The sequence below is a fragment of the Danio rerio genome, chromosome 21, assembly GCF_049306965.1.
Source record: "Danio rerio strain Tuebingen ecotype United States chromosome 21, GRCz12tu, whole genome shotgun sequence".
Lineage (NCBI taxonomy): Eukaryota > Metazoa > Chordata > Actinopteri > Cypriniformes > Danionidae > Danio > Danio rerio.
In genome coordinates, this window is record NC_133196.1 from 21,768,897 (window position 1) to 21,840,985 (window position 72,089).

At 35.8% G+C, this 72,089-nt stretch overlaps 1 long non-coding RNA gene across 1 annotated transcript; it reads left to right on the plus strand.

Moving 5' to 3' along the window:
- The first annotated feature begins 27,086 nt into the window (after positions 1-27,086).
- Positions 27,087-29,055, plus strand: LOC141379808 (uncharacterized). Its single transcript, XR_012396635.1, has 4 exons — positions 27,087-27,215; positions 27,892-27,947; positions 28,063-28,125; positions 28,240-29,055. It is a non-coding gene; the product is annotated as an uncharacterized lncRNA (long non-coding RNA).
- Positions 29,056-72,089: the final 43,034 nt, after the last annotated feature.

The window sequence follows — 72,089 nt, forward strand, 5'->3', positions numbered from 1 at the left end:
AATATGTGGTAAAAGCCTCTCTTTGGTGACCAAACCTTTCATCAGCAGAAGGAATCAAAAGACTCGACTAAGCTTTTCTGTGGAGCATTTTGTGTGGATGGAACACTGGTCCAAAGTGCTTTACTGATGAAAGCAAGTCTATTTGTTATTTGGGTCTGATAAGAAAGTTTGTTCATCATCTAACTGGAGGAAGGCTGAACCCATATACTTTTCCATCATTTTTTTGCAAGACAATGCCCCATGTCACACTGCAAAATGGGTTCCTTAAGGAACGGGAAACATTATGAAATAACAAAATGGCCAGCATAGAGTCCTGACCTAAAATCTCAGAAATAACTTTAATGACAGTTATGGGTAAGAAGCCAGCTATCAGTAAACTGTAGAAAAGACCGAAGAAGACCTGATCCTGTGAGAGATTAGAGATGTTCTCTAAGCTTGAGAACTTTATTGAGCTTTATTGTCATTCTGCTACATGTGTGAACATAAAGTAGAATGAAATGTGTCTCACAGGACCATGGTGCCACATGTCATATAATCATAAATATGAACACCGCATTGCTTGTAATAGTGATTTTAAACCTGTACATGACTAATATACCGAAGTGATACTCTAACTATACTAACTATGCATATACTATATTCAAACTATAAACATAACCAAGGAAAGACTATATAAGTTCATCTACATAAGAAATAATATTGTGCAATGGAGGTAAGGTTGATGAAAACAAGTGGAACTTTCACAAGTAAACATGGGTTTTCCCTATTGAGTCCTTGTAAGGTGGAAATTGACTAAAGTGTCTGGTGCATATGGAGAGAGTTTCTACAGGTGCTTTGTCCAGCCCACCTGTGTGAAGCACACTCGGAAATGCATAATGCTTTTTTAGAGATATGAAGTGATTAAGAAAGCAAAATGACTCCATGATAGTGACTGTCCTGATAGTGATGTCCTGAGAAAGACAAGTGATGTCTCTGAGTCAAGTGGTGATATCCTATGGCTCAGATGTGCACAATTCATTCAAAGCAAAAGTGTTATAATCATTTTTGACTGCTGTGTCTTTCAAAAATTTTAGTTGAAAGTTTTATTTGTGCTACAATCATTGCATTTTTCTAATTTTGGCAAAATCTGTCTTGGTTATTTTGTAAAACACTGATATTTTAGCATGGCATAGTCAAAACCGAAATAAATATAAATTTAAAATGAAAAATATATTCTGTAAAAAAGTATACATTTTAATAGCCGCTGTATATCGAGGAATATTAAGTCTGTGCAGCTCATGTTGGCAGTAAAATAGCACACTTTTACTGGCTAGTTCAGAATGCCTGAGGCTTCTTCTAATCTACAAATGCCTGTGGCATCTCTTATATGTAATTACAATAACAAATCCAGCATATGTTTTCTTTCTTCATCTATTGTCTGTCAGAAACAGCACAAATCTGTATATAAATCCCATCCACACAGTGGCTGTTAATCGGCAACTGCTTCAAATGAATCATGCTTCATATTTCAAATTAATCATTCCTGATAAATATTATAGTATTGTCTTTCTCGCGTACACAGTCTAATTACATTCCGTCACACAGAGAAAATTGAAAAATGATTTTCTTCTTTTTTTTTTTCCTCTCTTCCTTTTTTCCCCGCCACATTCAATCAATGCTCATTATAAAACAAAGAAAAGACAGCGCTTGATTATGGGAATTGGTATTCAGTCTCAGGAACATTTCTGTACATCCTTTAAACTCTTTTCAAGTCATTTCTGATCTGTCTTGCTCCTCAGAGAGCGCTGTGTGCTCGTACAGCTCTCTGATAAATCGATGAAGAGCCACAGGCAGTCCTGAACAAAGCTTTGTTCAGGCAACAGACTTGTCCTGATGGTGATGTCCAGGAGTTGAGTTTAGCCAAACTGCTCTTAACCAGTGTTGAGGAAACTACTCTAATATGTCATGAAACCCCTTCATTTTCAGTTCTCAACACGCTTTTGAAAATGCTGCTGTAGTGGAGGAGGAGGAGAGAGCAGACACAAAAGCATCCTAAGATTCAGACAATTCACTTTGATTTCGGCTTCGTTAGAAACATCTCAGGATTGCAAAAATGCACACCACGATTCCATGTTACACACGGTATATTCTGCATTGTTTGATACCCCTTGACTGCTGTTATTTAAAGCACGACTACATGCATAGCTGTTTGGATTTTTAATCTCCATTAAAATACCTTGGGTCTTAAACTTTTAAGCATTATTTTGTAGTTGCAGAAATCATTTGATTTGTTCTATTAAAGAGCTTACAAAATGAATGCATTTGAGTTCAAGGTTCTGTGTCAACAGAGAATTCAAGCCACACAGTCACTCCTACAAATAAAAGTACAATCCTACAAGTAATACAATATATAAAAATGTCTATTAATTTATTGTAGCCAATAATTAGAGGTATTCATGAATCATTTACATTTATTTGCACTTCTGAATTGCGTAAAGGTTTAATTTCTTCTCAAATAACTTTTGAAGGCTTAAAATATATAAAATACCAAAATTGAATTTTAGTAGTTTAAAGTAATTTCCTTGGTCGGATGCATAGATTATGCTGCAAACCAGCTAACGATCTTAAGTTTAAAACAAATAATTAAAGGTGCAGTAGGTGATCTGCCAAAATGCTAACCCCTTAGCATAATATCTTTGAAACACAGTGCCTCTCCTGCCGTCCAAAGCCACACCTCCTGAAACACAAACATGCGCACCTTAGATGACAGCAGACAACCCACTAGTTCATGTCATTCGCCAGTTAGAAATAGAGTTAGTGCTTGGTCGGCAGCGTGCAGGAATTACACTTATTACTAAGCCATACTTACATGCTATTTCAGACTTAATATTTAAAGTAGCATAGTAAACAATCTAGGGAGCGCGTCACAGGTTGCCATTGTTCAAAAATGAACCATTGTGATGTGAATATAAAATTTGAATTTAAAATCTTTCGCCGGAAGATTTCAGTGACCGAACAACACTTCTGTGCATATAACCCATTCATAACACAAAACAACTGTGTGTTATTTTGCCTGACTAAAATACTATTAAAACAGAACATTACCTGTCTAAAAAATATTTCAGTGGTGTCATCCTTCCTTCAGCGTGCAAAAGTAACTCTAACATTGATTCAGGATTTTATAATGTTTTGAATCAGGATTTGATTTTACCGCTGTAATTGTCTCGTGTGCAGATCAACGCGCAGCGCACATGTACACGCAAAATGCAAATCTGCATTGACCGACAATTTGTGAAACTCCTCAGAATTATGAGAATTGTCGGCCCAACAAATTTTAATTGGATAAACTTTTTTTAGTTTTATGCTTTACCCAGAAAATTAAAATACATATAAACACATTTAGATAATTTACTTTAATCATTACTATTGGACTGTGAAGAGACTTTCAACCAACACAACAAAAAAATGTTTCTGAAAACAATCACCTACTGCACCTTTAATATATATATATATATATATATATATATATATATATATATATATATATATATATATATATATATATATATATATATATTTTTTTTTTTTTTTTTTTTTTTAACATCAAAACGATCACTGTTCATCCATGAGGACATCTCTCCCTTACAGTTTGTGACCTGTCTGGAACAGAATTCTTTGATATAAATCTGAATGACATGAATACAGATTCGATACAGAATTGTTTGATGTGAATTGATTTATGAAAGAGAGAGAGAGGTTAGTTTGGGATTAACCAATTTATTATTAGAATGAATCAGACATTGAAAGAGAAATATTTTATTCTGAATTAATGGATTTATTTAAATAACTCTGAATTTCCTTCTGTAAACGAGAAAGAGGATAGTTACACTTTAAAAAATGGGTTCACTGATGCACCAAACAAAAAATATCCCAACACAAACCAATTAATTAAGTAAACTTTTTTTTTCATTTACAAATGTAAGTAGAGGGTGATACTGTGGCTAAGTGGTTAGCTCTGTCACCTCACAGAAAGAAGTCACTGGTTTGAGTCTTGGCTTGGTCAGTTGGCATTTCTGTGGGGAGTTTGCATGTTCTACGTTTGATATGTGGTATACAGGTGGATTTAATAAACTAAATTAGTGTGTTAATGAGCATGTGTAGGTGTTTCCCAGTACTAGATTGCAGCTGGAAGGGCATTCGCTGTGTAAAACATACAGTATGCTGATTACGTTAGCAGTTCATTACACTGTGGCGACCCCTAATGAATAATGAAAATAAGCAGAAGAAAAATGTATGAATGACTGTTGCACAAACACAATCCCTTTATGTTATCCCAACAAATACGTAAACTGGGATAGCGTAAACTTAGCGTAAACTTTTTCAATTACAAATGAAAGTGACTTGAACATAAAATATATAAGTTGTCCCAAAGAAATCTCAAGAATTGCGTTGTTTTGGCTCATTTCAAACTATTAATTTGAACAAGCAGCTAAAATGTTTTTTTTTAGTGTAGTGTCAACCAATTTAACAATGAATCAGATTTTTTTTTTTTTACAATATTAGAAAACGAGCATTGTTTGTAATGAACTGATTTATTAGAATGAATCATATTGTCTGTGTTGCATGCGTGAGAGAGGTGTGTTTGAATATTTTCTCAGTTTAAACATTGTAATGGAACTTGTTTTGTGTTTGCTTGCACTACACCATTGCTGATAGGATAAAGTAGATTGTTATAGGAAAAGCTATAAGCTGAACCGTTTTACTGAAAATGTAGCTAAGTTTAGTTGGCTGTTTTTCAACACTGTAATTCAGCAACAGAAGAATGTAAATATAAAGCTCAGTAATAAAACAGGAGAGCGCCTCAGAGTTTTGCTATGTTTTTTATCTTCTATCGCACGGCTCTAGTGCCTGGTTTTTCTTTCCTTTCAGTACTGCCATCTATCACCTCTATGGCTTCTCCTGAGGCTTTCTGTGATGAACAGACAATGCAAACCCACTCCTCCACACAGTGACTCTTTGAAGAGTGTTGGCATTTCTGTAGATACAGCACAGAAAATCAATTTCCCATTGACCCGGCCCTCTTCCATGCTGCTCTGCCGAAACGCATGCTTTGGTCTTGCTGGACGGCTGGGCCGATTGGTTCATGAAGAGGTCTGAGGCATTTACTTAGCCTCTCCGCTGATGTAAAAGATGCAGACGTTTCTGTCTTGTTTTGTTTCTTCAGTCATTTTGATGCACGCATACACAGGCTACAGATTTGATTTTGTTGCTGCTGTGTGAAAGTTATGCAAGCAAACACCAATTTAGAACCAATAGCAAACATGCTAATGGACAGTGATGTAAAGTAACAAATTACAAATATTCAAACTACTGTAAATGAATATGTCTTTTACAGGAATTGTAATTTACTTAGTTTTAAAATGTGTACTTTTACTATCCCTTAAGTTGAAGTTTATTTATAAACAAATTTCGAGAGGATCACGTGCTTATAATTGTTTACAGCTAGTCCAGCATTAGCTCATGACCAATTATCCTATGAGATGATTCAGAGTTTTCTTATCTCAATATCTTCGTCTTGAAGAAACCCCCCACCCAACCCTACTTTCCCTCCTTTCAAACAGGCGACATGGTGGCCAGTGATTAGCACTGTTGTCTCACAGCAAGAATGCCCTTGGTTTAATTCTCTTCCAAACCAAGCGACATTTCTGTGTGGAGTTTTGCTCATTCTCCCCGTGCTCCCGTGGGTTTCCCCCAGGTCCTCTGGTTTCCTCCCACAGTTCAAAAACAAACACCCTAAACAATTAACCAAAAATATTTATAGCCACGGTAAGAGTTCACCTCTTCTCAGCCATCCATATCTGACACGTAGCTACAAATAAGCAAGGGGGGAATCATTGAGATCTACCTGCTTTATTATCAATCATCAGCTAAGTGTGAACTCTTGAATTACTCCACCACTTTCCTTCAACCTACAGTCACTACTTTTATTTTTTCTTGTTTATGAGGATTAGAAAAATCAGTTCTGTGATTCCTGTCCAATCAAATCACATATAGAAGGTAAATTGCCTCATATTAAACAAACTTAAGACATAGGCGATTTATATTAGCAGCAAACTATTTAGAAGAATTAAGTGTCCAAGAAGATGTCCAAAATTGTCACACACAATGACTCAGAGACTGTTAGATGAATGTCACTGAGGAGAAAATGACAGATGTTTGCTGTATGATGACCTTAAACACCCATCAGGCACAAACATCAACATGACATCAGATTGACATTGCATTTTGTTTGGAAATGAAAATCGAGTTGACATCAGAACTCTACATCAGGCTGACTTCAATGTCCAACACCAAACCTAAAATCAACCAAATATCAACATCTAATGATGTTACAGCTTGATGTTGTGTGGACATTACCACTATGACGTCTATCAGATGCTGAATTTTGGTTGCCATACCTGAGGAATAAATGTCAGTATTTGACATCAGTATGACATTGGTTTAAGATGTTGGCTTGACATGGATTTTGGTCACTTTCCAACACAATCTGAAATCAACCAAATATCATCGTCATTTAATGTTGTTTTTGTACATCAAAATAATTCAATTCAATTCATCTTTATTTCTATAGCGCTTTTACAATGTAGATTGTGTCAAAGCAGCTTCACATACAAGATTATAGTGAATTGAAACAGTGTAGTTTAGTTTTCAGAGTTTAAGTTAAGTTCAGTTTAGATTAGTTCAGTTTAATGTGTTTTAATATTCACTGCTGAGAGTCCAAACACTTAAGAGTAATCCATCAATGTGCAGCTCTACAAGTCCTGAACTATGCAAAACTTCACCAATGGGTGAAAGTGAAAAAAAAGAAAATATTAATTAAAATAAGATTGTCGACATCACAACCTAAATCTAACCTAATATTAAAATCTTATGACGTTGTGTGCCTGTGCTGGGCATTAACTGAATGCACTACAGAATGTGACGTTTACACACATCCACAAATTACCTGTAAATGCATCAGTGTTTTACAGTGTAATATTCACTACTCAAGCTACTTTTTACTCATACTTGCACTACATATTTAGAAAATTGATGGTACTTTTGGTTGAGTATGGTTTTTAGGTTCTCTGTTCACCACTGCTAAAGGACACTAATATATATGATGTTTGGAAGCTCTAATTGTCAATGTGGCATATTTTTGCTTGTTTTGACACAATGACAGTTTAAATTGGTGTAAAAAGACATTAAAAATCGATTACAGTCCTATAGTTGGACTTTTGGAATGTTTTTTTTATTGCATGTTGATGTTACTTTGACATTAAGGTAGCATTAATTAATTAGCATTTTGACAAGTTTTTTTGATGTCATGTTTGATGTATATTTTACAGTGATTTCACCAAGTAGACATCTATGTTTATCCTAGAATAACATTCCAATCAGCCAGTCAGATTTAAGGGATAAGCTAACAGTTTGTTGAGTTTAGGCTTACAGTTAGGATTCATCAATTAATACCCTCTGATTTTGGTATAATTTACTGTCAGGGGTAGGTTTATTGGTAGGGATTAGGTATGGATTACATTTTGGAATAGGGATGATGTCCCAGGATCAACATAGATGTTAATCCAGGATCGCATCCTTCTTGGCAAAATGTCTACAACATTAAAAGCAAGAAACATACTACTTAGAATGCAATTCCTCACATAGCCTACTTTTTAAAATCTCCAAAATCTTCTTAATTTTAATGTGGCAACCTAATATCACACTCTAGTTTCCTTGAATTAATCTCTAACCGAGATTTCTGCCCATCACCCATTGTGTGCATAGTTACAGTAAGTAATCATGCTGACATCATTCATAGCAACAAAATTGACCCTGCCCTGCACTTAAAACCTCTCTCTATTGCTTAATAAAACTTCTCAGCAGCTTTGAGAATAGGTTTTGAGAAAAAAAAACTCTTAGCTAAAAACATTTACTGTTATTGGGCAGAACTCGTAATGGTAAGATAAAATGTTCTGTAAATAAGAGCCCAAGTATTTTAGTCTAGTCTACTTAAAAGTATGGAGTATGGAAAAGTATGGAGAGTTTTGATTCAACATTGATTAAGGCCCAATTCCATTTTTTCCCCCTTAGCCCTTCCCCCATTCTACCCCTACCCCTTCACGGGAACGTGCGAAACGAGGGGTAGGGGTGTTCCAATTCTCTTTAAGGGGTAGGGCTAAGGGGAAGGAGTAGATAGCCCTTCAAATGGAGATTTTTCAGGACCACCCTCGAAACCAAGGGGTAAGAAAATTTCCCAGAATACACCAGCTACAATGGCAGGATCTCTGCACCCGGAAGGAGATCCACAAATAAGTATTTCTTTGTCCTTATTGCGAATTTTTACAACAAACAAGAACACGTTTTACTATATTCATAACCACATTCGTGTTTTACAGTCATGCTTTAAAAAAACAACAAAGCTAAAATAAAAATGCTAAATTTCGCTATCTACATGATGACATCTGATGACATGTGCAGTATGCTGTAGTGCTGTCCCAAGACTTAAAGATAAATTTTAAAGCCCTTCCCCTTCACCCTCGGTTTGGGTAGGGGTACAAAAATAGAATTGGTATTGGGCCTAAATGCATGGTGGGCTTTCAATCCCTTTTCCTTTTCAATCATCTGTAAGATAAAACACATATTTTACCCTGATCATTTACATTGTCAAGATACAATACTCAGGGTGGCACAGTGGCTCAGTGGAAGGATTCAACGCTAAGGACATTTTCTACTAGCCCGACTTGACCAGTGTTTCAGATTTTTACTTGCCCTGACAACATTTTCAGTGGCCCCACCTAAATAAATAAATAAATATTTCTTAGCCACATATTTTTAAAAATGTGTAAAAATAATTTCTGTGAATCTATTTAAATTTTAATGTTAAATAAATTAATAATGAATGTTAAAATATTTAGCAGTAAAATATAGCAGTCTAAAAAATGTGCTTTTTTTTTTTTTGCAAAACAAAAAGGTGGCTGACTTAAAAGTGACTGAAAACTATACAAAATATGACTTTTTTTTCTTTGTGTTGTACCCATGTAAATATCTGTTTCCACTACATTAGAAAAAGACATTTTCTTTTAGCCTCATAATTTGATGTTGCCGTCATGTTGCCGTCTCTTCGCTGTACTCGTTTTTACCAGGTTGTAGAAAAAAACAACGTGCTCACAACATCCAATCAGATAAAAGAAACCAAAAAGCAATATGGTGTTTAAGACTTCACAGAAAACGCAATTGACAAATAGTCGCAGGCAAGTTAAAATTTTGTGACAAGACAGCACTGGCCTGATCGGGCCAGTAACGATTCTCTCTACTGTCCAAAACATCACTCACACTGACACCGGGCCATCGGGCAGTCCTTATTGTTGAGCCCTGCTTAGTGGTTAGCACTGTTGCCTCAAAGCAAGACGGTCACTGGCTTGAGTCCTGATTGGGCCAGTTGGCATTTCTCTGTGGAGTTTGCATGTTCTCCCAGTGTTTGCGTGGGTTTCCTCTGGGTGCTCCAGTTTCCCCCACAATCCAAAGATAGGTGAATTGGGTAAAACAAAATTGGCCATAGTGTATGAGTGTGAGAGTGTATGGGTGTTATCCAGTGGTGACCAATGATAAATAAAGGACTAAGACAAATGAAAACGAATGAATGAGATACAATACTCTTAACAACTTCTGTTGTTAGCTGAAACAGTCATGCCTTATAAATGGGTTTCAGTCTTTCCTTAACAGCTCATCTTGCAAAGCCAGTGAAAGCTTGAATGTTAGTCTGGCAGTTTAATAGGGTCTCTATGAGATAATTAGGTAAATTACCCCCTGGTGACAGATTAACTAACCAACAACTGAGAGAAATCTGAAAGTGTTTTGATCAGTGCACTTTTTTCCGATTTCTCATTTAAGCTTTTTAAACTATGCAATGACATCCGCTTAAATTAAATAAGCCTAAAACTGCTCTATTATTCCTGTTGGATAACTCTAAACCAAAAAAAAAACAATGAAATGTAAAAAAAAAAATCTTAATTTAATCTCTGCTTTGTCTATATAGCCTATTTAGGGTACTTTGTTGGTGCACGTGTGAAAAATGCAAGTTGGTAAACACTGCATTAGCACCTTATTAACATAATGCAAATGTATTGAATCGCTGCAGCATCGGACTGTGGGTGTGTTTAACTCTGAGCTAGCAGTACTTAACAGTGTTGGTGCTTCACACTATTTTAACACATTGTGCGATCAGAGTTCGACCACTGTGAGCACACACCCACACGTTAACTGAGGAAGAGCTGAAAGAAAAAGACCCATAATTGTTTTGTCCACTGAGCACCATAATTGATGTGCAGAATATGAGTGTTATCAGGCAAAACAGCTTGACCTTTGTAAGTTACATCACTTCAGATTTAATGTGCAATATGATGAGTCAAGCTGCGTCTCCGCACGCGCCAATCTGCTTCCAGGACAACCCGCTAATTCGCCATCCCTGCGCATAATTAGATTGCCATATTTCACTAATGGATTTTCCCCTCCATAATTACTGATTGTGGTTTATTCAAATGCCCTGAGTGACAAATCAAATGACCATACTGCTGCCATCAGGGAGAAGTGATGAATTCTGGTCTCGTTCGAATACTGGCGTGTACGAGTCTATTTAAAATTCTGATGTTGTTTTGATGCATGATGGAGTGAATGATTTTATGTCGGACGCACTTCTGAAATTACTTCAACTAATTGTCTCCGCACTGTCAGTGTTACAGGTATCATGTTAAGCAGTTTAGAAAACACAAAAAGCTATTTTTAATTTCATAATGAGTAATTTGACATTTCATGTGTTTTCTGATTGTGCCTAACAGAATTATTGTGAAATGAAAGATGTAATAAGCTTTTATTCTGCATTGTGACAGACATGAATAAAATTACATTTTTGACAATAACAATTGTAGAGCAGGACTTTATTTTGTCAGCTGGAAATAAATTGGAGCACAGTAGCTTGCTATTGGTCAATGTGAATGACAGGTTAGTGCACATTCCTCACACCAGTGAACAGCATCAGAGATTACAAGAGATGTTGCTGAAGGGGGAGAGGACGTTATTTTGATAAATCATTTTAATTTGACTGAAATATTCCATAACTAAAAAGAGTTGTGTCAGTGTGATAGCCCAGTGGTTAATGCAATGACTTTTCAGCTCGCAACCCCAAAATAACAATTCCAGTGACTTAGGACCTCCAGTACCCTTGGAGTTGGTTATAATACACTGCGCACAAGGATACACAAACACCAATGGAAACAATATAAACAAGCTTATTGATCAGCCTAACAAAGTGCAACAGTCGAACAACCATATCATTTTGTATAGTCATTATTTTTCAGTTAATATTAACCTACATTTCGCTCGCCGCACATCTATAACTGAAATAACAAACTTCTTGAGCTGATGACAATAACGTGCGCCTGATTATTGAAGTGCTTTTGAAACGCGATTCTGTCAGAAACTGACAAACGCGAGAGTGAAGCACGAAAAAACGGAGAAGCCGGAAAAAAGGGAGCACATTATTTTTTTAGCAAACGTGAACAAACTGCCTTGTTTTATTTTTATCATCACCTTTTAGACCAATATGAACTGGGAATGATGGACTTACTCTCTAACAAAGGCTACACGTGCTGCTAAAGATTACAAACACAGATGGGAGGTTTTCATTGACTTTAGGCTATATTTTGTGTTGTTTTGAACCTTAATAAGGATGAAATGTTTGCTTTTTGTAGTTTTTCTGTAGTTGGTAACATATTGGAGACTGTAAGGGGCTGTATGTGTTCATATATATTCATTTATTTAATCTAATTACAGACATAAGAGAAGGCTATTTTGAGCTGTCATTGATCTGCAGTTATAATCAAATCCTGTTCATAGAAAAGTTAGTAATAAACATTTATACACAAGTATTTAGTGTGTAAAGAGTCTGTTTTGTGAGAAGTGCTTTTCATATATGTGAGTGACCCGTAGAGCTTTATTGTAGACATTTCCTCGAGCGAGAATGATGCGAGTGAAACTTTCAGTCATACACCATGCCCACCAAAAGGGTATCTTGGTAGTGGAAACGCAAGCCTGATAAAGGTGACCTGTTCAGACCCGAACTGAACCGCGCCGTACCAGTCAGTGGAAACGAGCCATTAGGGGTAAAGTTGAAGCCCTTCTCCTTCACACTCTGTTTCAAGGGCCTAGGGGAAGGGGTAGGGGTGCAAAAATAGATCTGGGATTGGGCCTTAGTTACTCAGGTGCTTCTCAATTGGAAGCTTGCATTGCAGTAAGTTTGGATTTCTAGGCTGCAACATCATCAAGCACCATTAGCTATGTTTTCATCTAAAAGTGCTAATTAACTTTGTTCAAAACTGGAATATCACATAAAAGATATGCAAATAAAGCAGCGTTTCCATCCAACGAGTCAAAGAGAACAAAATGGTCACTTCCTGATTAACTGGCAACAAATATCAACAGTAAAAACAGAATTTGCTGCAGTAGTAGAACTTGCGTCAATTTTTTTGCTATTTAATAAATTACTCACTCCTCAGAAGACAACTGCTACACGCAATAAATGTGTGGTATCGTTTGAAGGTGTGAGACCCGGAGCACAGACTCTCATAACAGTTCAGGAGTTAATAATATAATAACACTAAAACCGAAATGATTTAGGCATTTTTGAATGACCAAAACAACATTTCAGATTTTTTACAGTGTGCTCAGCCTGCTGGTTTCTCCATTCACACACAATTTTATCATCACATGATCTCTTATAACAAAATCACATGACTTTTTAATGCGCATACTGGAATTTGTTTGGTAAAAGCGTTTTCATTGTAGTTTATGCACACCTTTTCTTATTGAATAAAAAGTTTATCCTACTCAGTTATGCGCATATGTATTGTGCATCTTCGTGTTTCTATCAACCATTTTCTTTAAGATTTCTTTTGGGTCTTTTTGCCTTTATTAAGTGGATAGGACAGTATTTCAGACAGAAGGCATAGTGGGAGAGAGAGTAAGGATGGGAAATGTCCTCAAGCTAGGATTCAAACTTGAAACACCCTGAAGTGCTACTGCACCATATGTCAGCGCGCTAACCACTAGGCTATTGTGCCGACATCAACCGTTTTTTTATTTTTATTTTTTTATTTATGGTTTTAATAGCATATCCAACATGCGTATAAAAATAGGTGGATGGAAACGTAGCTATTGAAGCACATCTAACTTTGAGAGATCCATAATAGGCAGTGTTTGTTTCTGCCTATTTTGAAGGATGCCTCAGGCGTATCCTTCACCGCCTTCACTCACAATCCTCACAGAATAACCATAATGTTTAAAAATGAATCTGCTTTACCATGTTGAATCTCTTTTAGTAATGGAAGTAACATAAACAAGTAATGGAAAAAAAACAAACCATATTGTTAAAGATGAAGGCATAATGTTTTTTTTTCTTTTTGTTGTAAACTAATCCCATAACACTAGCAGAACATGCACCATACTGCAAATAAGTAAATGTTCCCAATGGTTTACATTACAAACGTATTAACGAGTATGTGTATTTTATCCTGAATCATTTCCAAACTGCTAAACTAAAACTAGAACTACAGGTAATTATAACCAATAAAGAAAACGCAAAGTTACTTCACATGTGATGCTTTTCCAAATATTTTCTTCTTCTACAAAGATAAAGCTTAACAATAGGAGACATCATACTCACCCAATCGACTATAAACTCTCACTGATAAGAAGAAACCCACACCTGATATGATTCTGAGATTAATAAATCTGAATAAAATATCCGGTTCTACCTTTGGCCCCTCGGGTCTGGTGGGTGAAGTGAGTTACAGTCGCCACAAGCCTATCACCCGTCCTCTCCGTATAATTGCCCGAGTGTTTTTTTTTCACCCTCCGCGATTGAATTCATCAGGCCTGCTTTGTGTGTGGCATGCTGTTTGAGAGGCAGGGGTGTGAAGCTGCTTATTTATATTTATGAATTCGCACAGTTTGCCCTAGTGTGAAATAATGGGTCATTCCAACACAACATGGAGTGCGGAGGCTGAATTTCAAATGGATTTCCAGTTTCGCACCACTGAGCTCTATGAATGCTGAGCACATGGAGGAGGAGGGCAGGGGAGAGATAGAGCGACAGAGAATGGGAAAGAGGAGATATATACTGTAGGGCCATATGAGTTTAAAAGGCTGAGTGGGAGACCACACAGAACCGTCATTGTTCCGGTCACTGGCTTCATTATTAAGAGCCATGGTACAAATGTAGAGGGCCTCTGTGGCATGCCGACTATGAAGTGTACAACACGATTGACCGTCATCGTTTACATCCCTATGCTGAAAGCAAATTCTGGTGGTACAGTCTGCACCAAAAGCAATAGTTTATGCAGTGATGCAGAATGCCATCTAAAAAAAACTAGGGCCAAAGAGAATTGGATACTCGGTTCCAAGGAATTAGGAATCAAGAATCGATTCCAACCTCCCTGTGAAGCGAATCAACTGCTCTTTAATAGCCTTTAATAGTTCAGTAGAGCTAATCATTAATTAGTCTCTCGGGTGCTCTATAATAGTGATGGGAAATCCGATTCATTTGCTTGAACTGGTTCTTTCAGAGGCTTCATTTCAAATAATAGTTTCAAGTACACAATTTCAGTAAAACCGCTTTAGGGTCCAAGGTTAGAAAAAAAACAAGAGAGATCAGAGGTGTTTTTTGTTTTCTTTAGTTTTCTTCAATGTACATCAAGGAGCAACTTCACTAGACTACTTTAATGCAAAACAGCTTATCATTTAATGAATTGACACTAATTGTTAATCTTCAGTGAATGCCATTAAACATATGCTTTAAACTGATTTATTTTATTTTTTAAGAGTTTACGTTAATTATGTTAACTAGGTAGGATAGGGTTATTAGACAAATTATTGTATAACAATAGTTTGTTCTGTGGACTATCGAAAAAGATTAGCCTAAAGGGGCTAATAATTTTGTCCCAAAGATGGTGTTAAAAAAATTAAAAACTTCTTTTATTCTAGCCGAAATAAAACAAATAAGACTTTCTCAATAAGAAAAAATATTATCGGACACACTGTGAAAATTTCCTTGCTCTCTTAAACATCATTTGGGAAATATAAAAAAGGAGAAAAAAATTCAAAGGGGGGCTAATAATTCTGACTTCAACTGTATATCAAATCCAATCAAAAATCAAGTCACTTTTATTGTCACATCAGCAGCAGCACGTGTTCTATGATGAGTGAAAAGCTTAGGTGCTGGCTTTAGACAGTACAAAAATACAGACAGTGCAACATACAGACAGTGCAAAATACAACAGCTTACTCCCCAAAAACAGGACAATGTAAAATTGACTGCGATATGTACAATACCCTGCGTTCTGGTAAACACAAGCTGTGTTTACCAGAATTTTACTGTTAAAAACTTGGTTTTCTTTTCTATATTTCACAGTAGAGCATTAATCTGTGAGTTGCACAGACAAATACATAACCAATAGCATGTGGGGATGAGAAAATTATGATGAATCAACACAAATCACAAATGTCTTATCCTCAAACAGGAAACGTAAAAGATAAATAGAAGATGTTCAATGTCATTTACACAAATACTAAACACGTTCATGGTAACACATATGAAGCTAATGTGATGCAATAAACATTTTTTTATTTATTAAAATTAGATGTAACATGAAACTATAAACTAACCTAACTGATGAGAAACAACAGAAAGAACCATAGTAATGTTAACCAAAAAAAAAGCAAGTGTGTCATGCAAGGAATTCTGGGAAAATCAATTTACAGTTATTCACCATACTGCATATTGAGGAAACTTACTGTTTATCAGGTTACAGATTTTTACAGACGGTATCTATGAATAGTGGCTGACTATAGTACAGAATCTGATAGAATCTCTGTAATGCCAGGGTTATAACGTGGATCAAATTTGGAGGTTTGATTTCTCCAGTGGTAAAGCCACATACACTGCTATCTACCAATAATAAGGCCAAATCCAAAATTCCAAACTGTATGCATTTGGTAAAAAAAAACGTACGTCATGACCATTTAAAAATAAATATGTTCTATATACAGTAGGAATATGAGAGGAATAAAACTGGGATGTTCTGCATTCATCATGTTGTCAATATCATGACCGATCACAAGAATAATGATCAGAAAGAATTTTTAATTAGAAAGTTATATAATAAATTGTGTTTTTTACATCATTAATGTCTTAAATGTACATATTAAATGTAATTTCTTGAATAAGCAAGCAAAAACCAAAAAATGATCCTTGTCCTCAACCAACTTGCTTGGATGTATGTATACAGACAGCTGGACTACTCAACCCTTTTTTTTAAATTAAAAAATAAAAGCAAAGTGTCAGTTTTGGAATCAATTCCAAAATCAAGCAGGATTCAGAGTCAATTTCAGAAATTTGGGAATGTAACAACCCTATTGACCAAAGTGGACTAGAATGGACTTTTCCGCACCAATCTATTGACAAAAAGAACTTCAATTTTTTTTTTAAATCAAAAACATCAACAAGGAGTCAGCTTTGGAATCAGTACCAGAATCAAGCATTGGAATCTAATTAAATTTTAGACATTTGGGAACCAAAGTGAACTAGAATCGACTTATCCGCAGAGTGTTACACTAATCTTTTGAAAAAGAACTTACTTTTTTTTTGTATCAAAAACAAAAGCAGTGAATCAGTTTTGAAATCAGTTCCAGAATCAAACACTGGAACCTGATTAGATTTTAGATGTTTAAGAATCTAACAACTCTCTTAACCAAAGTGGACTAGAATAGATTTTTTCTGCACGGTGTTACACCAATCTTTGGAAAAAAATAACTTAATTTTTTTTATATATCAAAAACAACAGCAAAGAGTCAGCTTTGCAGTCAGTTCCAGAACCCATCGGAATCTGAGTCAATTTCAGATATTTGGGAATCTAACAACCCTATTGACCAGAGTGGACTGGAAAAGTCTGGAAACTTTTTGGTGAGAGGTGCAGGACTCATATCCCAGTCTGTGCCAGTGGTGCATGCCGAGGAGAGAGCGCTTCTCTTGCACGCCTTGCTGAAGTTCCTGTGGGCTGTGACAGACTGTGACAGTGGGAGGTTTTTCTCTGATTAAAAACACTGAAGCTTGAGCACTCACAGCTGGGCTCTTCAGACGGCACACCTGGGTACCCTGGCAGCAGCACATAAAAACAATGTGCCAAGAGAAAAATAACTGTCAGAAAGAAATATCAGTGAAAAGGTCATTACTGAGATTACTTCCCAAACAGCTGAGATGCTTACGTCGCATGCAGATTCAAAAATAGTAACTGTGTGTTTAATAAATTAACAGAAATTGTCGTTTGTGAACATGCTTCTGCAAACACTATTGGGCACACTCTGTAAGATTTAAATAGTTTGTCTTTCCTCTAAAAAGATCTCAGTCAGGGTGGAAACTGAGGCTAAAAGTATAATCTGGTAAATTAAAATGTGAAAATATAATGAATCTGTACACTGTAAAACAGCTCTGTTAAGTAACAGTTGCCATATTTTGTGATTCACAAGTGTTTTCCCTTGATTTATGGTTGTGAATTACAGTATAGGATGTTGATCTCTGTTCTGTTGACTTTTGATGTTGGAAATTTAGCTCAACTCAGTTTAACAAAGTGATTTTTATTGACATTTTCGTAGTTTGAAATAATGTAATTTGTATGAAATAATATAGAGCGAAATAAGTCTGTAAACTAACAGACAATGTACTGGCAATTTATTACAAGATTTTGTTTTGTTATATACACAACACCAACTCAGTTACTATATAAATTTAAACTATTAAAATGCTAACAAATGTCACTTTTCAAACTTTTCAAGGTTAAAGTTCTTGGATAAAAGATGAAGGTCCCATAATAGAATTCAAAAGCATAAATAAAACTGCTAATTTACAGATGTTTTTAGTGTGATATGATGTATTTATTTATCAATTAACTTTTCTCTAGATATGCTTTCTTGCTAATAAACAACATGTATGAACATTACATTATTTTTCCATAGATAAACATGATTTCTGTTTTTAAACTAGTTAGTCGATCTGTTCAAAAGCAGCATGTCTGGTCTACAGTTCCAGTACAAAAGTATAATTTGTAAGTCTCACAGAAGAAAAACATAAATTTGAGCGACTATTGGATCAAACGAAAGGGACATCTAATATTCAAACCCATATACATTTAAAGATAAAAACACTTATACACAATGCAACAAAACTTAGATAAATACATTTTTTGTATGTTCTGTGTGAGTTTGATCAAAGTTTTAACAATCGTGAGCTATAGTTTTGAGCATCGTACAGTTTCTGATAAAGATAAAACATGCCAAACTAAAACTACAGTACACTGAAGCAAAGTATGTTTTTCACAAAACATCAAAAAATATTTATCTTTAAGGCAAGAAAAGGTTATTTATATGGCACATTTCATACACAATGGTATTTCAAAGTGCTTTACATAAACAATAATAAAAAAAACAAGAGAATAAAAGTGATTAAGAACAGATTAAAATGTGTTAAAACAGGTTATAAAAGAATGAAAAAGAAAAGAAAGGCATAGTGCGATCTATACAATAGATAGAGCGGCTGAAGCACAGTGCTTATTCAGTAAAGGCACAGCTAAATAGATGTGTTTTCGGTCTTGATTTGATTGTGCCTAATGTTGGAGCACATCTGATCATTTCTGAAGACTGATTCCAGCTGTGGGGGATGTAGTACAGTAGCTGAAGGCTGATTCACCCTGCTTTGACTGAACTCTTGATATTTCTAATTTATTTGATCCTAAAGTTCTGAGGGATTTGTCAGGTTTATATTCAGTGTGCATATCTGTAGTGTATTGAGGTTCTAGGGCATTTAGTGATTTACAGACAAGTAATAACACAATAAAATATATTCTGGATATAACTGGGAGCCAGTGTAAATACCTGAGGACAGGTGTGATGTGCTCTGATTTTCTGGTTCTGGTCAGAATCCTGGCAGCAGCGTTCTGGATGAGCTGCAACTGTCTTACTGTCTTTTTGGTAAGGCCAGTGTGGAGTCCACACTGTACTTACAGTAATCCACCCTGCTGGTTATAAAAGCATGAACAAGTTTCTCTAAGTCCTCATTGGAAACAAAGGATCTAAGTCTTGCAATGTTTTTGAGATGATAGTATGCTGATTTACTTACTGCTTTGAAATGACTACTTAAACTAACAAGAACTACAATGTAATTCCAAAGTTACTTACAAAATAAAATGATCAACAAACTCTCTGCTCTTTATAACTTTATCATTTGTTTATGTCATGTCAGTCAAAATTAACTAAACTTGTGAATGCTGAATAGTCATTCCATATAAGTTCTCATTTCATTAGTTGAATCATTACATACAAAAATGTTGAACTAGTTGTCAAAATATGTCAAGCAAATTTTATATAAAAAATATATATCTTTATTTTCCTGAAAATGACTTAAAAATTTAACAATTTGATGAATAATTTACTGACCTGCATGTGTTGTAGGTTCAGTTCCAATATGTTCTGCAATATTGTTTGCAGTTGTGCTCAGCTCTACCCAAAGGAAGTCTATGTTTGTTGCAAATAAGTTTGTGTTTATTCTTTTGCACAATGCTGTGAATAAATTAGAATTGCAAAGAGCATATGCAGTAAAAATGTAAAACACACATATTCAGTGTCTTGTACTCAGATTCCTCGCTAAATGCAGTGATGTCTAACTTTACTGTAGTTTTCAAATGCCTGGGCAAATAGAATACAATGCTGTCTTGAGCATTTTCAGGAAGTGTCACCAAAATCAGACTTTTTGCGTTGGAAAAATGTACAGAGTAAACTGTCATAATGAAAACAAATGACAAAGCCATTTCACAATCTTGTTCATAAACAATGGTGTCAGGACTTTTCATTTTGATGACACTGACACTTTGATTGACATGAATTCTTGCTTTTGAGGAATAAACTATCTATTTTGAGCAAGTGACACGCTTTTACAGGTTATCAACTAGGTTTTGCAGTTTATACTAACTGTTTTAAGAAATACATTAACTGTTGTGCAGAAATGCACTAGTGTTGTGAGAAAAGCTCCAAAGCGACTGAGAAAAACTGTAAGCATTTTCAGGACGTGTCACCAAAATCAGACTTTTTTTGCATTGAAAAAATGTACAGAATAACTGTCGTAATGAAAACATGCCAAAGCCATTTGACTATCTTGATCATAAACAATAGTGTCAGGACTTTTCATCTTGATGACACTGACACTTTGATTGACATCAGTACTTGCTTTTGAGGAATTAACTATCTATTTTGAGCATGTGACGCACTTTGTTATCAACTAGGTTTTGCAGTTTGTACTAATAGTTTTGAGAAATGCATTAACTGTTGTGTAGAAATGCACTAGTGTTGTGAGAAATGCACCAACGCGACTGGGAAAAACTGTAACTATATTAACTTTTGTATGTGTCTTTTTCTCAGTTTTAATAATTTGATTAAAAAAATTTTTTTTTTTCTAGCAGATGGCGAACTTGCCATCTTTGGCTTCTCACAAAATCTTCTCTGCCTCAAATAATGCAAGAGTCTTTAATGCAAGACATGGTGGTGGCTAAAAGACTTGTGCTGAACAATTGGAAATCACCTTTACTCCCCTCATTCCAGAACTGGATTTCCAACATGATAACTGTTTGAGAGACTCAGATTTATAAGGACTAGTTCCATAAGAAGATTTTTTCCTACTTGGAGTCATTTTCTTAATTTATTTGACACATTTATATCTCAAGAGTAATCCAGTGACCCCTCCGAGGTTTAAACTATATACCCTCTCTTTTGTGACTGATGCTGTTTTTTTTTTTTTTGGCTTAATTTTTGTTTAAAAACCATTTTAGGGTCAAAAATATTAGACTCTTTAAGCTATATATTTTTTTCCCGATAGTCTACAGATTAAACCATCGATATACAATAACTGCCCTAATTACCATAACCTGCCTAGTTAACCTAATTAACCTAGATAAGCCTTTAAATGTCACTTTAAGCTGTATAGAAGTGTCTTAAAAAATATCCAGTCAAATATTATTTACTGTCACAATGGAAAAGAAAAAAGAAATCATTCATTCATTTTCTTGTGGGCTTAGTCCCTTTATTAATCCAGGGTCGCCAAAGCAGAATGAACCGCCAACTTATCCAGCAAGTTTTTACACAGCGGATGCCCTTCCAGCCACAACCCATCTCTGGGAAACATCCACATACACATTTACACACACACACACTCATACACTACAAACAATTTAGCCTACCCAATTCACCTGCACTGCATGTCTTTGGACTGTGGGGGAAACCGGAGCACCCGGAGGAAACCCACGTGAGGCTACAGCACTACCTACTTCACCAATGCCTCGCCAGAAAGAAATCAGTTATTAGAAATGAAATTTTTTTTAAGTATTAAAAATAAGTATTTATAATAACAGAAAACTTACTGGTAGCTCATGAAACCTTGTTTTAACCATCACTTTTATGATCCTTATCACCTGATTTCCATAATTTGTTTGATCATGACAAATAATATAAAATTTCAAACTATAAAAAATATGTAAATAAATGTAATAACTGTAGAGTTAAATTTTCAACATGGTGTAAAAGTTGTCAGGGCAGAGATGTGAAGCCATAATGCAATTTGAAAGTGTAAATAAACACCCATGAATGTTGAACTATGCAAACAGTTTCTGCTGAAATACACATGAAACCAGAAAATTTTAGTTCTTGTGGGATCAGCCCGAGTGTTTTGTTCCTACAAGAGTTCCTGCATGCACAGTAAAAAAACAAAAAACAAATCTGTTAATTTAATTTCTACTGTATTTTGTGACTCTACATTTTTGGTTCTTGATCTCTGCTCTGTCAACATTTATGTTTTGAACATTCTATTTTTCAGTTTAACATTTTTTTTTGTAAAATTTTAATATTATAATACATATAGATGTAAATCTGTAAAAATAAAAGAAATATCAGAAGCTCGTTTCATTCTTTTGGAACACACCACAATTCTTTAGGATAAACAGTTAGCATATAGTATAAATAAAAAGAGATCATTAATGTAATTTGAAAGCTTAAATAAATGGGAAGCATATAATTAACATATTTTTCAGCTCATATAATAACCATTTTGTTACTTTACTGACTATACGTTGTTTTGAAAGCAAAATGGTTCAAAATTGCCCTGAAACCAAAACACATACCTTGTGTCAAGAAGACATATTTCTTTAGTGCATTTTCAGTTTAAATCAGTGCTACATAACCCCATTTGAGCATGTTCCCTTAACGGGTCATCTGTTTTCTTTAACAAGCTGACAAATTCTGAGGTACACAGACAAACAATGCGATTCCAACTTCTCCAGTTTAAGTCTCAATGGAGCTGAGTCAAAGATTCATTGAGCAGCAACAACTCGGAAACTGCAGACGGTCAACATATCAAATCTAAAGAGGGCCACAAGAGCCTTGCCATACAGTTTTACTGTCCACATCTGTTCATAAAAAGCCCTGTCGTTTTTCAAGAACTTTTATACAGTTGTTGCAGGTTCAGCGAGAAAACTCTCAAGCAAGAGATACTGCATCACGCTATCTGATAGTCAATCTGTTCCTCTTATTTTTGCTTAAATCCTTTATTGGGTAGCATGAGGTAGAAGAGTCATTCTGTTTCATCAATCACTTTTTTTGTAATTAAAGAATCACTTTTTTGTAATTAAACTTAAAGAGTTGTTGAGCGGAAACAACCTGCAGACAGTCAATGTATCAAGTCTAGGGCCACAATAGCCTTACCAAATGATTTTATTGTCCGCATCTGGTCATAAAAAGCTGTTTTTCAAGTATTTTCATACAATTGGTTGTTGCAGGTTTAACAGAGAGGAAAAAGTCTCAAGGAAGAGATATTACACTATCTCATACTCAATCTTATCTTCTGTTCCTCCCATTTTGGCTTAACACATTTCTTGGCTTGCACAATGCAGACAAGTCCGTTCGTACCACGAATCACTTCTTTTGTAATTAAAGAACCACTTTTTTGTAGTTAAACTTAAAGAGATGTTGAGCAGAAACTTGGAAACTGCAAAGAGACAACATCTTAAAACCAAAGAGGGCTGGAAGGGTTCATAAGCAGAACTGCTTAAAAAAAAAAAATCTAACAATTAGCTTGTAGGCTTATTGAGAAACTTCTCAACCTAACAATAGTGTCACACTGTCTGATAGTCAACACATTTCTTACTTTGCACAAAGTAGAAAAGACAACCGGTTTCATAAATGTCTTTTGCAATTAAACTCTAAGGGCTCTATTTTAACAATCTAGGCACAAAATCTAAAACGCATGGTTCAAAAGCATTAAGGGACTTGTCTGAATCCACTTTTGCTGTTTTAAGGATGTAAAATACAGTCTGCGCCCCAGCTCATGGTCTAACAGGGTTGTGCCTATTCTCTTAATGAGTTATGGGAGTGTTTTGAGCATAACCTGCATTAAAACAGTCAGAATCTCATCTCACATTACCGTTAAGAATCAGTTGTGTCGCATCTGGCACATTTGCTATTTACATGGCGGACTTTGTAAGTGGAAAAAATTAAGGCTTCACTAGCGAGAAAACATTTAAACAGACCATCTGCAACGCGAGGATAAAAAACAAGCATCTTTCATTTAGCGTCTTTACTTTCTCTTTACTTTGCTTTTACTCTTTACCTTACTCCTTTATTTTCGTGGATAAGGAAACAGAGTTTACACACTCCACTGAAAACATTCATTAGCCTACATATTTAGTTTTGTTTGTTAAGCATAAAGATTTGTTTCAAAGCTATTTCTAAATTCAGTAATAATTTTCAGCAAACGAATAAATGAACAATAATAACAAAGTGTGAAAAAGCCCCTGAAGGTGAAGAAGACATGGAGGTAGAGGTTTTTATATTTATGTAAAAAAATAATAATTTTTGTAACATTTTAATCCTTAATTTTTTTCAAATGTAAATATATTTGTGTATTGCTATACATCCCGTGTGTATTACATTTGGACACTCATAGGCTTACAACTAACACACTCTGCGCTGGACTTTAGACCAGCTTTTAGTCGGTTAATGGCGCAATCTATTTCAGTTTCTCTAAATAGCAACGAGCCAACAATGAGCCTTAAAACACCTCCTTTCTAGACCGGCACACCCATGAGTCCACAAAGTGGTGCAAATGGATTTGCTATGTAAACAACGTGGCAGAAAACGTGAAACTTAGGGCTGGTCTGAAAATAGCAACAAATTGCACCAAACACATCTTGCGCCTTATTGTGCTGGGTCTATGATAGGGTCCAAAGAGTCATTGAGCAGAAACAACGTTAAATCAGTCAATGTATCAAATATAAATCTACCTAAATGTTTTTACAGTCTGCAACTGTTCATAATCAGCACACATTTTTCAAGAATTTTCACATTCTTACAATACAATTTATTGTTGCAGGCTCATTTAAGTATGTTCTCAACCTAACAGTGTCTCACACTATCAACTCATACTCATACTCAATCTTCTGTTCCTCCCATTTTTGCTTAGCATATTTCTTGGGTTGCACAAGGTGGAAGAGTCAGTCTATTTCATGAATCACTTCTTTTGTAATCAAAGAATCACTTATTCTGTAAATAAAGTCAATGAGCCATTGAATAGAAACTGCAGATGGTCAACATTCTAAATCCAAAGAGGGCCGCAAGTGTCTTACCAAAAGGTTTTACTGTCCACATCTGTTCATAAGCAGCATCATTTTTCAAGTAAAATACAACTGGTTCTTGCAGGCTAATTTTAGGAACTTACATCCTTGAAATGTCAACATTTTTTCTGTTTCTTTCATTATGGCCTTAACAAATTAGGGTTACACAAGGAAGAAGAGTCTGTTCCACGAATCACTTCATTAATAATTAAAGAATCACTTTTTTTGTAATTAACGTCAAAAAGAGGGCCAAGATAGGCTTTCCAAATGGTTTTACTGACCACATCTGTTCATAAGCAGCACTGTCGTTTTTTTCAAGAATTTTCACAATTCTTCCACTACAATCTGTTGTTGTTGCAGGCTCATTTTAAGATATATCAATGCCAATTACCACATTTCTTGGTCTACACAGCTAGAAGAGTCGGTCTGTCCACGAATCACTAATTTTGTAATTATCTATATGTTACCAGTGATGTGCAAAGTTTTGTTAGCAGGAGCGGCTGTCCATGCAATAAAGCCCGCTGTGATTGTATGAGGATCCGCTGTGCACTGTGGCATGGTGAGTGCAGGTGTTAGCCTGCTGGATGTTCGGTGGGCTCACTATCATCTGCTGGTCCACTCCCTCTCACAGCTGTGTTGGAGGAGATTGGATTAGCTCCATACGAGGCCTTGGGGGGTATGAGCGAGCGGGTGATTGCTTGACTGCAGAGAGAAACACAATGATAGTAAATATGGCAGACTCCATTAAGAGCCCTGCATGGGCTGTGAAATGGCTGAAGAAAAAACATAACCTCTAAATAGGAAATACTCGACGCTTAATTGCACACTGGAGTAGTACAGCCATTCCAGCTCATGAAAATAATATCTTATGAAATATCTCTCAAAGAGAAACAATTGAACTAAACATGTGGCGTCTAATCTGTTGATTTATTGGTGATGCTGGTTTCCCCAGCAAACAAAATTACTATTTTCTTTAAAATGTTATGCTAATAGAAGGCTGTCAGCTTTCCAGGCTGGGTCATTTTTACAGGAATAATTTTGAATAAGGTAAAATCTGAGAAAAATAAAGTATTGTGGATGATTGATGTTTTGCAATTACACATTGCTTATTTAATCTGTCATTAACAATATTAAACAAAAACATAACAACATCTTTATTTAGAGCATCATATAGCTTTATTTGTTTTATTTCTTTATTGCAAAAGTAAATGTCATATTAAATTTGTAACATTTTAAGGCGGATCTAGAGCTCAGACAAGGCTAAATCAATAAATCTGTTAAATTTTAAATAAGGAAAACATGGGGCATTCTACCAGATATGTACATTATCTGTCCCTGAAATAAAAACATTACATAAATACAGTCAATAAAAAGTATTTTATCCCAAGAAAATTCTAAAATGGACTGATGGTTGATTTACATCCAGTTACAGTTGATCTGTAATGAATATATAATTCATTTGGTTCTAAGATTTTTTTATTTATTAAAAACACTTTACAAATGTACAAACTCTGTCACTGTCCCTGTCTCAGCCCAATTGAACCTATAGTTTTAATAGTGTTGTTATGCTGAAAACTGTTATTTAAAAAAAATACTTCAGAAATAGCAAGTTAAGTTGTTATAATTCATATCAATTGATTAAAAAATTTTACAAATGCATAATACAAATACCGGGTCTTCAATTAATTTTTTTTTTTAATAAACTAAACAAAAATTGACATCGTTCTCTAATAAATAAATAAAAATAATAATAAAAAATAAAATAAAAACTTTTAGACAAAAAATTTTTGGAGGACAACTTAAAGGAAACTTTTAACCACTCGAATGAATCAGACCAGAAGGTTGGTTCTGCCATATAAACATTAAAAAAAAAGTGCAGTCGTTTCATGTCAACCACAGAATCAATTGTTGTTATCAACAAATCACATCACACCAGTGCTAATTTTTATAAAACAAAATCATAAACTTAATATACGCCAATATTACCTTCTTATATTGCAATTCTTCCTAGTATGATATCATACTTATGAACACATCATTTCTATTATCTGACCTGACAGACGTACACTCAAAAAAATGAATTATGGCATTAGTTGGTCCAAAGAATGTACCTATGTTTAAATTAAACAATTCGCTTATGTTTGTGTATTAAAAATAAAAGTGTTGTGTTGGAAAAAATTAGAAAAAGTAAGTTTTCACATTTAAACAGCCCGCTTATGTAACATGAATGCAAGGGAGTTGTGTTGCTTCTGCAGTACTGCATTTTGGTCAATAGGTGGAGTAATATCTGCACATGCGCAGTTTCAAAAAAACACAGGAAGTAAGAAGATTCAAACCACAACGATCACTCTCAGCTCGGCGCCATATTATGGGAATCAAAAGATGAAGATTACAGTACAAATTGAGAACGTGCACAAAGCTTTCCCCAATGTGGACACACAGGTGAGATTTTTTTTTACTTTTTATGTATTTATACTGAGGCTGTGACAACATTTGAATCATAAATGTACTCTCTTGTAATACTATGTTGTGTTTGTGTGTAGTATTGCTATGAAATTGCCATGTTCCCTGTGTCTTTTCCACATTATAGACAGATAAATGTATAGCTTGTTTTGCATTCCTGTGAAATTTTATACTTGGTATATATTAACTCCCCCAAAATAAAGTTACAAACGTTAGTGGAAAGGAATAGTCATGTTAGAATAGTCTAAGCTTTTCACTCATCATAGCACACGTGCTGCTGATAATGTGACAATAAAAGTGATTTGATTTTTTTATTTGATTTAATAGTCTTTATTTTAAATGAGTGTCAAGCAGTTTGTCGAGTTTGAATGCCAGTTTTGATAACTTACATAATATTAATTAAAATGTGGTGTTGGCACATTGTTATTTATTATCTAATTGTATTCAAGCCTGTTAACTTAAAAAAAAAAAATCTTGACAAGCATATGTGACACTTAAATAGGATGACATCTAGCATGATGACATATGTAATGTAAGCTTATTTGTTTGGTCATCTAACACGTTAAAATTTATAAGTTTAGTAGTTTGCTATTTATATTATTATATTTGATAATTTTAAATCTTTGCTCACTTACATCTATTTTCTCCCTCACAGGTTTACAGCTCAACCTCTAAAGTCCCATATCTGGCTGAGGAGACTGGATCATCCAGGTACTATGCCTTTAGATGCCTATACACACATTAAAATTATGTACAGTAAAAATTACTAGTAATTTTAACTACTAATTATTTAGTAAATTACTAATTGTCATTTCATGTCATTTAGAACATCACCAGTGGAAAAAAGGTGTGAATGCATCCTCAAAGCCCCTAAGTGAGGGAGTACATGGTAAGCTATTTTATTTTATTTTTTTAAACATTTTGTATTTTACTCTTAAACTAAATCCTCCTTTCACCTTTGATCTGTTGGTAAATGTTTTATTTTTTTACCTGACTTTTTTAGGATGCGGGGCATGATGAAGCGCAAACCTTGATGTGCAACACCACCTTATGAATCTACAGTAGTTACATTAACATTTAGCAGACTCTTTTGTCTAAAGTGACTTACAATTGAGGAGACATTCAGCAAATCAACAAGAAGAGGCGATACACCCAAGATGTGCTAATTATACAAAAAAATTTTAAGAATTAAGAATGCTTCTACATGTGGTTTGTCAAGCCCACACACCTGTGTGAAGCAGACTTCATGCACAATGTTTTGTTTTTTGTTTTTTAGATATAGGGAGTGCTTGTAAGAAAGTGTCTGGTGCAAATGTGCATAAATGGTGCAAGTGTCAGAGATGAATGTGTGTAGCTATTGCATGTTCTGTGATGGTTGGTCTAATGTATGGTGTAATGCTGATCGTGTTACTTTGCTTTAAAATGTTAATCTTTCTTTGAACAACTGAAGTGTTATCTGCTTTTTCAGTGTAAAGAAGGTACAGCATAGTTTACAAAAGAAGACTTAATTTTTCTAAGTATATTTTTGATAAATCATTTGAAGGCAGAATATTATTTTTGAATGTTTTTGTAATATATGAAAAGTATTATTTTGAAGTGTATTTTATGATGTTTTTGTAAGCATATTTTTAAAATCATTTATTGTTTTCAATTTACTTCATACTTGTATTACTATTATTTTAATAGTATTAATATTTTAACTTATTGTAATAAGTGAAGATACAGATAAAGACAGAATTTGGATTTTGATTGTCATTTTATTGCTGGAAAATTTGTAAAACTGTAAAACTGCTATTGAATAAACTCAATGAAACGGAAACTGTTTTTTTATTTGGTTAAACATAACAATATAAATTTTAGAATAATTGAACTTAAATAACTACATTGATTAAAGCTAAATTATAAATGTTACGTTGATTGAACTAAACAACATTACATTACCTTTATGTAACTAACTTAAGTTCACTAAAATTTATATTCTTTCTTAAAGGTAACTTAACTCGGTTACGTGGAACCAGTGGACAAAAAAAAGTTAATTAACGCCAACATATAATTTTTTTGAGTGTATTATTAAAACGACTTGCTCGATTTTATGAAAATAATTACGGTATAGGTACGTCATTTCCCTCCCCATTACAAGGGGGAAATGCAGCGTTTCGGCGCGTCGTGTTGATGAACTTGAAGGAAATATCTTTACACAGATAAGGTAAGTACCTTGTTTATCATGTTGAAAAAGTTAGTTTGCCTATGATGTCGACACAGCGTGTGTTTTACAATGTATTGCTTGGAAACGGATGTAAATATAGGAAGCCCTCAAGGAAATTACGATTACTACAAAGTCAAATTGTACTTAGCCTAAAACATCGTTACAACAAATCAACCATGGTTTTGCTACACTGACTGTGGCATTTTTAGTAAAACTGTGATTGCACCAATAAGTAAGTACTTTAAAAAGAGAGAGAGAAAAGGAACATGGTTTTCACTTTTGCTATAATAAAACCTGGCCTGTTATTAACCATTTCAGTAAATGTCCATTTTAGATGCAAATTTACAGTACACATTTCAATATCCATTTTGTTTGCATTATTAAATTGAGATATATATTTGCTTTTAAGCGTGCCTTAAGTTAATTACATAATTGTGTTTTGTTCACAATTCTCTTTAATTTAATTTTGTACACCTTTTTTTCAGTGCATGCATAGTCTACATTGTGTGCACATGTCTTAAAATGGATTGCAGAATTATTTGTGTTGCTTAGTCTTTGACTGTATCTAAGTCTTATTGAAGTCATTATGAAGGTGTTTTTGCCGTTCAGACCTTGCAACCTTGAAATTTTCATTTTTAGTTCCCTATGCGCGATGCAGAATAGGCTGCCCTTGCCTCTGGTTGTGAATCAGATGTAGTGTTATTCAACCCAACATACCGTCTCAATTTTCTTTTTATCTTTTTGTATTCTGGGCATGTCTCAGCTCCCTTGACCTACTATTGTGAGTCTTTTCAGACGCTAATTGAAAATCATTGCATTGTCTTGAACAAAACGAACATGTGACATTTGAGGTTTTATTACGACAAGCACTGATGAGAATAAGCAGAGGGACATTGTGCAGAGAAATGGGCACAATGAAATGGTGTAAGAAACACTGAAAGCCCATGGTAATTTTTTACTGTTTCATTTAATTTTGAAACCTTCACATGAATTCATAGTATGCAATATGACAATATACAACAGTAAGTAATATTATTAATAAAACTGAGTTTTTCTGTCTGGCTTAGAACTGTCATTAATTTGATGCTAAAACCACCATTAGGTGGCAGGCAACTCCCTGTGTGAGTGATTCATTGAATCATAGATTCAAAAGTTTTGGATTATTGGACAAGCGCTTAGCCAGGGAAGGGGGTTCAAATGGTTTGAAAGACCCACCCCCAGTGCTTCCCACACACAGACTTTAATTGGGCCGGCCGCCCAGGTTTATTAACGCCCGTGCAGGTATACTCAGTGACTTTTTTTACTATTATCATCCTTTTACACTTTTTTTTTTTTACCCGCCCAATATAAACAAACATTTGCGAGCCATTAATTAATGCAAAAACTTATCTCCTTTACCTTGTTCGTGCTGCTCCTTCTGTGGGCACAAGAACTGTCAACACTCACATGCTCTGCAGACTCGCAGAGACCTTTTTTGCATTGGACCGGGGTTTTTAAATCTACTAAAATGTCAGAGATTTGGATTTGCTTTCTGCAAAGCTGTGGTTAATTTTATGCGCACAGCCGCGGTATAATTTTTTAATCTAAACGATTCTAAAACTTTACCAAATATTCAGAGGACGAAATACATCTAAATTGGCTGCAGAATATTTGTACACTATTAGAAAGGGGAAATTAACTTTCTTATAATTTACACAATTTATTATTGCAAGTTGCAGTTATTATAACTGAAGTCTTTAACTTTGATATATTGTCAGTTTTTTCTGTCATTTATTTCTCATTTGCTGTACATTTTATTAATTTGATGATGTCAATATATTACATATTTTATGCATCTACAATGCTTTGACAATACTGTACAAAATAAGCAGATTTTACCTGTCTGTGGATGCACAGGGCTCCTGAATAGCATAATAGTGGATTTTTTAAAATTATATTTTTACTTTAACCCATTGAAAAGGAAAAGTTTAATACATATAATAATAAAAATAGTGCTAAAAATGAAAGTATGTTTTGTTTGTTAATATAGTTAACTACATACTGTGGATAAAAGGTGTGTTTCAATTTGGCTACCACTGCAAGTATATTTCAAGCATGTGGGAAGCACTGCACCCCTCATGACAAAGGTCCAGAATTTGTCCCATACATGAGCTCATTTGTCCTGTTTTGACTGCTATGCCATAATAAATTGTGAAAATAAAAGGCTTTAAGCAGAACCCAGTGTTGGCTGTCAGTACAGAGTTTGGGACACCAGATTTGGCAAATTGGGTGCAAAATTGCACATCCCAAAATTCTGACTGAGGAAAGTTTAAATTGCTTGCCAGTTTTTTATTTGCCTAATAAATGATAATAGGGTATACTTTTTTCATGTAAGGACTTTAACAGATTTCTATTTTTATAATGATAAATGATGTAGTTTGTATTTTTTAAATAAATATTGTATTTTTTCAAATATATTATTGTATTATTTCCTTATTCTAAATCTTTAGAAAATGTTTTTAATACATCAAAAAGCATAGTTATGATGTGAAATATTGTATTTTTTCAAATGTATTATTGTATTATTTCTTTAATCTAAATCTTTAGAAAATGTTTTTAATACATCAAAAAGCATAACTATGATGATAACTATTTGACAAGCTAATCCAGAAAAAAAGTGCTTAAATGCAGTATTTAAATCTCATAAATAAATAGAAAATGGGGTAAATAACTGCATAAATGTCCACTTTTTGTAAAAAATAAAAAATAAAAATAACCACCTCTTTCACCAGGCTGGCTACGGGCCTGTTAAAGCTGTTTGCAGTCAGTATTTGTCAACATTTCCATGTTGGTGCATCACTAATATCAAATGGTTAAGTAACACTGACTAAAATGGCTGTATCAGCTTACAGCAGGCACATGATATTCAGTAATTAGCAAATATTTGAAAACAGGTTGCACCACAACAATTATTTGCACTCACACAAATGCTCCCAAATATATTTTGAGATTGCACAGATTCAATTTTAGGGTCATATGCAACCTAAATAGTCACAAAACCTGAATAGCCTTCTTGACAGCAAATGCAATTGAATTCTTAATGCATTTTAGCTTATTCTCTGTAACTGTAGATGCATTTATTCATTTAGCAGACTCTTGTCCAAAGCAAAACAAATGAGGATAATGTAAACCCTTCATATTATCAGAGAGTTGCAGTATATAAAAGCTATAACACGTCTTAGCTAGTTTAATTTAGGTTGTTTTCCTCCAAGCATAAGAAGAAAGTGTGTCCTACTTAGTGTGTTTCATGCAGGTGAGTGGGCTTGACAATCCACCGTTTGTCAAGCCCACTCACCTGCACCAAGCTCGCTAAGAATTGCACAATGTTTTTTTTTTCCAGTGAGCGACAATCTCTAAATGTCAGCTCTCCTATCTTTAAAACAACAATTACGAAAATGTGTAGACTATAAATTTTGCCCACCCCCAGTCCACAGTAGGCTTTCCTAACATAGAGAGCCAAGACAGTTCAACATTAGTGTATCCCTTCAATGCCACTCAATCCCCACTGTAGCTTTTAGAGTATTTTTGTTGGCATGGGAACCGTTTCAGAGTCCCATTATAGGGCACAAAAAGATGGAGCCAGATTGCCTGAAGCCTAACCACTCCGTTTTGGTTTCACGCAGGATAGTGACAGCACCATTCAGAGAGAAATGATGAGCACAATAGTTCAGATGACTAACCATTGTCCTCATAATGTTTGTCATCTCTGCCAGTGTCGTAATGGAGGGAAGATCGCACACAGAGTGTGATGGTGACTCTCACCGCAATAAGATTGAGCGCTGATATACCTTGTGTGACTTCTCTAATGTATTGTCTTCAATCTTCCGACAGCAAACGATCAAACAAATTTTATGAGTTATGTTGGGCTACCCACAAGACTGCTCTCTCTGTCATTTTTCTCTTTCGTCTAGCTGATGTGAATCTGTATCGAGAATTATTCTTTTTTTATGGCACACGTTGCAGGGACATTGTCACAGTTAGATCTCAGATGTCCTTCAAACCTTCCCGATGCATTATTTCATTAAAGATTTTCCTGTGGACTGGAGTAAAGAGAGATATGAGAGAGACCAGATCAATATGGTGTGCTGTGTCAATGCGCTCGGTAAATGGACGGTCTGCCAGGAGATTCTGTAGTCATTAAATTGCTAGGCTCAGTGTATTTTTATAATTTCTCTTTGGATTCTTTGTTTCCCCAACTATCTCATAGAAATAGTGGAGTTCCCTCTTTAGACCTAAAAAACAATCTTATCTGTGAGTTGTCATTTATGACAAATACTTAAGTCTAATCAATTACTTCCAGTGTTTCCCCTACCATTATATTAGGGTGGCGCCCACCCTCTCAACGGCTTTTCCTGCCTCCCTTAAAGTCAAGTTAAATAGTCCCTATTATGCATTAAAAGATCATTATTTGGTTTTGGGGATCTCCAACAACAGGCTGATATGCATGCAAGGTCAAAAACTCTTTCATTGTCTTATAATATGCATTTATTTTTCCCTAATCATCCTAACGACTCCCATATGATTTGTTCAGCAATTCATTTGTGTCCAAACCCTCCTTAGCACGATGTTAATCTGCGCTGATTGGTCTGATGACCCAGACTGTTGCGATTGGTCGACTGCGTTCAGCGTGAGACAGAGAGAAATGCCCACCACGGCTTATCAACAATTTTGAAGTAGTCAAGAATGCAGAGTGTACAGTATGTGTTAACACCAGCCTATTGCTCTATTCTTAACCATGACACACATTAAGTATTAATCCACACAGTGGCAAAAGCTGAACTATTTTGAAACTTGACCAGCACACGTGTGAAGTAGCAGCTGACGGTGGCCATAGAAAAGACAAATGGCAGTGGTTTGCGAGCTAACAGTGGAGTAACAGCAAGCTAAGCCGCTTGGAGTGGTTACAAGTAACAAAGCACAATTAAATACATCATTTGCTGGTTAGAGAAAACCAATTTGGAGGCAAATTGGACTGGAGGCAACCCATTTAATCGGACTTAAGTTACACTTGTGAAATGGAGAAAGAAGCTGATCCATGAACTGTGTACTGTAAAGTTCCTGTCAAGCTCTGACAAAGTCCTACACATCAATAGTCTTTTCTGAGCTTTCCTTTAACAAACGGCCAACGAATCCTTCGTTGTATACATGTAGATTGATGAAGCACTTATCAGGAAAATGACGGGAACACGGCACAAGGCTGGGGCTATTTTGCTGAGGTATTTTTGCAAAAATTTTCCCGGGTCTGCGTACACAACAAATGGGCTGGTCTTGACTTTCATAACGACATCACACCGGCACAGTTTTATAGATAAATCAATAGTTTTAAACACAGTGCACTTTCATATTTAAGCCATGGCTGGATATTTTACTTTACTTACAGTTGTGTTACACACTGCATGGAAGGTCATTTTCAAAAGCCCTGTTTTCTATATAGCGCCAGATCAAAACTTTTTTTAATAAACCAGCTAAATAGGCATATGTCATGTCTTATTTACACATTGGCATGTCATTGCTGTCTCTACATGGTGACGCGTTTACAAATTTCTGCTCTCCGAATCGCGCACAGTGGAGTTCCAAACAGCCACTCTCTGCTGTACACGCACAGCCGAGAACTGTGAAGGCTTTTATACTTGATGTGCTCGCCATTGTATTATTGGGCAAAAACACGATTATTTCCCATGTGAGATTGTTAACTGTGCAGACGAATTCTGCTGTACCTATAGCAGAACCGTTAACGTCAGAGCTTATAGATAGTTTGGTAATTTAGCACCAATACCGATGAAGTACCGAGTTTTGCTACACATCCCTTTGCACAATGGTCTAAATACTATGAATTGATACATATTCACATTAAACATCACAGCAGTTATAATAAATTCAGTTTCACTGCACAGTGTTGCAACCTACACCCCCCCCCCCCCTTTTTTTTTTGAGAGGGGTATTGATGCAGACCTGATGGTGTTGCTATCTGAGCTGCATGCAATGCTTTGTAATGACCACATCTAACCCTAACCCTATACTTTACAATGATGTCACTAGCTCCATTAAGTGCATTATGTCTGACATTTTATCTGTACCATCATAACAGTACATGCAGTACCTGCCAACACTCCTGTTATTTCTCCTGGAAAACCCCCATAATTTCACTCCCCCCACCCCCAATTATTTACATGGAGCTTAAACAACATAATTTAACTTAATTGTTTTTGTGTTTAGTCCACTTAAATTTGTAATTACAAATATGTTAAGCTAATTGCTTTATGTTGCCGCCAATCGATTGTGTGGAATCCAGTATATTTTACATTGTAGTAAAAAATTGGCAAGTCAGTCAGGAGTCCAATCTCTCTATGGTGTTTCCTGGATTCGACAAAGTGCCAATTTTTTTTTTGAGAAATCATCAACCTTCACCAGTTTAAAGGAGATTTTGGTTTATGGCAAGGTTAAAACACTCTGAGGAGCAGTCGAGAGTGAAGGACTCAGATTAGACCAGGATGACTAAGACTCAAGTAAGAACTAAATTAAAATGAATCTTCCTGAGTCTTCCTGAACAATTTTTATCCCGACAATAGCAGTGAAAGGTGTCTGGGACAGCAAGCTGAATAAACGGTATTTAAATAAAAAAAAAACAATAAGACTTTTAATTTGCTTCCAAATGCTATCAATGCTTTTCAAAACCACATTCAGAGATTGATGAAGGATATATAAGTCTTTTATAAATGTGAATTAGTTAGAAATTCATTGACCTTTGAATGTAGTCAGATTTAAGAATGCATTTCATTCACGAGATATTAATTAATTTCTATTAGATTATATTTTTCTTTGAAAACATTTAAAATGATTTTTGAAAACTAACAAGAATCTATAGCATACATTTATACAAGAGTATTACCCTTCTCTATGTGTTGGACTACGGAATGACAAATTTTCTTTCCTCATTGACCCACATATCTTTCATCTTGAGCGTGTTTGGACTGCAGTAGTGCTGTCATTGTATCCGGATGGTGTGTCTTTCACCATCATTGTGCCTGTGACTTGTATGTGTTTGCCTTGACCACCCATGAGTGATCCTTTTTCATTTTGTTTTATTGACACGGGCTGTCTCAGGTGTTTCCCCTCCTCTCTGCTGTCCTTTCCTCATCTCTCCAAAACTTTGGCTGCCTGTCAGAGCATTCGTCCTTGTACATGTGTGTCCATGTGTAGCGGCATATGAGAGTTCATATGAGATCTGTGACGCACATCTGGTCTTCAAAGGCATCTTAAACCTCATATTTTTTAAGATCTAAAATGTATTTACATTTAAGACTCACTCATAAAAACGCCAGGGGCCTCATGTACGAAGACTTGCGTGGAAATCTTACTAAAACATTGCGTACGCACAAAGCTGTAAATGTGCGTACGCAGAAAAAAATTCAGATGTATGAAACACTGCGTACGCCGAATCTCACGCATATTCTTTTGTACATCTGAATGAACGTGAAACTAAGCGCAACATGCACGAGCACAAAACCCCTCACTGCCTCCTCCCCCGTATGAATATGCTAATGACTATGCTAATGGCAAAACCCTACGAAAAAGCAACGGCAAAATCAAGCAAAAAGAGAAACTTTGAACAGAATGTGAAATGGAGGTGCTGCTTTCGGAGGTAGACCGGAGAAAAGCGGTGTTATTTGCAAGTTTGTTCTCCGGAATTAACAACAAAAGAAAAAAATAGAGTGGGAGAGTTTAGCTGATACGGTTAACACAGTTGGGTCTGAACATCGCACTGAGTGCATTTAAAATAGTGTGGTTTATATCTGTAAAATGTTGCAGTACCCTTAGCAGTCTCAGTGGCGCACCTCATAAGAAGCATGTGATCATATACTGACACGTTCGAGCATAAACTTGGCTCGAATCCAGCGTCTGATGAATTCATTCTTCTTTTTTTCCCGCTACATATCAGATTTTGCCCAACTATTTATCACGAGAAAGACAAGTAGGAATCATCAATAAGTTTGTGCATCATATTTTATTTGCACATTTATTGAATGGAAATGTTTCTGATTCACGCATGCAAATTCATCTTTAGATAGTGTCTTTATAGCAATGTGCGTGCAGTAGATCGCTCAGATTACATTGGGAAAAAACAGGCGACCGCTGCAAATTGTGCTTTAATGTTTAGCTGGTCAACTGTATGGTATGGAAATCTTACATACCTACTATATGAACCCGTCTCATACAGCTGCCATTGCAAGGATCAGACACTTTGTAGAGAAGAATTTAACACAACTGCCTCTAGGAGTCGCCAATGGAAATAAAACAGACACGCACAAAAAATGTGCGTACGCCTGCCAGAAAGCTGCCGTGAACCTGCGCACAATACCACGTTCAGTTCATTGTTAGTAAATCCAAACGTGAGCGATTCTGAGCGTGAAACCTGGCGTACGCAAAGTTTTTGTGCGTACGCAGCGTTGATACATGAGGCCCCAGCTCTCTTGACTGCAGGTTGATTCAAAGCATGCACCTTGAACAATTTTTATTTAGGTTTGAAAATACATCCAACAAAGCAAGTACCATAAAATTGTTGGATTTACTGTGTAAAATAAAAACTAAACTATGAAATCTGAACAAAAGTAAAGCAAAACCTGTAACAAAATGCAGGATTAGTTCATTTTGTGTCTTCATTTTGTGATTGTAGTACCAGAATTTAGTTATAAATCTAAACCAAAACCATAAAAACAAATAGCTTGGCAAATAAAAAATGATAGCACTAATTATTGTGTATTATATTTTACCCTCAATAAAAGGCTAAAACTTGTGTAATACAATGTTTATGGTTCTAAGCAGACCACACTCAACAGCAGTGCAGAGTAAGTTTAGTTCAATTTCAAGTTCTATTTATTTATATAGCACGTTTCCAACTGCCACAAGGCTGCACAAAATGCTTTACAGAGAGAAAATAAACATATGAGCATAAAACAATAAAAACAGCAATAGGCACATAAAGCAAAATAAAAAAATTATAATAATAAAATATTTTTTTCCTAATTAAAAGATGCTACCACAGTTGACCAACACTAAACACGAATGAGAACATGACCATTTTGATCCCCCCAACCCCCTTCTGAAAGGGAAGGACTTATGCTTTAAAAGACCTAAAATAAATGCGTCTTTAATTTAGACTTAAAAATAGGCAGCGACAATGCCTTTTCTAGTTATAATGGCAGAGAGTTCCAGAGGCTAGGACCTGCTATGGCAAAAGCACGTTCGCCCCTACTTTTGAGGTGGGCCTTTGGAACTTTTAATAAAAACTGATCAGCGGAATGCAAGTGTCTTGGAGGAGTGTAGTTAACAATCAGTTGGGATAAATAATGAGGGCCTAGACCATGTAGGGCTTTATACAGTTTAGGTGGATAGTTCATTCATAATAGATCATGACCAACTTCAGAGAGTAGCACTTTTAGTGAATTTAGTGAAGATTAGAAATGGCTCAGTAAGTCAGTTTAAAGCCAACGTAAACAGCACTGAAATGTTAAAGCCAGAAATTACCAGTAAATGCACCAAAGTTTTGTTATTTGGAAACATACATATGAGTTTATTAATGTAGGAGATGGCATATTGTAATTGTATTAAAGGAGAAATGTGAAACATAATGTATTGACAATTGCATTTTTTACAGCCATTTTCCATACAATCAGTGTAGAAACCAAAGCTATATTAACATGACATTGCTAGGTTATGATAATGTCATGTATGATATAATGGATGACAATGTTTAATCAATGTTAACACAATTAGAATAATTAACATCAATTTGTTAATTAAAAGGTGGAAAAAGCTGTAAAGTTATGTAATGCTATAAACTCTGCAGGATGCCCAAACTTTTGCAGACTCCATTTTTTTGTTTTCTGTTATTTTAAAAGTGTAAATGATGGAAATAAAATTTAACTTTTTTTGACATATTAAAAGAATGTCCAATCTGTAATTTGATGCCTTTTGGAGATTTTTCCATCTTTCCTTGGTTTCTTTACTCACATTAATACAAATTTTTACCTGGGGTGCCCAAACTTTCAATCCCCACTGTATACAAAAAATACACACCCCTTACTCAATATTCCTATTCAGTTTGAAATAAGAATTTCCTACTGAAATAATTGCCTGTGTAAACTTCCAGTTCACACAGACTTTAAACTTGAAAGAAACAGCAATTTGCCATTTATTGCAATATTTATTAATATGGGATTAGAGCTGCACAATTAATCGTAAAAAGATCACAATCTCGATTCGACCCCCTAGACGGTCTTAATCCAGCATTTCTACGATTCTGTCAATCATATTTTCATGTTCAGGAGAAAAGCAATGGTGGCCGGACAAGTCTTCACATTGTTTTACATACGTTGTTCAGCAACGTGGACACCCCCAAATGGTGTTGAAAGATTCACATGCTGTATTTATAAGATGTAATTCACCCCAAGAATGTCATTTCTGTCTTCATGTAATGATGTATTTGCGACCGCAAAATCACACATGACGTGAGCTGATAGTCAGCTGTTACCAGGCGCGCACGCCTCTGAATGGAGTATACTTTAGTGAACAGAACCTGCATAGGCTGTGAATAAAAGATTATAAAGTTGTAAATAACATTCAGTTTGTGGCACAGAGTGATTGTTTGGGAGCTGGTCGGGAAGTGAACCGCTGTTAGCAGTGAAAATTAAACCGAAAGCGCACACAGTGTTGCCAGATGTAGCTGACTGATTCCAGCTCAAAAAGTATCCAAAACCCGCCGAAATTTAAAAATGCCAACCCAGTCTTCTGTATTCACGAAAATCATGTCAGTGACAGATATTAAGCAAAAAATTACAGATTGTAAGCATATGTCTCAAACACAATAATTCAACATCAGAATTATCATCAGCATTAATGACCAGGACAAATCCAAAGTCTGTTCAAGTCCACCATTCCAAGTCTATACAAAATTTAGCATTTTAACCAACAGTACAGCTACACAAAGCCTATTGCTTTACCACATGTTTGAGAATAACTATAATAATAGCCCACTCATATTAACCTTTATTTTACATCTACAGAATCATGAGAAAATCGTGATCTTTATTTTAGACAAAAAAATTGCGGTTCTCATTTTAGCCAGAATCGTGCAGCTGTATATGGATTGATTTTAAAATGTTTAATTTCCTTATAAAACACATTTGTTACTCGAAATTTACATGACCTGAAGACCTAAACATAGCTTAACTGTTAGCTAAAGAAACCATTTTGCATTGTCTACTAGGGATGTAACGGTATCAGAATTTCACGGTACGGTAATACCTCAGTATGAATGTCACGGTAAGGTATTTATTGAATCATTTACAGGAAAAAACAAAACTTATGAAAATACTCCAAAAAAGTACCAAAAGTGTCAAAGACATACAAATTAGCCATCTATCTGTAAGCTTTGAAACAGGAACTTCAATTTTAATAACAAAAATTATTAAACCATGTAAAAAAAATAAAGTTTCAATTTAGTATTGTTGAAAACTCATCACATTCAACATTTAATCACTCACTCACTTAGATAGAGATGGGTTTAAAGGAAAATTATCATATAAATATAATCTGGTAAAAGCTGGTATCTCTGGGTATTTACAATGTCCCCTGCAACAGAAAAAAACCCTCTCATTTGGGACTGAGGTTTCTGGGACAAGAGAGATATGACTTGGCCCAGGTTGACAGCAGTGGGTAATGTTGTGCATTGTCTTTCCCCCACTTGAGAGGACAAACCATGAGTGAGATAGAGGTCTCATGTCTGCATCAATCTGAACAGTGTGCTGACAACACCGCTATTTAGAACGCGCGCGACAACACAGCTGATAAGAACTCGCGCGACAACACCGCTATTCAGTACGCGCGCGACAACACCGCTATTCAGTACGCGCGCGACAACACCGCTATTCAGTACGCGTGTGACAACACAGCTGATAAGAACTCGCACGACAACACCGCTATTCAGTACGCGCGCGGCGACAACACCCGGTTTAGAGTTTTCCAGCTCTTTTTCATCCCCGCTTCTAGCAGCACACTCTATTTCCGCATTACTGGATCTGTAGCGACAACAGACCGCAAGGGATGATGGTCAAGCATGGGCTGATAGGAATTGTAGTTTTCGCTACCTCCCGTTCGCTTCATTCGCCTGAGCAAATTTTCTCAGAAGACCTATATATTTACAGAGTCATGCGACTACGGTAATATCGAAAAAAAATAATATTGCGGTATGACGGTATTCACCGTTACATCCCTATTGTCTACATTTGAAAAATGTGTTGCATTAATTCATGTTTTGCATCCAAAGTAGTGTAGTATTTCGAGGATGATTGATGTTCCAGTTTAGCCTATAATCAACTTTCATAAGATTAGATACATAAAAAGTGTTAAATATATTTTTGAAACTATTAAACAGCCTTTGGGTCTCTCAGACCCCAAACCGAACATGTCAATTATACAGAGCACAATAACACACAACATGTCTGTTTTCTCCACACAAAAGCCCTGCGCTCTCTTGTAATGGGCTTGATTGTGTGAGTAAGGATGGCCCTCCATGGCAGCATTGTCCTTTTTTCATGTGCAGGTACTGAGCTGGGGCCTGTAAGTGTTTACCTCATTTCTCTCTCGCTGTTATTCCCAATATTAAGAGGATTACATCTTTTCATCATATAATAGAGACATCTAATTTTCTTATTTGTGCCTTGCTTCTCATGACACTCCAATCTGCTGCAGATGAGCTTATGAGGTGAATGGTGCGTATGTGTTCATTTCTCCAGCTGAATAACGGGGTGAAATAGCATGGCCTGAGATTTGAGGTAATGCATCTCTGTAGGCTGTCCTCTTTCACTACATCAAATATGTTCACACCCTCTCACACGCTGCTGAAGCATTGATCCGCATATGTCGAGGTTATGCCCAGTGCTTTGATAAAGGAGACTCAAGCTGATGTAACAAAACCAAACATTACAGGATATAAATGATTTACAGTATCCATCTGCCACACACATGTGGCCTCTGTTAACACTTATCAACACTGCATGGAGATATTGCAATGGGCAACATCATTTATTATTTACATGTGCGTTATTGCTGCAACAAACCTGCAGTGATGCATGCACCAGACTCATTGAAAATATGTGCCCAGGACTAAATTTTTTACAACCAGCAAATATGTAATTTGTACTTCGTTTGCTTGCAGTTTTTGTTTTCACAAATCCACTAGAGGCTGCCTTGTACATTTTTGACAATCACATATATGATAAGCAGGGCTCGCTGCAGTCTGCGGTGGACATTTAACATTTAAACATTTAACATTCAACGTCAGATGTTGTAATGTGCATGCTTACTGTCACCGTCAGGTTTATGGTTGGAGGTAGGGCTTTACATTAACACCCGCCAAATGCGGGTAGATATCAGCTTTGGCGGGTTAGACAGCCGCTCCCACTAGCCACTTTGGCAGGTTGGAAATAATTTTTCATTGTAGTTTTCTTAAAGCAGGGTTCGACAATAAGGATGGCCCAATATGCGTGCAAATGTGATCTTAGAATCGGGAAACAGCATGACTGAAAACAACAACTGTGTTCGTATGAGACAAAGCAGGTGAATACCTTATGAAAGGAGGATTACTCACACGCACAGAAGATGTGATGCGCGCGACTGTTAAAAGCGCGCTTGCTCCTGTTTACTTGCGCTTGCTCCTCTTTACTTGCGCTTTTTTTTTTGTTTACTTGCGATCGGTTCTCTTTGAAAAAGACTACACAAAAAACGATGCTCGTGTACCCACAGTCCTGCTGCTTTTAAGAGCTCAAGATTGAAAAATATACATATTTGTAAGCAATAGCAGCAGTCACTGCTTTCGTTTTTAATTATTCTCAGGCACGTGATCATCCTTTCATTATCACTCATGGTATGTTTTAACCTGCTTTCTTTTGCTTACAGTTTTTTTTTTTTTTTAATATAGTTTAATTATCATCCTTTACAATAACATTGCTTTAACATGAGACTAACTCCCCATTTATGTAGTTAACTGCTGATCTGGGACCCTTAGCCAGGACAGATTACTGTGCATATTTTAGATGCATGACAATAGATCTTTTTAAATGTTAATTAAAAAAAAAGTTTTGTTGAATAAAATGCACGTATTCAGCTATATATTTGCTTGTTTTGACACATTTAAATATGTGGCAAAGAAATAATTATTTCATTTTGGTGTGGATAGAGATGAATTTGGTAAAACCTTTTGAGCCCTAAAAAGTCATGTGAAATAAAAACCATCTGCAATGTGACACAACCCATTTGCTCATGCACAGTGAGCAAGCTCACACACAGCACACACAAACAGTGAAATAAATGAGGAGGCATGTGGACTACACATCTAAATCAAGTCATTTTAGCTTGTCAAAGTCACATTTATTTATATAAAATAGATTTTTCAAACAACAAAAGTGTGGCTAGTGAAAATGGCAAGTGGCTAGTAATGTGGGAAATCTACTAGCCACAATGGCTGGTGATCAAAAAAGTTAATGTAAAGCCCTGGTTGGAGGAGATGTAGACGTAAATAACATACAATGTAATGGGTAATTTAATTTTAGAAATTATAAAAAAAATTGCAACAACCACTTTATGCATGTGTGTCCACTATGTATTGGACTTCCAACTTGCTACAGGCAGCAGCATGGCATCTGATGTAGCACTTGGGTTGGATGTCCACTGCAGGCTGTAGTAAGAAGCTTCTCAGTATATAACTAGTCCGCTTTTACATGCCATTTCTTGTAAATTACCAGAGACTGCTGTGGACTTTTCCAGAAATCTCATTGGATATCGACTAAACCAAACCGATAGTGTTTTCAAAAGCAAACTACAATAGAAAGCCATGGCCCGTGTGCTTCTACTGCAATCTCACACTGCTTTTGGTTTTTAGGTTTTACCTGGTTCCTGGATTCAGACTCTGCTTCTGGTCCCAAGTCACCATATGTGGTGAGCTACCGAGCAAACCTATCACACCAGAAAAGCCGTCCATACAGAGGTAAGCTGTCAGCGGTACTGTACCGTAGTGTTCATTTTACACACAAAATACAGCCGTATGTACATGCAAGCGCACATTTTTCAGTTCCCAAAAATGTAGTCCTGGGCACTTTTTTCCTATTGGATGCATACCATATAGTATTGGCTTGCATCTTCTCTTACTTGTGGTGAAAAATTTGAAACTTCAAGATCACAGAACCAGTATGAATTGTATTGATTTTAGCTTATAGTTTAGGTTTTAGCCTAGTGAGATTAGCTTAGTTGAAATTGTAACACTTTAGATCATGAAACACTAATGTCAATGACAGAGTTTTTTCTGTTAATAGTAAGTAGATGTTCTCTAAAAAAAATTGACCACTGATATAAAAACTATTGTGATTGTAACATCCTCAAGCCCAATTTAACCACCCTTGAAAGAGATAATGGAATTCCAAGTCTTGAGATGTTTACTTGTTCTTTTCAAAATAATATATCAAGTCAAGTCAAGTAGAGCTTTATTGTCATTCTGCTATGTGTGTGGACATACAGAGGACAAAATGTCGTGTCTCACAGGACAACGGTGCTACATAAATTAATCCTAAATACAAACACAACACTGGACATAAGAGCTATTTTAAAAAAAACTTACATATAAGATACTTAACTTTACACATAGGACAGGCTATACAAGTACTTTTACATGAGACTGAACAATGTTGTGCTGTATATTGTGCAATTAAAGGGGAATATTGTGCAAAAGAGTTATTTAAGGTTTAATATTGTGCAAAAGAGCTCTTTAAAGTTAAAGCAAGCAGTGCAACATGATTGTGCTACATTTATAGTGAACATTGTTTTCCTCGTTGAGTTCTTGTAAGATGGAGTTTAGATCAAGTGTCAGGTGCATAAGAAGAGTATTTCTACAGATGGTTCATCAAGGCCACTCACCTGATTGAAGCACAATTTAAAACTGCACGATTTTTCCATGAGACATGGAGTGATTAATAAAGTATCAATAGTGCAAATGTGCAACCTGGTGCAAAAGTCAGAGAGATGGGAGGGTGCTCTTTCTACAGTAGTTTGTTAAGCCCACTCACCTAAATGGGACATACTCAGAAATGCATCAGGAAGAGGGAGAGGGGGTGTATGAGATTTCAGAGGGGTGTAAATTGACTGGGGTTAAGGGGCTCCAACAGCCTGTGGGAAGAAGCTCTTGAGTAGTCTAGCCGAACAGGCTCTAATACTTCGAAACCTTCTTCATGATGGCAGCAGCTGGAAGAGACTGGAACGTATGGGTAGAGTCATTTTTAATACTGCTAGCTTTGCTGGTGGACAGTGAGTGGAAAATGTTCTGAATGGAAGGTAGAGGGGCACCGATGATCTTTTTGGCTGTGTTCACTGTGCGCTGGAGGGTCTTGTGGTCGGCAGCACTGTAGGCACCGTACCACACAGTGATGCAGCTGGTCAGCACGTTCTCAATGGTTCCCCTGTAGAATTGTATTATTATATAGTTTAAAATTAACTTTTCCACTTATGTCACACTGCAAATATCTTGTTTTCAATTTACATTTACATTTAGTTATATTTAGCAGACGTTTTGTCCAAATTGACTTACAATTCAGGAGGCATTAAGTGATTTAACAAGAAGATGCAGTACACACAAGAAGTGCTCATTATACAAAGGATCTGTTAGTGCTCAGAGAATTAAGTGCTAGAGTGAGGATTTAAGTAAAGTGATTGGTGCATATACAGAGAAGAGTGTTTCTACAGGTGGTTTGTCAAGCTTACTTACCTTGTGAAGTTGATGTTTCGGAAGTTGACACGTTCCAACCATTAGTACAGTTCCTTCAATCACATTCAGATCCACGCCAAAGCAATCGGTTTGAGATCGCCTGAATGAGGTGGTCTTAACTCAATTGAAATGAAATCTTTAGCCGATCTATTGTAATGAGAATGCAATATGATCCAACGAACTAATGAACCAGCCTATATCACAGTGTATTATAGATATGTAATAGGCATATTCGGCTATATGAAGAGAGAATGATGAGTAGTGGGGTTTCATTCCTACTGTTTCATGTCAAATAATGCGATTGATTTGAACTGAGCAAAACTGAACTGAACTGAAAAACTAAAAACTGAACTACACTGTTCCAATTTACTACGACCTTCTATGTGAAGCTGCTTTGACACAGTCTACATTGTAAAAGCGCTATACAAGTAAAGGTAAATTGAATTGAATTAAAATACGAAAGTGAAAGAATTCTAAATTATTTAAGAGAGCTGTTTATCTGAAAATTGACCAAACAGCAGTCTTGGTTTTGGCTGTCTGTTATTTCTCTCTATAATGTAAAGCCTATAATACATAATTCTAGCCAACGGCTATGAATGAGAAAGTCTTGCCTCTGATTTATATCTGGTGACAATGTCTGTGGGTGTCACCATTCGAAATTAAAGCACAGCTTTTAGCTTGTAATGTCTTATTGCTTAATGTCTTATAAATTAAAATAAGGACGCATGACAGCTGTGCGAGACTAAACCCTGAAACTCTGACCAATGTGAGGAGAGTTTACTCACACGTGACTTGTTTTAGCTATTTTGGTCTGTTTAGAAACTTTGCCATGTAAAAGCGAACTGCACCAAGAACAAAGTATTGTTACAATTTTAATCCCTTTTTTGGAACAAAGCAATCATCTACAGGTGTAAAAGAAACCTTAGATGTACTATGGAAAGGAAACTAGGTATCTAATATAATTTTTTAGAAAGAAATTCTATCATTGTTACATTTTTGTTCCTAAAATACGTTAAAATACTTACTAGAAAAGCTAGAAAATACTAGAAAAGCATTTTTGCAGTGCACATGAATACATGAACTATTGAAACATGCTTATGCTGTAAAAAAGGAGAGGACAGCAAATGTGAGTTTAGTGAAGAAAAACTGCTCCTGACCAGGTTAGGTTTACAGAATTACTCTGTGTAAGTTACCTCTCTTTTAAAAATGGACATGACTTACCCTGCTTTTCTCGAGAACCTTTCATTCTGAAAAGTTTCACTCATTTCAGTAAATTATTTTAAATTCAACATACTAAGACTAGCAAATAGGATGAAATCTGTCATCACTTCCTGTATATAATAATGCAATTCCAGTGTTTGATTTTGTGCATAACTCATTGTTTTGATTTTTAATTTTGCTAATGAATCATTCATTGGGTCTGTTTTAGAAATACTGTCTGAATGAAAATAGGTCTGATCCAGATACAGAGTTTAATCACAGTGGTTAACAGCCCACTAGAATGGATTATCAGTGAATAATTCCATTATTTTCCTCACACAGATCTACCATGTGACATCAGATGAACTTTAAATGACTTTATGATACTTTCACAGCACGTTAAGAGTCCCTTTTTTACATTTGGCGTTCATTAGTCTCATTGTAATTGCCTGGAAAAGGGTGACCAGGCATCATCCAAAATTTCTCCGTTTGTGCTCCACAGCAGAATGATTATGAATTATTCCATCAAGCTTGTCCTTAAAGTATTAGCATTAATGGTAGATGGGCAAACAAAATGAGAGCTGTTCGTTTTGACCCAGCAAGATAAATTTCATCCAGTCATCTGCACCTCATTCCTCGAAAATAGCTTACATTTAAAAGACACCCAAGGACAAGCAATTTAGCTCTGACCATATACTTCAATAACAAGAATGTACTGTTACACAAATAATACCCTTCCATCCACTCTGTGCTTAGAAGGGTTTTGAGAAGGCATATTGAAATCTATTACATCTTAAGCTGTTTCGACAGTCAGCTCTCGACATTTTGTGTCATTTCGAGATGTTATAAACAAGCCAAAACATTTTCCTTTTCTCCAAGGCTGCTCATTTCTTCACTCGCTCTTGATTTGCTGACCAGATTTTCCTGGCAGCGCAGATATAGCATCAACCCTACAGCTCCGTTTAAAGTATTTACCTCCTGAAACAGTCAGGGACATTTTAGACTTTATGAAATGGAGAGTTAAAGTTGGTACTGCACCTCAGCTTATGATTTATGTGCTATGAGGGGCTTAGTGAATAAATATTAAAACACTGGTGTGGCATTGGCTGCCAGTAATAACAGGCTGCCTGGTTTCCTGTGCTGTGTTTGATTGTCTCCTGCTTGCAGTGATTAACAGAGCAGGGAGGGAGGGAGAGAGAGAGAGAGGGAGGAATGAGACAAAGCAGACTGAACGAGAGAGGAGTAAAAGGGAGAGGGAGAGCAAAAACGGAGAAGCTTTTATATGTGAGAATATGAAGCTGACCAAAGCCTGTCATTATGTTCACCTTAAACCATCTGGGCTAAAAATGGGGCGAACTTTAGATCTTTTCGAAACCACAGACATTTTGAGCTCTTCGTTGGGGTGAATTATTATTATTATATTAATCATTTGTACATGTTTTTTGTACTATAAAACTAAACCTTTGCCCCCAAAAATGGATGTTCTTTCATTTTTATTCCCTCTCATGCTGCTCCAAACCCATATAGTGTTTTTTCTTGCCATACAGAGATATTTCATAGTGATTAAAAAGCGGGAAAACACCAAAAAAGGCTCTGTAAGTATAATTAAAAATGGAGCACTATATTTCAAGTCTTTTGAAATGATGTGACAGACTGAATTTACACTGTTTTGTCTTGCAATCCTTTAGAGATCATTCTAAAATGTGGATTTGGTGCAAAAGAAACATTTCTTCTTATTATATACAATGATTAAAACAGTACTGCTTGATATTAGAAACCATGATTTTGCTTAGTAAAAAAATTAATGTAAGAGGATTTATTACAATTCAAAGTATTTTTATGGCAATATAATGAGTTTTGATTAATTTAGTTGTCCTTGTTCACCGTCATCAGTTCTGATTAAAACACCCCGAAACAGTTTGAAGATTTGAACCCTTGTAATTCCAATTTTCAGTGTTAACAAAACATTTAAATTGTGCAAAAATAGTACCTCCACAAAATGGAGGTATGCTTAAATTGTAAATACTGCCATTTAATTAGTTATTTAGTGTAGATTTTCATTCATTCATTCATTTTCTTAATCAGGGGTCGCCACAGCGGAATGAACCACCAACTTATCCAGCATGTTTTTACGCAGCGCATGCACTTCCAGCAGTAACCTGTCTCTGGAAACAGTGTAGATTTTATTAAGTGTAATAATTACGTACTTATTTTACCCGTTATTTAACGACTGATTAGAGATAGAGGTCCCTACCCAAAAACGTCAAGATTTCATTTTGAAAGATTAACAGATATCTGAAACAACAATTTTGTATATTATTCACATATAAACACTTATTCAACATAAAGATTCTCTAAAAAAAATGAAACTTGTTGTTTGTTCGAAGAACTTATTTAATATGACCTGAAACAACACATTTGTTGAAGTTTATTTTTTGGGACAACTTGATTGTTTTATGTTCAATCTACTTAAATTTGTAAAAACTAATTCAGTTAAATTAATTCTTTCATGTTGTCTCAACACAAATCAATTGTGTGGAACATTCATAGGGCTGCAAAATAATGGAAAATTCTAACATTTCAATATTTTTTAAATCTGCGATATATATTGTGATTGTTGAATTGAGTTGAGTTGAAAAACAGTTTGGAAAGAATTTATAATTTTAGATTTATTGAGATGATGTACGAGAGTTCATAAATTATAATAAATAACTTACAAGTATCAATTAAATAAAGAATAAGATAAAAAAACACTATCTTGTTATCTGAAGAGTGGACATGTATTCAGGTATACAGTAATTGAATAATTACATGTAAAATAAACTACCTGACAAAAGTCTTTTCGTTGAACTCAGTTCTATAAGCAACCAACTATGACTTGATTTATAGTTGATCATTTGGTAAAGTGGCAGAAGGTAGATTTATTTATTTATTATTATTATTTTTTTCTGATCAATCATCTGTTGAACTGCTTTCCAATCATCACAAATACTGCAATTGGAATCTGCAAAGAACCAAGATCTTCTAGAAAACAGTCAAGTTTGGTGAAGAAAAAAAATATGGTTTGGGGTTACATTTAGTACAGGGCCATGCGAGAGATCTGCAGAGTGGATGGAAACATCAACAGCCTGAAATATCAAGACATTTGTGCTGTCCATTACATTATAAACCACAGGAAAGGGCAAATTCTTCAGCAGGATAGTGCTCCTTCTCATACTTCAGCCTTCACATCAAAGTTCCTGAAAGCAAAGAAGGTGAAGGTGCTCCAGGATTGGCCATCCCAGTCACCAAACATGAGCATTAGTGAGCATGTCTGGGATAAGATGGAGGAAGCATTATAGGTAAATTTAAAGAATCTTAATGAACTCTGGGAGTCCTGCAAGAATGCTTTCTTTGTCATTGCAGATGACTTTATTAATAAGTTATTTGAGTCATTGCAGAGATGTATGGATGCAGTCCTCCAAGCTCGTCGGAGTCATTCACAATATTAAATCTTTTTCTACTGCACCAACACTTTATATCCTATACTGCAGATTATTTCTGTTAAGTGACAAGACTTTTGTTTATGCAAAGTCAGACCTTACTGTACTAATTAAATAATTAAAAAATCAAAACATGATCATAGTTATTTTGCTAAAATAAGCATGAATCTAGAGGCATTTGCCTTTTTATATAAGCCATTTTGATACCAAATGATCAACTAGAAGTCAAGTTATTATTTGCTGTTCGTAGAACTTGGATAGGCGACAAGACTTTTGTCAAGTAGTCTTCGTTTTATAAACGATTCAATAAAATTAATCAATAGTAACTATTAAAGTTACAAACAGTAAAATTTCTTATGCTTGAATGCTTTTAAAACACTCACACAGTCAGAGGCCTCAAAAACACATGCAAAATGATCAATTTATATTTCAGACTCAACATTGAGTAAACTCACGATGTGACTATTGCGAATGATTACATTGCGATATCAACACTGAAACAATATATTGTGCAGCCCTAGAACCCAGCATTTTTACAGTGTTGCACAAATAAATAGTACCCCTCCTCTGTGAGAGATGTAGTTCCCTCTACTTAGTTATACCCTCTATGAAGCAGTTGTGTATCATGAAACAAATGTACAAAATAATAACCATAAAGTATCTATTTTAGATAATATGTAGATCTATCCATTTAATTGCTGAATTTCTATTTGTCTTTCTACATGGCTCAAACAAAATCTAACCCATTGTGCAGAACTCACAGTACTTATACACACACATACACACCAGTCACTCTTCCTATGATCCTCCTGACATGACCTGACATGACCTGACATTTGCGGTTATGGCTCATATTCATTAACTAAGTGACACTGAGGGAGTGCAAAGCGCGGCGTATGTGTGATAGATATGGGCGGCAGGTGCTCTATCATGCGCCGTGGGTGCAGGCGCCATGACCGCATCAGTCCTGACACTGTGCAAATGGGACACATTCATTCCCTGTTAGTGTTTCAAATGAGAGTAAACACTCAACGAGAGGACTCTCCATCATACAGCACCTGAGAGAGAAAGAGAGAGAGAGATGTTGAAAAGCCGAAGGTAGACGGATAATCTGTCTCGCAGCTCACTCTCAAATACTATTGAAACTGTAAAACTAGCTGTTTAACAGTGATTATTGATTAATATAGACAGATTCATAGATTCAAGACTTAAGATTTGATATTATATTAGGTTGTGACCCAATGTTTTTTTTTTATAGCACGATACAAAAATTTTCCTAAAATCAAGCATTTTGCATTGTGTTGTTTACATTTATCATCAAATTTTTGCTTTATTATATTTACAAAACAGACACATGGCCAGTGCTGGGTAATTTAATTCATAAAGGTAATTAATCACTCATTACTAATCATAAAAAATGTTTTTTAATGACTTTTCCAATTTACTTTGTCTGATTAGTAACTTAATTGATCAATATGTAATTAAACTGCCTTAATACTACATACAATCTATATAAATATGAACGCAGGCAATAGAAAAACACTTTAAATTCTTTATATGCGAGTCAAATAGGAACTTTAGGTGTAAATTTCCTTTAAGGAAATTTAAACATCATATGTATCAAAACATAAACCATTTCCAAGTGATGACATCATACCACATTATCAATAAATTCTCATTCAATTCATTGTTTAAGTATGTTCAGTTGTCTTGATAAATGTCCCTGTAATTTTTCTTTAAACTATGGGCTCTATTTTAATGATCACAAGTCTGTAGCGCATGGCGCAAAAGCATTTAGGTCGTGTCTAAATCCACTTTTGCTTTTTTAATGATGGAGAAATAAATGTTCTGCGCCCCAGCGCATGGTCTAAAAGGGTTTAGTTAGTCTAGTTTACTTTTGTGGATAAGGAAATGGTGTTGTACACTCTCCACTGAAGACATTCATTTGCCTACATATTTAATTTTGTATATAAACATTTGCTTTAAAACTATTTCTAAATTCAGTTTTAATTTCCAGCAAACAAATAAATGAACAATATCAACGAAGTGTGGTCAAAAAACTTAGGTATATCCAAACACACGTCCTATTCCTTAAGCCCCATATGGACGCAAAAGTCTCCAAAAACCTGACAAGTGGACAAATGTAAACTTGTTTTCATTAAAACAAATCTAAATATGCATATAATAAATACTACTACTACTACTACTACTAATGACATTATACAAAAGCAAGTTGTCATGAATGAACTGAAAAAAAAATGGATTTCCTAATTAAACAAAATGGCGTAAAGCGGGAAAATTAGGGTTGCGTTGGTCTGAAAATAGCAACAAATCATGCAAAACATGTCATGCGCCTTATTGTGTATCAGGTGTGTGATATTTGTATAGCAAAGTGTGCATGAATGATTCCGCTTCTCTGAATTGATTTTCCAGAACTGTTGAATTTATTTACAGTATGTAAGGCAAGTACATTTTAAGTAGCTGTAATTTAATGACCTAATGACTAAAAGTAATCCCATACTTATTGTTTAGTAAAAGAGTAATTTATTTACTGTAAATACTTTGTATCTAATTACACCCAAAATAACACTTGACTTTGAACCATTGTATTTTTCCTTACATTTTTATGCACATATTTAAATTTTAGGGTGTCATTCTACTTAGGGTTACTTATTAGTCTAGTTTTTATCACCGAAAACTACTTATTAGTTTTTTACTGCTTTTGATAGATTGAAAGGCAAGTAAATAATGACAAAATTGTTACTTTTTAGGTGATCTATTCCTAAAATGAGTCAGAAATTCTATTAAAAATATATATTTTTCATATTTAAAAAAATAATGGTTGGATGCATAAGCTGAAGGTCAAATTTAAACGCCCAAGTTATTCAGGGTAAAGTTTGTCAAAGCCAATCAATATGATACTATAATATACTTCATTTTTTCCATTCATAACCTTACAAGACTGGCACTGTTTGACATCAGTGACTCCAAAAGAGCCCCATGTTTACTGTCTTCTATCATCAGTACAGAGTAAACTCTGCGATTAAGCTGCTTACATATGTATCCCCCCATTGAGGATGTAACATTTTCTGTATTACCATCAGCTTACAAAACACACAAGACAGAAGAAAAGACCCAATCACAGCTCTTCTGAAATGATTCTGTACTACACCCGACTCCAGCAGTCTCTAGCAGCATCCGTCAGCTTCATCCTCCTGAATTGATTATGCTGGAATTTCCTTCTAGCAAATCCAGAATTACACGGCCTGCTTATGTGAATGTCCCTGAATCCGTGACTGGAGTGAGAGAACTATGGGAAGAAGTACATTGGGCGATACTTAACAGTACAAAGAGCAGTGCCTGAGCTTTTAAGAGCAACTCAAAAGAGGAGCGCGAGGAAAAAAAATGACTCTCTTCTCAGACTCTTGGCCGCCAGGCGATGGGGAGATGTTTGGATTAGACTGGGGGTGATAGAGAGAGAGAGGGAGAGAGAGCAGAGTGAAGAGTGAAGGATGAGGGGGAGGACTTAAGTGTTTGGAAGCTCTGCCGAAGTCCTGCTTTTGTCGAAAAATGACGGACCGCTGCGATTTCACGGTGGATCCACTAGTAGTTAATGTGCTGGGTGCATTAAGGGAGCCCCTTTGAGAGCTTCCTCTTTTGTTTTTGCATTCATCCTGTTGCCTCCCTTTGAATTCTGAGCACCCATTCCCACAGTATTTTGGCATGTTTTTGGAATGTACGTTTTTTTTCTTTCTTTCGGCAACAGACCTAGTAGCAACCTGTCCAAATAGGCTTGTTAAAGGGATAGTTCAGCCAAAAATTTTGTTATTACTCATCCTCATGTGATTCTAATCCCCTGAGACCTTTTTTCAAAACACAAATTAAGATATTTTAGATGAAATCTGAGCTCTCTGTCCCTCTATATTGGTCATTTTCTTTTCTGCTTAGTCCCTTTATTATTTCGGGGTCGCCACAGTGAAATGAACCACTAACTTAACCAGCATATGTTTTACGCAGCAGATGCCCTTCCAGCTGCAACCCATACACCAGAGGTCACCAAACTTGTTCCTGGAGGGCCAGTGTCCTGCAGACTTTAGCTCCAACCCTAATCAAACACACCTGAACAAGCTAATCAAAGCCTTACTAGGTATACTCGAAACATCCAGGCAGGTGTGTTAAAGCAAGTTGGAGCTAAACCCTGCATGGACACTGGCCCTCCAGGACCGAGATTGGTGACCCCTGCCATACACCCACACACTCTCATTCACACACATACACTACAGACAATTCAGCCTATCCAATTTGCCTTTACCGCATGTCTTTGGACTGTGGGAGAAACCATGAACACGAGGAGAATATGCAAACTCCACACAGAAATGCTAACTGACCCAGCCGAGGCTCAAACCAGAGACCTTCTTGCTGTAAGGCGATTGTGGTACCCACTGTGCCACCTTTCACGTGACTTTAGTGCTTTATTTGCAATAATATGAAGCTTTAGCAATGCTGTTGTGTGCCAAAATACCATTAAAACTACTTTGTTCTTTTGAATTGTACTTTAAATTGCCCATGTCTATCTCAGATTCAGGTGTTGCACTGCTGACTGTAATGGCAAATGTCTTATTTTATATCGTTAGGTTGTTTTTAATTGTTTATTTATTTTATTTACCACTCAAAATGTTCTTGGAGCTTTGTATGATTAAATTTGAACCACTGACGTCAGATGGAATATGTATATATATATATATATATATATATATATATATATATATATATATATATATATATATATTTATACAACAGTTCTTTCTGGTTCTTGATTGGCTGATAGCCATGCAATATTCCTGTAATAACAGCACTTGTACAGCCTCACTCTTGTGTATAACTCCGCCGAAATAGAGTGGCAGCAGATGAATAAACTCACCGCAGTTTGACAAATATTGCTGCTGTTGGACAACCTAATGTACTTTTGATGCTTTTTAAGGCGAGAATGTAGTTTTTTAGATTGCAACTGTGCAAATTATTTATAAGGATAGTGCCTATTTCCAGAGATACAGCGCATCCCCATCCATCAGCCTGTCATTGAGCCGAGCGAAGACTTTCCACCACAAGATGGCGACAGAGACTGCATAATATATCGCAATAATGAAAAATAAAAAACGCAACTAGGAAGTGTCGTTGTAAGTCAATCTCTCTTTTTTTCTATGCTGCAGTGCTGTATTTATACCATTTAATTGTAGAGTATTGAGTGTGAGATGGGACTCGCATGTCAAGAATGTAGGTATTTTGTTTTGACCACTCTTTGTATAACCTTGAGTTACCTTTAGGTTGGCCATCTGTTTGTTTCTAATGATTCTCCTGTTTTCATTACTGCAGACTAGTTCAGTAATCAGAAAGAAAGAAGAAATACCCGCATGTGTTTTGCATTTTTCCTTATCGCAAACACAACAGTAATCAGGTAGTGTTTGTGTTGCTTTGGCTTTTTTGGAGTTAATTATTATGATATCCCAACTGCAACAGAGAAATACGGGAAAATCTGTGTAGACTGATGACATTTCAGTTCGTTCAGCCTTATCTAAAAATGTCAGCGAAATAACCTACTTTGTCATCACTTTAGATATTACACTATATATAATGTATATATATATTTAAACAATCCAAAAATACAATAAATAAATACTTTCAAATGACAACATATGGTTTGGAATGACACAAGGGTGTGCAATCTATATACAAATTTTCATTTTTAGCTTAAACCAACCCTTTAAGTTGAACAGTTTCTGGGTCCATCTATCAGATGCCAAAAGTGTAAAAACAAATGACTAATATATGATTTTTTAGATTTTGTTTTTTCTGCCCCTGGGAAATAATGCCCTAGAAAAAAGTTCTTGTCTGGTTATTATATACAACTTTAATACAAATTATATACAACTATATCTTTTAACATGACATGCTCATTTAAATGGTTTCAATTCAAATGGTTTTCTAATCTGTGCTATGACAAAACAGTGGTCATAAATGGCCAAAGATTTAAGTTTCTGTAACAAGTTGAAAGATTGAGTTGAAATTAGTAACGATTAGAGTTTTAAATTTGGAAGTACTACACACATCACAATTTAACAAGTAGATTTTAATATGGCGTTTTCCAAACTTGGTTCAGTTATTCTTTGTTTCAAAAGGACAATCGATTGTGTTGAATTTGTAATTTGCGGGACGCTAATGAGGGCTGGTTTTGAGATGATGAACAGCCCCTGTGAAGCTGCTGACATATTCACCCACTGACCTGCTCAGCAGTCATTGGACCATGGTGAACTTTAACCTCTGGACTCGCCCTGACATTTACATCATCTGAATATTTAGCTTTGTTTTCTGCCCCTGAGAAATAACGCCCTCAATAGGCTGTGCTCGTCTGGTTATCATCAAAACTCTGTCAAACGGTCATGCTCATTCAAACTTTTAAGTGCCTCCTTGATTTTTTTGTTGTTGTTGCGATTATTGGTTTTTAAACTGTATTATGTGTTTTGCTCATTTATAGTAACTGCATGATTATCACTGGCTTTATAATCATAATTAAAAACTTTAACCAAGATTATGAAAAAATAAAAAGTTACTTTTTGTTTGTTTATTTAAATGAATTGTATCTTGCACTCTTAATATAGTAAATGCAAAGTATTTTGATGTCATATTCACAATAATAAAAACTGTTGAAACGTTTTTTTTTTATTCTGCATTTTTATGTAAGTATTTTAAAGTTGCAAAATGTTAAATATAAAAGTTATAAAACCAGTCACCAATAATAATGATTTCATATTTTTGTACACATGTAAACATTTCGTCATCTTAAAATTCTAAGGTTCTATCTGCCCAGATGGTGAAATGAACTCCCTAACTGCATCAGAACGGCAGAGTCACTCGCTGTCTTCAAAAAGCGACTAAAAACTCAACTATTTAGTCTCCACTTTCCTTACTAATATGCAACTACCTCACTGACTCCTCAACTAACTACAAAAAAATAAATAAATAAATATTACTAATGCTTTCCTTCTTAGACTTTACACACCTGAAACTTTCCTACAGCACTTAATCATTGTTGCTCTTATAGTTGTGTAAATTGCTTCCTTGTCCTCATTTGTAAGTCGCTTTGGATAAAAGCGTCTGCTAAATGACTAAATGTAAATGTAAATGTAATGTCTATCTGACATTTTTGTCAAAATTGAGTTATTGACGCACTCTTAATAAAAGACAACTTATTTACATCATGGGATGTTTTTTTATAAGTTCTTTACATTTTAAGACTTTTTATTTAAAAAACAAATGTTACAAACATAAGGCGATGCACTGGCGCAGTAGGTAGTGCTGTCCCCTTACAGCAAGAAGGTTGCTGGTTCAAGCCTCGGCTGGGTCAGTTGCCGTTTCTGTGTGGAGTTTGCATGTTCTTTCTGTGTTCGCGTGGGTTGCTCCGGTTTCCCCCACATTCCAAAGACATATGGTACAGGTGAATTGGGTAGGCTAAATTGTATATGTGTATGAGTGTGTGTGTGTGGATGTTTCCCAGTGATGGGTTGCGGCTGGCAGGGCATGCGAAGCGTATAAAACGTGCTTGATAAGTTGGCGGTTCATTCCGCTGTGGTGACCCCGGATTAATAAAGGGACTAAGCCAAAAATAAAATGAATGAATGAATGTTACACACTGTATGCAAAAACTTTGCAGCTCAATATCTCAAAATCATTCAGAATGCAGATAGAACCTTATAATTCCAAGGTGGCGATTTATTAAATCTTTTGCATTTTAATGTGCAATGTGTTTGTCTATGCATCTTGTCTATGATACATTGACAAAATACATAGATATAGTATTACATAACATTTATATTTACATTACATAGTATTGCATACATAGTATGTATCTAAGGGTTGGGTCGATAGATGATGCCATCGCCCAACGCCAATGGCCAATAGACATCACGATGCTGTGCCGACATCACGATCCTCCGTCCTGCCCCTGTAAAAAAAAATAAATAAATAGATAGATAGATTTCGTGCCTGTGAAAAATACAGACTTAGGACCTATTTACATAATATGTAGTTTATTGAGGGAGGTTTAACATAATTACATAGAACGAAAATGATCAACATCCACACTAGCGTTCACCTAGCATTTCTGAAAAGCCCACTGCTTCAATCTTTCGCTTTCACACTTGTGCTTAGTATTTTAGAGAAAATCTCCGATACTGTTGGTTGGTTCCTATTGGTTGTGTACTTTTTTTACCAACCAAGTTTGTTGACACCATTAAAACAACACAGATCACTCTGCCTGTTCATGCCAGAGTTCCGCGGAAAAAGTGATTGACAGGAGCTAACTTGTGTGTAACATCTTTATTTCTTTTTGATTTGGTTATGGGTAAAACAAAGACCATCTGGGTCAGGTAGTTGAAAGGATAGGCTACAAATAATTTGTTTATGAATTAATTATGCATAAATAATTAATTCACCTATGACGACGATGCCATTGTCCATCGCGATGTTTTACATTAGACATTGTACGATGCCAAAATGGTCGACATCACCCAACCCTAGTATCTAAATCTTTTTAAAAGTAATATAAAGTGGCTAGCTGCCACTGGTTCCCCCTCATAAGTAGATGCAACTAATCCCCTTCTGCCTCACATTCAAAGATGTTAGTCTAGGGTTTTAGCACATGATGTGCTCTGTATTCATAAACTTTAATGTCTCTGAGTGGCAATATTCTCAAGATCCAGAAATGTCCTTTTAAACTTTCTTACCTCTGCTCTGTTCCTGTGTAAATTCAGTGTGAGCGAAGTCACCACCAAACCGTTCCAGGGTGCTCTTTTATCATGCTTTTGCACACTGAGGCTTGGCAGACCTAAGTGGGCCGCTGTGGATTGTGTGGAGCTTGGGCTGGTTTCAGAGCCTCTGACCCATGCTTTGATCCACTGCTGGTGATCTTTAATGGTAAGCTCTGCTTTAAAGCCTGACAGAACGATTCTTTTTTTTTGTTACCACTCCACCGAGCTACAGCTTACACAGCTGCATCTTTCAGGTGCTTTTACAGCATTAAACGTCTTGGCAGGAAATTTATGAGGAGCTTTAAAGCAGGCTCTGATGAGGCAAATGCTTGCTAACCTCTTGTAATGTGTATGCACTTTTTAGGTTAAAGGCTGTTTATGGAAAATTCAGTGGTGCACTGTGAATCTTGGTCATGCCATTGATCTATAATTCGCTATGTAATGAAAGGTGTGCAATATAATGTTTTTTATCATGCGGTGTAATGCAGATAGGAACATTAATGCATTAATGCGTAAAATATTTTGTTCTAGATCTATCTGTCTGTGTCTGTCTGTCTGTCTACCGACCGATCGTTCCATCCATTCATCCATCTAGTGTTCCATCCATCCGTGTTACAGAACAAAAGCATTTGTGACTGATGATGCATTGTAATTTTACATTTTAATTTTTCAATGTTCATGCTGACTGGCGCATACTTAAACACACACACACACACACATACACATACACACAAAACATGTGATCACGTGGACTTCAACAGTCAGAAACTTAAAATTAATTATTTCATAATTTTTATATTCACATAGTCATTTATGTCTAAAGTCAGTTTAAGCAATTGGATGAAAAGTATGATAATATTTTATTATAAAACCTATATTATATTATATAGATCTTAAAGTTTTTCTCAGTGGCTTTGGTGCATTTCTCACAACACTATTTGCATTTGCACAACAGTTAATGTATTTCTCAAAACAATTAGTACAAACTGCAAAACCTAGTTGATAACCTGCAAAAGCCTGTCACTTGCTCAAAATGTATTACTCATTCCTCAAAAGCAAGTATTCATGTCAATGAAAGTGTCAGTGTCATCAAGATGAAAAGTCCTGACACGATTCTTTATGAACAAGATATTCAAATGGCTTTGTCATGTTTTTATAATGACAGTTTACTCTGTTAATTTTTTCCAAAGCAAAAAAGTCAGACACTTGGTGACACGTCCTTAAAATGCAAAAGACAGCATTATATACTATATGCACAGCCATTTGAAAACTACAGTAAAGTTAGACATCACTGCATTTAGTGAGGTATCTGAGTACAAGACACTAAATATGTATGTTTTACATTTTTACTGCATATGCTCTTTGCAATTCTAATTTATTCACAGCATTGTGCAATAGATTAAACACACCCTTATTAACAACAAACATAGACTTCCTTTGGGTAAACTGTGCACAACTGTAAAAAAAAAAATTTGCAGTTATTTTTAAAAAACAGCAGAGAGTTGTATGAAAGCAATTGATGCATGTCCAAAAGCATTTGCAATTTGTTGGAATGAGAAACTGCTTCTATGATGTGCACAAATGACTAATTGTTTTTGAGAAAAGCATTAACTGTTGTGCAAATGTAAATAGTGTTGTTGTGAGAAATGCACCAAAGAGACTGAGAAAAACTGTAATTACTAGTAGATTAAATACCACATACCACAAAGGTCACTTTTAGTGACTAAATTATTTTTGTTGCTTTTAATAATAACCAGTTATTTTACATAAGATTTTTCAGTTTCTGTATTTTCTCATTATGAAAATGTTTAAAATGTAGCCAATGACATCTCATAGTGGGGAAAAATATCTTGGAAGTCAGTGACAACAGGTTTCCAATCTTAATCAGAATCTCTAATTTCATGTTCAACAGATACCCAAACAGATTTGGAACAAATGAAGAGTGAAAAAAAATTACCAAATTTTCATTTTGGTGAACTACTGTATCCCTTAATTAGATTTGATAATCGGTTAATCAGTGTCGGTTATCAGTCAGAAAAATGAAGTGAAATTAGCATCCCTTTATCTGACTGAGCACAAGCATTCTGTGTTCTGTATTCTGTTTACTTAATAACTCGGGCACTTTGCATTTTAAACAGCATTAGTGCATTACTCTCAAGCTGTGGAGACGAAAACAAATTGCTCAGAGAATATTGACATCAATTATATAAAACCATGCATTTATTATAGGCTGAATAGTCTCTAGTTTTCCTTCTGTTTTCTAACCCCCTTTTTGTTTTGCTAACAACAGGGAACTTTTTAATATATGAATGTGGCTTAATATGACTAATACTGCCCGTAATCGTCACCATTTTAGCATATGCTTGCAGATGGTTTTTGGCTTTGCCTCTGTTCTTGTTGGCACCTCCGCTCCAGTCTTCCATCTCGTAACACAAAGTCCTCCTGTGCACAGCTCCACCTGCACGTCTGCTGTCTATTCTGAAATGAGTTTAATGGTGATCGCTCAAGCCGAAACGCCAAGCGGTGGTCTCAACCCCGGACGCAGACGGCAGCGTCATTCCCTGTCAGGGTGAGAGGAGTGGGGTGTCAGGGTTGGATAAACTGAACAAGAGCAGAGGATTAAAAGAAGTCTTTTGAGGGAGGAAAGCTTGGCTGGGGCTAAATCACTGGAAGCTCATAAAGAGACAGTGGCTCTACACATTGCTGAAGAGATGGAGGTCCAGACCTTTGGCCCTGTGATTCAAGAGGCCAATGCTGTCTCTTTGAGTATTAAGAGCTGTTAGTGAGAGGGTTGCCGCTAATAAGACCCCCATTTGGTTTCGCCATAGGGCTCTCACAATGAGGAATGTGCAGTTTTATTGTCGCTTTGCTGAGCCAAGATAATTATGCTTGCTTTTAGCACTTCAATGCACACGTTTCGCTAATTTCCAGATTTTGCATGGAGAGTTGGAAGAGGTGTGTTGATGAATATACGTTAATCGGCCACTTTATTAGGTATACCTGTTCAAGTGCTCAATGCATTTAGTCATGTAGACGTGGTTAAGACTATCTGCTGAAGTTCAGACTGAGCATCACAATGTGGGAACAGGTGATTTGGGTGTTTACGAACGTAAACATTAGGTCAACAGGTTACACTGTAACCCTGTGTCCTAACAACACTCTATGTGAAGAGATTTGCAGTGATAAGCAATTAGACGGTTTGCATCAGATGAAACGCCACAGAAAGTTATAATATCCATTCAGTAGCACTGAAAAGTGCTATAACTGCACTCCAACAAAATAAATTTTACAATCAAATGAATACATATTAAACCTTTTTAACATTATAAAATATACATGTTAAATCACTGATATGTGTTGGCTTGCATCGAGTCATTTCATTCATTTTCTTGTCGGCTTAGTCCCTTTATTAATCCAGGGTCGCCACAGCGGAATGAACTGCCAACTTATCCAGCAAGTTTTTACGCAGCGGATGCCCTTCCAGCCCCAACCCATCTCTGGGAAACATCCACACACACATTCACACACTACAGACAAGTTAGCCTACCCAATTCACATGTACCGCATGTCTTTAGACTGTGGGGGAAACCGAAGCACCCGGAGGAAACCCACGCAAATGCAGGGAGAACATGCAAATTCCACACAGAAACGCCAACTGAGCCGAGGCTCGAACCAGCGACCTTCTTGCTGTGAGGCGACAGCACTACCTACCCACTGCTTCACCCCTTTGCATCGTTTCACAGATCTAAATTTCAATTTCAATCAGTTTTCAGATTTTCAACAGTTCTTAAACAGATTTTCAAGATCTCCTGCTGCTTTCAGTAGTATGACAATATATGTCATGTAAAATGGCATTCAAACTTGCGTTATTTGCATTTAACACTAAATAAAGCACATGAGGTATACCTGATGTGATCGCTGTCAGTTTTCTAAAATAAAATAAAAATTTCAGGTGCTGGTCAGGACAAAAACCTCCTTTTAATTTGGAAATTTACCATAGCTTTTATTTAAAACATAATTTAAATTTTTGCCTTTGTTGGTGTCGTCAATCTGACAACCTGCTCTTGCGTGTGTTTTGAACCAGGGGTGCAATACCTTTTTCCACCACTGGGTGTCAAACTTACATACTGCACCTTCAAGCAGCTTATATAAAATTAGTTAAAATGACACAGTTCATAAATTTAGGTTTTATATTAAATCCACTTCAATTTGTAAAAGCAATTATGTTAACCTAGTGGATGTGTGTTGGTACAAGATGAGGGAATTATGTGGAACACAGCATTTTTAACAGTGTGTAACTTTTTGAATTAGTAACTTATTCAAATTCACTTGTATGATCTCATTCATACATTGTAGAATGATTTGCTCATCACCAGTGAGGGGTAGGGTTAGGAGTAGGTTTTGGATGCCTGCCTCCTTTTAAAAACTGTACATTTTCATACGAATGAAGTCATGTTAATCTATACGAATTTCTAACTTTTCTGACAATACATTAAATAATTACTTTTCCTCATGAGATCAGGCTGGCTTTTCAGAGAGTTTAAGAAACTGCTGATCTGCTGTGATTTTTCATGCACAACCATCTCCAGGGTTTACACAGAAAAAGAGAAAATATCCAGAGCACTTCTGTGAGAGAAAAATGTCTCGTTGATTCCAGAGGTCAGAGAAGAATGACCAGTCTGGCTCGAGCTGATAGAAAGGCAACCTAACCATTTGTTCCAATTAAGGTCTACTGAAGAGCATCTCAACACGTACAACCTTGAACACAAAAACTGAGGCTAAAATTGGGCAATAAAAATTGGTCTGATGATGACTCAATTTCTACCACCACATTTGGATGGTATTGTCAGAATGTGCTGTAAACAACTTAGAAGTATGGATTCACCTTACCATTTTGTTTTTCACATTGTTGTTGGAGGAATAGTTGGCTGGGGAATTTTTTTTTATTGGCAGCTTTTTGGTTATTGCAGCAGAGCTTGACACTCCATATAATCGTGTAATATCTTGTGATGTCTACTTCCAGTAGGATAACACAGTATGTCACAAAGCTCTAATAATCTCAAACTGGATTCCTGATCTTGACAATGAATTCTCTATAGTCAAATGGCCTCCACAGTCACCAGAACTCAATCCAACAGAGCACCTTTGATATGTGCTGGAACAGGAGATTCACCTCATGGATATTCAGCTGACAAATCTGCAGAAACTCTGTGATGCTCTTACGTCACTATGGATCAACATCATCTTGGGTCTAAATTAATCCTACATCCTTCAAAATGCTCTTACGCATCTATTGCTTAGCATTTTAGGCACCATGTTGAATGTACTCCATGAAGAATCAAGAACTTTTAGACTAAAATATGGCTTTCTCTAAATATCCATGGACCAGATAACATCTCTAAACTACAACATTATTAATGTGAAAATTTTTATTTGCAGAAAAGTTTCAGTCATCTTGGGTCTAGCTAAATCCTACAACTTCCAAAAAGCTCTCAAGCATCTATTGCTTAGCATTTTAGGCACCAAATTGAACTACTCCATGAAGAATTAAGACTTTTCAGGCTGTAAAATAAAAAACTAAACTATAGTATAAAAAAACTAAACTATATATATATATATATAAAAAACTACAATAATATTAATGTGAAGAACTCGTATTTGGTTACATTCCTCTTGGGTCTAGCTATATGCTATCTCCAAAATGCTCTTAAGTATTTATTGCGATGTAATTTTAGCGGTCTAAAACTTGTTGGTGGTTGCACAACACATCAGTATTAATCCAAAAAAATTGGTACAATGTTATTTTGTACTGATTACACATACTCCACAAACAGACCCCCAAAGCTCAGTGATACGCTTGACCTGCGCAGTGTCCGTTCTCCACAAGGGGACGCTCTGTTCTGTGTAAGCTCCTGTCAAAACACTATGGTATGTATGATGTCATGTGTCTGGTGTCTGTAACCTTTTCCCATGCATTGCAGGCACATTAGCATTAACTCAGCACACAGTGACACAGGACATCCTGGACAGAGCTGTATACAAACAGGACAGGCTGAAATGAAGCAGGATTCCTTGTCAATCCCTATATCCTGCTTTTCCCTGCCCCACCTGCAATTCTCCCACTCTCCAGACCCGCACGGAAATTTGTGCCTGCCGCCTATAAAACACTCTGTTTATTTAAAACATGCATCAATCAAAAGTTCTTGCATATTGGTTTGTCAAATCTTTAACCTATTAGATGATGTTTTAAAAACCAATAAGTCTGTATTATACGTATTACATTGCTTAATTATGTACATTCAACAGAAAGTAATATGACAAATATCTGTTTTAACCTTACACTCAACTTAAATGCTACGGGAACAGACTCACTTGTAAACATACAGCAGTCCATAAACGTAAATTACACTGTCAGAGGGTGACAAAGGGAGGAGGGACTGGACTCTTGTTTAACTCCATTGAGTTGGACTCATAAAACATTTTTAACCACACAATTCTTTGCAAGTACTGTTTTCTTATTTTTAAGCTTTCAAAAATATATTGGATATACACACTGCCAAACCTCACAGTGAAAATCACTAAATGAAATAAGTTAGCTTAACTTATAATCTTTTAAAATGTTTGACTCATTGAAAAAGAGTTATTGTAACTCAAACTGAATATATAAATATATTCATCTATGTAAATACAAGAAAACAACATTAACATTATAGCAGACACTGTAAAAAGGTCATTCCCAGCCACTAGACTTTTCTGACAGAGTATTCGAGCGCCATCGAGTGACATAATGTTGTGGAACTACTATACATGAGTTATTATTATGCATTATAGATAACGAAATTTAGCGTTTTTTTTATTTTAGCAGTTTTTATTTAAAAACATGATGGTAAAACACGAACGCCATTATGATTACATAAAAACATATGATTTGTTAAAATTGAAATAATGACAAAAAATACTAATTTCTCCATCTCCTGACTTCCATGTGCAGTCATGCTGTTGTTGTAGCTGGTGTATTCTGGGAAATATTCTTACCCCTTGGTTTTGAGTGTGGGCCTGAAAAATCTCAGTATCGAGGGATATTTAGCCCTTTCCCTAAGCCCTACGCCTTCAAGCTATATAGCATTGGGACACCCCTACCCCTTTATGTGAATGCGCAAAACAAGGGGTATGGGTAAAGCTTGGTTAATACTTCTATGTCGAGTGATTGGCGTGACCCATGGCGCATGCCTTGCACAATATCGAACATTTATACTTCTGCGTGCTGCTTGTGTTGCTCTGCAATAACACTTGCGAACCGCTAGCTGGCAGTGAGGTTTTTATGTTCATCAGTGTCGAGTTTCTTGGTTGGTGTTTTGTTTATTTTCTGAACACTACCTTATTGTAGAAGTAGCTCAAACTCGCTCATTTTGAGGCGGGAACCAGGAGACGTGCAACAACTTTAATCATAAGGCAAACACAAAAAAAGACTTTCCACCTCCTTCACAAGACTTGACACTTCGCTTGACACTCAACAATCGCTCTAACGGGTTTGCACGGCTCTCGGTCCCGCCCACACTCGACAGCGATACCAAGCCGACCAATCACAAAACTTCCGCTGTGCTTCACTGCGATGTGTAGTTAAATTTTTTGAGAGGTGCTCATCAGCGATGATGGCAACAGCAAGGGCCATGAGTCCACGCGGAGGCTGCACTGGAGCACACACATTCGCTTGACGCAGATGTATAAATCAAGTATAATTCAAGTAGAAGGGCTAAGAGGTAGAATTGGGATTGGGCCTTAATAGCTGGCAAAATGTTCAAGTTACTAATATTCTAAAAGTTTGATGATAACAACACAAATGATATATGTATATGTGACACAATATAATAAGTTTACAGTACTCAAACCATTTTGTTTCAAAACTTGAATGGTTTGCCACAACAGTTTAAGTTAACTTATTGGGTTTTACAGTATAGTGAAAAAAAAATTCTGAAGGAAATGCTTAATAAGTAAACAGAATATAGTCCAGTACAGATTACTGGATTTTGCAGTTTAAATTAAATCAATTTACATTTATCAAGTCAGCTAAAAAGTGTTATTTCAGAAATAAATTCAGAACTAACAGTTTTAACGAAAGTGGCAAAATATAAATAGTTAAATAATATAGTCACATAATTAGGGTTTTGGGGGGCTGTACTGTGAGCCTTAAATTGATTCTGGTAATACATAACCAAATGAGTCTTTTTGTTAAAGAGTTTTGGTATAGAAACTATACCAAAAAAAATGATTACACCTTTATTGTTTTGATGCCTAAATCTCCTTTTGTCTTTGACCCATATGCAGGCATAATTTTTGTTATTAAATACTGCATTCCTCCTGTTTTATGTATGTATTTTACAAATAATATTTAAGGCTTAGCTTGCCTTTCTTGTAAGGAAACTTCTATCTACGGAAAGGAAATTCTGCAAAGATTTATTTAAATTCTATGATCCTCTCCAAAATGAATTATTGCCTGATAAGTTGGTCTAACACACAATCTAGTGTTAAAACTACTGGAATATTATATAAACAACTGCTTACAATTTTAAAATAAAATATTATACTGGCGTGGTAGGTAGTGCTGTCGCCTCACAGCAAGTAGGTCGCTGGTTCGAGCCTCGGCTGTGTCAGTTGGCGTTTCAGTGTGAAGTTTGCATGTTTTTCACGCGTTCACGTGGGTTTTTTTCAGGTGCTCCGGTTTCCCCCACAAGTCCAAAGACGTGGTATAAGTGAATTGGGTGAGCTAAATTGTCTGTAGTGTATGAGTGTGAATGGATGTTTCCCAGAGATGGGTTGCAGCTAGAAGGGCATCCGCTGCGTAAAACGTGCTGGATAGGTTGGTGGTTCATTCCACTGTGGCGACCCCAGATTAATAAAGGGACTAAGCCGAAAAAGAAAATGAATGAATGAATGATTTTCTTTTAATATATTTATTATGAATAATATATTAATATAAATACATGTAACTTTTGATTGATGCATGTATTGATATATGTTAATAATACCTATAAGATAAAAAAAAAAAAACTGTTTACTTTTCATCACTGTACTATTTTAAAAAACCCATAGCCTGCTTAGTTGGGAAAACATCATTAAGTTTAAAAATGGTTGTTTAGCTTACAAGAGTATGCATGGTTTAACTCCTTCCCTTCTTTCTGACTTTTCCCTGTTTAAATCTGTAGAAAACAGTGTGACTCGGGGAACAGCTAGAGCATATTGTATTATTTCACTTAGAAAGATGTCTTTTGGTCAAGATTGTTTTTCTTTTAAACCATCACATTTCACTCAATTTTAGTTTGAATTTGTATTTTTATTGGTATGGCCGTAACATAACATGTGGCAATGGAACCACCAATTACAATTGGTCTTTGGGCTAGTTTGGGTACATTTACGTTCTTGGTGAACATTGATTAATGTACACTGTACCTTTGTTGTAAATAAACTTAAGAGTAAGAATCTCTGACCATTTATATTTGGAAAAAATATATATTCTCGTACAGTTTACATATTCAACTTACTAAGAGATATTATTTAAATTTCTGTTTTCTATATGTTTTCTTTTTTCTTTTTAAGCCTGTTCCTAAAGTGTGGACTGAGATGGGGAAAAAGGCTTTTAAATAAACAGCACCTTTTGGAGAACAGCACCTTAAATATGAAGAATTATTGAGTATATTCTACATTTTCTAAATGTGTAGGTTTATTAGCTATAACTAGGCCCACACCGAACCTGCATTTGATTTTTAGCCCATCGTCCAGTCTATTTATTTACTTGTGTAAATGTGTGTACATTTATTTTTATTTAGTTTTTAAATTAATTTCAGTAATATTATTGACTAAAATGAAAATGTTTAAATGATTTATTTACAATATAGATTGTAGAGTAATATCTAATGTCTTTTAGTATATATAAGTTATATATGAGAGACTAGCTTTATTTACTAAATAAGTGGATCTAACTGTATTTGCATTGTAAATATTAAACATTAAAGTTAAAAATTTATTATTTTTCATTTCATTTTTTTTTTATAAATTCTGCTCAGAAATAACAAAAAAAAATTAAAAGTCCTGTGATTCTGTCTGACCCTAGCCATAAGTTTTATTATTTTTTTTATATTTCTAAAGATTTTGTTGAATTTGTTGTATTAGAGATACCTCATAAGTAGGCTAATCAACTGGAGTTTTTTTTATTATTTTAATATTAATTAAATAATTCTTAAGAACAACCCTCATTGTCCTTTTTTTCTTTTAAAATAATCATGAATCTATCTCCAGATATATCTTTTCACCCCCCGCCCCCCCCCCCCCCCCCTCCTCTCTTTACTTCATCCCTCTTTTTTTTCCCCCAACCCTACAGGAAGTTGAGTGTCATTAAGAAGCTAACTAATGAAAATGAGATCATGGATAGTAACTCAGCTCCCCGTCAGCCCTTCTGTGGTCAATATGGATAGTCCAATTAAAGTGGGTCATTAAATACTTAGCATGAACAGTTCATCTCCTGCAGTCACGCAGGTGCTCCGAGTCAGAGAGTCTCTGCTTTGAACGGGGCCTCAGCACAGGCTCTCTGTTTACATTCTTCCGCTGTCTGAGGCAGTAAAGCACCACTGCCTCAAGTATGTTAGCTTAGCTTATCTAAATTAGCCACACTTTTAGAAAACCCACACTGACCGCTCGCCTCTATTTCCCTCCGGTGGGGGAAAATGGTAGACATTCTTACTCATTTATAGCCCCCGTTTATGGATCTCTTCCTTTCTTCTCCCAGCAATTTGCACCACAGTAATCGTTTTACTACTCACAAAATGACTCCCTGCCCAGCGTGCTGCCTTGAATTTGCCCTCCTGGAGCATTATGGGTTGTTTAAGTTGTAAGATAAACAGGTTTGCGGACCCGAGGCTGTGGAATGCGTTCAGTGGGTCAGGCATGTGTGATTTATAGGCGCCTATGATGAATTGCCTCCCTTTTCGAGGGTTAAGAATGATCAGATTTACCTAACGGAGAGCACTGAACTAATCTGTGGATTCAGCTGTGACCCTTGTACCCTCACACCTCAGCGAATGAGGTGAGTTTGTTTAATCCGACCCTCCTCTGTGTGAATGTTATCAGTCAGAGCATCTACTCCGGCCAGACAGCAGGGCAAAAGAGCAGACGGCTCAGACGAATGAACCTCGGACCATTCGCAGATTAGCAGAGACAAGTATTTTATCATCCTGAATATTCTCCTTGATTTCTCTCTTTATTTGTGTTGTCACTTTTGTGCAAGAAAGCAGTTTTATTGGCACTTTTTTCCAGAGAAGATAATTATGCCTGCTTTTAACAGCACACATTTGGCAAATTTATAAGCCTTATTAGAGATTTTGCATGGACAGTCATTAGCGGCGGTCTGTTCATGAATATATATTCACAGACCACTTTACTTGGTACACATGATCAGCTGCCTATTATTAGTAATATCTGATCAGCCAATCACGTTAGCAGCATGCAATTTGGCATGTAAACATGATCTGTTGAACTACCAACTGGGAATCAGTTCAATTCAGAAACTGCTGATCTACTATGATCTTTCACAAACAACCATCTCTAGGGTTTACAGAGAATAAGCACATTTGCATGCATTCTAATACTGATAACTCCGATATCAGCATATGCAAACCAATACATCTCCAATGCAAGTAAATTGGATTTACCGTGTTAACCACTTATTTGGTGGCAGTGAATTCAAAATGTATTCATTTGTAGATCTAACTTCTAGGATTTAATTTATGTTGATTGTCATAAATCATTAAAATTTTGCTTATATTTCTTACTTCCTTACTGCAAACCATTTGATCTGTCTGAACATCTTTAAATCTTTAGTAAGAAAAGGTAAACGTCACATATCACTGATGTGCACTTTAATAAAACATCAGGAAGCAGGGTAATAAGTGCTTGTTTTTAATGTTTAATCTATTATTGCCTTACACTGAATAGAGTTCATAACATGTTTACATTAATATATTCATTTTTTATTTATTAGGCATTATTGGGTTAAGAGCATGCGTTAACACATTCAATGATCCTAAAAAGAAAAATGATATATACAGTGAGCAGCTTTGTTGATGCCAGAGGTCAGAGGAGCATAGAGCAGTTCAGGCTGATTAAACAGGCAACAGTAACTCAGAGAAGCACTTGTTTTGATTGAGGTCTGCAGAAGAGCATCTCCGAATGCTCGACATGTCAAACCTTGAAGCAGATGAGTTACAACAGCAGAAGAGCACACTGACAGCAGGGCAAAAGAGCAAACCCTGTTAAAAAAAA